This window comes from Vombatus ursinus, unplaced genomic scaffold (genome assembly GCF_900497805.2).
Source record: "Vombatus ursinus unplaced genomic scaffold, bare-nosed wombat genome assembly UNPS02014848.1, whole genome shotgun sequence".
Classification (NCBI taxonomy): domain Eukaryota; kingdom Metazoa; phylum Chordata; class Mammalia; order Diprotodontia; family Vombatidae; genus Vombatus; species Vombatus ursinus.
In genome coordinates, this window is record NW_020954626.1 from 4,047,122 (window position 1) to 4,119,210 (window position 72,089).

At 39.5% G+C, this 72,089-nt stretch overlaps 1 long non-coding RNA gene and 1 pseudogene across 1 annotated transcript; one reads left to right on the plus strand and one right to left on the minus strand.

Annotated features, from left to right (window-relative positions):
• Positions 1-11,963: 11,963 nt before the first annotated feature.
• Positions 11,964-14,761, minus strand: LOC114027056. The gene is made up of 3 exons (XR_003567200.1): positions 14,412-14,761; positions 14,149-14,232; positions 11,964-12,230 (listed from the first exon to the last, which is right to left on the minus strand). It is a non-coding gene; the product is annotated as an uncharacterized LOC114027056 (long non-coding RNA).
• Positions 14,762-16,692: 1,931 nt separating this feature from the next.
• LOC114027002 lies at positions 16,693-38,190 on the plus strand (annotated as a pseudogene).
• The last annotated feature ends 33,899 nt before the right edge of the window (positions 38,191-72,089 follow it).

Here is a 72,089-nt window from a genome sequence, read left to right on the forward strand (position 1 = left end):
AGTGTCAGATAGTGGAGGGACTTGAATTTCAAACAGAAGCTTATGAATATTACTCAGTAGGTAATATGGAGCCCCCTATATCTTTTTGGGCAGAGGAATGATACGATCAGATCAGTAACAAAGGAGATTAGTCTGGCAGAGGTAAGGAGGATGGATTGGAGCTAGGAGAGAGTGGAAGTAGGGAGACATTTTATGAGGTTACTATTACAGCCCAGTCAATACTGAAGATTCATGATAAAGTGGTGGCAATGCAAATGGAAATCAAGGTTCTAAAGTTAGAGGCTTTGGGAAGGAGGGATTAATAGGGCTTGATAACCAACTGAATGTGAGGCCAGAGAGAAAAAAGTAAAATGTAACATCAAAGTTTCAAGCATGGAAGACTGGATGAATGGTAGTGCCACATATAGAAATAGAGACATCAAAGGGAGAGGCAGGCTTAGAGAAACATAACTAAAAAGACCACATAGCACATTGGTTCTTGGATTCATAATGGAGTGTGAGAATGAAAACCTTGAGATGAAGCCCAGTTCTCTGTGTTCTCTGAAATGCCTAGTAGGCAGTGCAGGGACTTAGGGTGGGCAAGCTAGACAGCTGCCTAGGGTACAACATTCATTCAACAAGAATTGATTATTAGGGGATGGGAATTTTGATACTTTTTAATATTACTTTTGAAGTGATCAATGACTTTGCAGTCTTTAAGGCAAGAAAAGTTACACTGTAATCACTATTAAACATGCAATTGTGCTGGTATATTGGGAACTAAGATTTTATTATGCTGCTGCTATTTCTCCAAAGAGAAATAAACTATTCTTTTAATAGGTAAATTTGCCTTCACATTTTGGTAGGGGTTGGGGGTATGTGTATGAGTGGGGAAAGAAAAGGGTTGAAGAAAGGGTCAAGTATTCAAATTTTCCAACTTTGCTATGCTCTGTTCTTGGGAATCAAGTGCACTTCTGTAACATGTGGTGTGTGTGTGTGTGTCTGTGTGCTGCTGATGATTTATGGTGGCCTGAAAGCTTGATACCAGCACCTCTGGATCTTTTTTCACTCAGAGTTCTTCTAATTACTCTGAAATTTTTGCTATTCTGTTTACTTAAGATGTTCAGATTTTTTTTTTGTATACTGGAAAGAGAATAAAGAAATTTGTGGGGAAAGACAAAAAAATCCTGATGATTTGCTACTATAAAAATATTCCTTAAAACTAGTTCAGAATTACTTCTTTCCACTTCTTGGAAGTGAAAAGCACCATTGTTCCACATACCTTTTCTCCTGATAGAAAAGAGAAGCAATAGAAACCAATTAATCCAGGATGGCAGGTTTTCAGTTGACTTTTTTTCCTTTTGTCTTCCATTTTGCTTAGAATATAAGGCCTTTCTCTGCTTTTCTCTCATTAACTTTCCCCCTTTTCCCTCAATTTATTATCCATATTTTTTTAGTTTTCCTATGTTTTTCCTTTCTTCTCCTCCTCTCTTTTCTTCCTTCTTTCCTCTGTCCCTCCCTTCCTCCTTCTTTCTTTTTTTCTGTCTTCCCTCTCTCCCTCCCTCCCTTCCTTCCCTGTGTTCTCCCATTCCTTCTTCCTTTCCTTCCCTCCTTCCTTCCTTCTAAATTCCTTTACTTCAATTTATATTCTTGTTTCTTCTCCCATTTTCAGGTGGTGAGAGAATAGATATTAAGTCATACAGCCTCAGGTTTAAGGAAACAGGCCCAATATCCTCTTTAAAGTTCTTCATTCACCTCCTGATTTGGGTCAAGAAAGCCATTCTGCTAGGGAACCAGTTTGAAAGAATTATTTCCCAACCTTGACCATTTTGGAGGGTCCCTCTCCTTCAGGGGCAGACAAAAAGTCTGGAAACGTTTTTCAGACTGGGGCTATTTAAGGTTATCGTTGGATATCTTGTTCTGATGCTTAAGGTTCCCAGATCTTAGGGACAAACTCAGACTTACCTACTGCACCAGGTAAAATCACTCTTGGCAGTTGATGGGCTTAGATAGGTTCAAGTCTTGGAAGCAAACACTATGGTCAAGACCTGGTTGTCTAACTGACAGTTTTGATGTTGTTGATGTTGCCGAGGGCAAGATGAAGTTCTAGGGTGGCTCTCTTGTGAAAAAGCAATGAGGACGAGGAGGATCAGGTGCCTGGAACTCTGCTGTCTTCAACTCTAGAGGTAACACTATGTTTTCCAATATGCCTTTTCTTCTGGGTTATATTTTAGAGTTGAATTGTGAAGTAATACAGATCTAGTGGGAGGAAGCCTTTCAAGTGTGATTTAATTAAAAAAAGAAAGGAAAAAAGAATGAACGGAAGGAAGGAGGGAAGGAAGAAAGAAAGAAAGAAAAAGGAAGGAAGGAAGGAAAATTGCGTTCTAGGGCTCCCTTCAATATTTACAAACTGACTCCAAGGTGCAGTCTAGACGTAAGGGTCTGAGGTCGTCAAGGGCAGAGCCCCGGGTTTGTACTAGGGCTGAGCCTTGATCTCTGTGGATGTGCCAGTGGGAAGATGGGTGCTGAGACGAAGTTAGCGATCTGTATATTCGAAGAAAGAGACCCTTTAGCTGTCCTGCTAGCTAGGATAGAGTTGATGAAACACCATATATTCTCACTCCCTCCTCCCTGGTTTCTCTCCGTTCCACTCGCTACCTCTTTCAAGTCTAGCCTTCTGATAAACTTCTATTTAGGTGGACAATCTCGTGTATCCCTGGAAGGCACCAGATCTTAGAGGAAATTCACCCTGGCAGAAATCCCTACCGGCGAGAAAACCTGTAGGAGGAAGGGTGTAATGGGAAGAGGAGGTAGGAAGCTGTTCACATTTTTCCCGAAGTGTAGGCTACCTCCCAGACAGACCCAGAGGATTCTGGGACGTCAGAAATTGGGGCTCCGCAGCTGTAGTCAAAGCTCCGACAATCAGCTTCACGTAGAGAGAGTTTCAAGGCGCCTCATTCAAGAGGCTTCCCGTGTTTAAAGAGCCTGTCTCTTCCTCCCGGGTGGGCGTCTGTTCCCTTCTGTGATCATCTCCAGCAGCTTCAGTTGGTAACACAGAGGGGAAGCTTTGGAGGAGCTGCACTAGGGAGGGAAAAACTCTTTAAACAAATCATTTCGGTGTCTAATCAATTAGTGTTTGTGTAGTCAAGTGCCATAGATTTAACAGAATAATCGTTAACCGCCCTTGTCTTTATTTGACCCGCAGACACCTAGAAGATTTAAAAATGAAACTTTTCTGTTTGCAACTCCCTATCATCTTCCTCCATTCCTTTTTCTCTTTTCCCTTTCTCCCTTCTCCTCTTCCTTGCATTCTCGCCCCACCTTTTTCCTTCTCCATTTTCGTTTCTGTCCTTCCTACGGTTCTGTCTCCCCCCTCGCCCCCCCGCCCCTCTTCTTACCTTTCCTTTTTTTTTTCTTTTTCTACTCCTTCCACCCCTTCCATGCTCTTTACTCAGTCTGTGGGACTCCCTGGCGCCTGCTTCCCCAGAAAGCGGTATATCCAATACTATTTAAACTACACCCTGCCCAGAGTGGCTTCTGTGGCTAGCAGAATTTCAGCATTACCAGCTCAAGAATCAGGTGGCCAGCACAGAGAGCCCACCTAGGATCTGACCCTTGTTGAGAGAGGTCCATGCAGAGGGATAGAAAATGCACAGAAATGCACCTTTTCACTTGTGCCTAGAGCTATCGGCTACATTCTTATATAAGAAAGACATTTTATTACCTTCACACAGGAAAACTGACGTCCATAAATCTCTTTCAGAGCAGGACCTATGGATTGCATTTACATATATGGTATTTCTAATCCTATAAGGGGATGATGCATGCAATTTGACCCCATTTGTTCAAATAGACCGACAGAACCCTCCTATTTCCCCCCAGAGGAATCCATATATTAAATAATACCTGCAATCTGAGGTCTTCAGATAGATCACAGAACACCTACAGGTATGCAGCAGACATAGGTAGACCTAGTTTATGCCTTCCTACTAAGAGAAAGAAAAATAACGTGAAGTGAAGGACTTGAGTTCTCTCTCCTGGTCTCCCATATTCAAGACTTCCCTTGAGCAATACACAAGGTTTTCCTTCACCCCACATTCAAGGCAGAGGACATGACTGACTAAGCAGACAGATCCTGTATCTATAGTCTTGTGGAAGACTTGTAGTCTGTGATTACCCTCTTTATTCCATCCCAGCCATCTATTTTTGGAATTCTTAGCTTTTTGGTGAAGAAAACAGTTGGATCTCCAGGCCCTGGTTAGTCATTAAGTTTTTTAGATGGATGAAAGGTAATGAGCTCAGTGCCTGTGGAGCACCTCAAATGGAATAGGGAATGGGGGACCCAGGAAATCTTAGACCTAAGTTATTAATATGAACCTGTGCTTAGGTGGAGGGAGAATGGGATAGGGTTAGGAAAAAAAAATGAAAGGTAAGGTGAAGGCCTCCAGGCATCACTATTTTGGATCTTAGAGCCCTGATCTCTGGAATCCTGGAGTCTTGAAACTCCAATTCAGGATCAGTATGACCAGAAACCAGTAGGAATCTCAGGAAATCATTCGAGGGTGGCAACAGGAAGGAAGAAAGAGGAACTATTCTGAGTAATAGAGAGAATGAGCAGCCTCCAAGGCAGTACACTGATTTACAGACCCATTCCCCTCCTGTCTAATCCTGATTGCAACTTGTCTTGTAATTTTAGGGAATACTATGGCAACAATGATGGTGAGAACAGCAATAATTACCTAGGTAATGATTTCTTTAACTAGAACAGCCATATTTTGGTCAGCAGGTAGCCTTGGACAATTTGTTGACTAAATGCTTGGCTCTCTTTCAATGAGAGGAGAGCTAAGAAGGACCATCAGCCCTGCCATCACCATCACTGTCACTCTCATTCTCACTGTAGTCTGATTTTTCACCTGAGCCTCTGATCTTAAAGAATTTGGGCTTTCTTTACTGTTCTCCCATGTGTTCTGAAAAGGCTTCTTTGGGGTAATTGTCATCTAACTAAGAAAAGTCTCCTTTAACAAGATGATTACAATGTACTTGACTAATGCCAGTATTTTTATGTTAAACATACATTAATCTGAGCAACAACAACAAAAATCAATATTGCTAACAATACCTAATCAAAGAAAGAAAGAAAAAACCCAAACATCATGTTTTTAGTCTTTCTCATCCTTTTTATTTGGCTGTTTCGTTCTCTTTGGCCTTTCTATGTTCTTCAGCCCTGATGCTCACCCCTTGACCTTAGAAGTCTTTTCCTGCTACGGAGGTTTTCCCTTAGCCCAGCTTGGGAGATCCCAAGAGTTTTTCTATTCCCCTAGAAAAGACTGAATTTCCTGAGATGAAGTTTTCTTTCTAGTATTCCCCCCTCAGCTTGTCTTTAAGTCTAAGCTTTTTTTTTTTCCTAGCAAAGCTGTGGGGATCTTTTCTTGGGGAGAACAATGTTACCCAAAGGACTCCTGCACTGGTTGATTGTCAGTAAATTCTGGCCCCTCACTACATTCTTCCCCAACAAAACACAGTTCTGTCCGAGGATATGAGCTCTGAACCCCAATGAGATCGGGAGCCCCATATATCTGGGCCCAGTCTTCCCGCCCCTCCCAAACTCTTAGTTCTTCCCATTGCTTCCCAGATTCATGCAGAACACAGCTGGAGTCCAGTTAGGGTTTCTTGTAGAGAGTTGACATCCCCCCCCCCATATTGGTGTTTTCCACCTGGAAGGAACAAACCGGAGGGGTTAGGTAATGAAGGAACTTAGGAGGTTTGCAAAACACTGTAAATAATTTAGTATTGTATTTCAAGGAAAAAAAATAGCTTTCTTAAATCATCCCCACAATATAAATTGCAGACTTACAGTATAGTCCTGGTAAGTCTAAATTTTTAAAGGAGCAATATTCAAAGAGACATAGATGTCTGTATTAATTATTTATTCGCCGGTGCCTTCCTTCGTTTCTAACTTATTATTAATTAGGCGCCTCTAGTCTTTCGCAGAGAGCTCCACAGAGCCAGTTGCAGCTTTAAATATGAATTAAAAGCAAATCCAAGCTACTGTAATGCGAAAATTATTCCGTGTCTTGCATGGCAGAGATGAATAGCTATGTGGATCAATACTGCGAAACTATGCTCCAAACGACAGGGTTATTGATAGCTTATATTAATGATGTTAATGATGGAAAGAGGAAAACAACAACCAAGCCGACTTAGAAACTTTTTATCTGCTGAAACCCCGCAATAAAGTGGGAAGGGGCAGGAATTAAGGGGCTTAAGTGTAATAAGATAATTATTTATGAAACCGGATAAATGACTTCAGAGTCTGATGCTTTTGAACTTTACGCTCTCGACTCCTCCCTGACCGGCCTTCAGCAGGGGAGACTACTAAAACCCCAGTCCCTAGGGACCTAGGGGTGTGTGTTTGAGCAGGAGGGAAGTAGGCGGCCAGTTGAAAAGAAGAAAGGAATGGTCAGCGTGCAGTTCGGACTCGGGGCATCCCCTTTCTCACAGCAACTCAGTTAGAAGCAGCTCAGATCGGGAGCTTTCTCTTGGCGCCCGATTTCAACCCTCTCATTTCAAAAGAGGGCTAAGATGCGGGAGCCATGGAGAGAGTTAGCTGAGCTAGCTCCAGAGGAGTCCCGTCTGGGGTCAAGGCCTAAGAGCCGCCCTGCAAGCCCGCGGCTAAGTTTAAATCTGTGAGCTGCCTGGGGAATGAAGCCGAGGCTAGCAGATGGAAGGCGACCCAAGAGAGGAGCAGATAGACACCTCGTCAGTGCCCACGTCTTCCTATCAAGGGGGCACTTTTTCTAGGGAGCATTGCAGCGCTTCGCTGTGTCCTGGGATCCGGACTCTGAGCTGTGTTACTTTTTCGGACAGAGTAGTTTTGGGTACTAGCATGTATTTAGAGCCAGGTCAAAGAAAGCCACCTTTGAATGACCCCTAGGTCCACTCCCTCCCGCCCCCCAATCGCAGGCTCCTCTTCCAGTTCCCCGGCCCTGACTTTAATATCCTCCTCACTGCCTTTCCAGTTCTTGCTGCCTGCTCAGCCCAGGAGAGTTGTGAGGGTGTTTTTTTGGGGGTGGTGGATGGAGGGGCGGGCACTGTTAGTAGTTGGACAAATAGATATAAGAAGCTCCGTTGTAAAAAAAAGGGAGAAAAATTGAGAGGTAACCTCCTCAGGGCTCAACCACCACGCTGGCCTACTTCCCTCATGTAGGAGGTCACTTTCAAGGATCCAGGCTAAATTGGGACCCTGGCAGCTCGGATCCGACTTTCCCAGTCTTATCTTTTCTGGTTTCCTCCCCACATGCCTTGGCTCCTTCCGCTGAGCAAGGTTCGACCATTTCATCAGATCCAGGACTCTCTTCTCTTTCTGGCAACCAGAGACCCCTCGCTCCCTATATGGAGAAGCTACTCCTTTGCCCTCTGCCCTCGAAGGCTGCCCCCAGATATCGACCCAATATCCTCCCGGAGGGCTTAGGGCTGCTAAGCAGTCGGCCTGTGGAGAGTGAAGAGTTAAATCATGACCCCAGAGGAGCAGCAGGAAAGGTCAGACCCAGGGGGTCATCAGCGGCCCCTGAGCTCCCTTCACCGCTTGCTTTCTGGCTCTCCATATCATTGCCCGGTCCCCTCCCCCCGCCGTGCCTTGGACCCCAGTAGCCTCGCATCCTGGTCCCTAGGGTTCTCCTTTTAGATGGACTTGAATGTATTCACCAACTTTGGAAAATGGTTCACTATTTCTTTCCTCCCATCCCTCCACCAACCAAGTTGGATTTGGGAAGAAATGTCACTCATTCCCTCTCCTCCCACAGAAACAAACAAAACGATCGAAAAACAAACAAAACAAACCGAATATCCCCGCCCCCGAAAACAAAACAAAACAAAACCCCCAAAACAAACAAACAAACAAACAAAAACAAACCCTTGCAGTTAAAGGCACTGGATGGCCTTGGTGGTCGTGGGAGTTGATTGATGGACACAACTGGTCAACATTTGGCCTCAGGACGTTTCAGTCAGGCAGAATTGGTTAGTTCTACCCTCTGACCCTTTAAAATTCATGAAAAAGTTTTGTTTTATTTTATTTAATTTCTTTAAAAACCCATACAGAAGGTGTGTTAATTGCCCTGGTTTTCAGCCTGAAGGAGAGGTACACCAAGGACTGTGCTATAGTGAAAGATCTGGCTAGCTGGATCATTGGAAAAATAGAAACCTCAGGCTTTAAAAAAAAAAAATAGGGCATTTGCACTCCCTCCCTTCCCAAATTTGGACAAACAAGATTTTTGTCTGAGTGTTGGGTTTGTTAGACTGCCGTAATTGTGTGTGTGTGTGTGTGTGTGTGTGTGTGTGTGTGTGATAGGAAGCCTTCGAGATTTCAAAGAGATCTTTTTGAGATCCAAAAAACCCCAGCGTTCTTTGAGAGGAGGGGAGAGAGAACTGGGGATAGTGAGGGGAGCTACTCAAGAAGTTCTTGGAAAGCCTTGTAGGCTGCCCAAATTCAATGGTGATCTGTCAGTTTTGCCTGCAGCGTTCTTGAATTCCTGCCTCAGGTGGAAGATCTGGCACATTTGTTCCAGAAGAACTTTATTAGGGGCTGGAGAGCTCTGCGTTCCAAAGCAGTCTACTACTGCTTTGTTCTGCAATCCCCAAACACTCAACTACATTGTGGGTTTTTAATGTCTGATTATATAAAGAGAATTATTTGTTTTTTAAACAAAAGAACTGCCCTTCACTATAGTAGGTGTTAGCACCAGCCACTTCTGAACCAAGGAATTATGGAATTTTCCGATGGGCATACTGAAGTGATTATCCATCCGAAGTAATTAACCCGGTAATTCACGCAAACACACGCCCACACACAACCTGCTCCTGCAGAAAAAAGCGGTTTCCTCTCCTCGAAATCATTCACCTTGGTTGTCCACACAGATCAAGTAAATGTTTCTGATAATTGTTCAGCGCCGGGGCTTCATTTTGTCAATATAGACAAAGCCCCAATGCTACATAATCTCCTTGAAAACGGCTCTTATTGGTCAAAGTAAACACAACAGACACTGCAAAAATCACTTGATTCTAGGAAAAAAAATCAATATCAAAATTAGATTTATTGTCCGCTTATATGATTAAAAATGACAAAGTGTTGTCTTTTATTTTCATAAAAAGACAGAAGACTGGAAAAAATAATTTAATAAAGAACTCAGCTCGTTCAATTTGCTTGGAAAAACCAGTGGGCCAAGGAGGGGTGGTTAGAAAAACACTCTGAATGTGGTCCTCTGTCTCCTTGGTGGTCATTTGGTTGGAAACAACGGTGAGGGCAAAAGTTTGTAAAACTCCAAAGTTTGGCAGCAGGTGTGGAGTGTGTCCAAACTCCTTCGTTTGTTGTGGGACTTATTTTTGAAGAAATCTTGCCTGGTGGGTATTTCTATCACTCTTTGTGATAGAAATACCCCATTTCCCCATTTCCATGGCTAATATGATTGCCTGGGTTTTCAAAAGTTTGCTAGCCCTTGCAGCCTTCGGGTGTGAAGAAACTGATCTCACAAGTCTCGGATTCCTGTGGCCTTCTGTTACCCTTTCCCCAAGTCCTCGGTTCTCTATCTCTATGGCAGGAAAAATCCCAGGAAATTTTTTCAATAGTCTCACAATCCTAAACTGCAGAATCTTCACCTGAAATTCAAGCAGCCTCTCCCTAACTATCAAGGTTCCCTTGCAAACACATGTACCTTCCTTCAAAGGCTTCATGAAGCTCTTCAGACTCCAATATAAAAACACCCATTGACCAGGAACAAAGGTCTGGTTAGTAGTAGACAGGAGGTTTTGCTTATTTTAGGCTGGATTCAAGAAGCTGTGGTTAGTTTCACAAATAGCTTCCATGAATGTGTTTAATCTGTATTCTATACATGCTCACATAAATAAGTGAATTTACATAAATGACTACAGTAAATACAATCACACCTGTCAGTAGCTTCTATAATGTATCCCTTTCTTAAAGATCTATTTCTGCCTCTTATCTAGAAACACCAAAGAGGCAGTGTGGGATAGTGGGTAGAGGGCCATCTCTCTGGTCAGGAAGACAAGATTCAAGTCTTGACTCTGACACACACTTGTTGGGTGATCATGAACAAGTCAGACAACTTCTCAATGTGCCAGGCACTCCTCTAAGACTACAAGCCGAAGATGAGTTGTCTTATTAAGTGGAGAGAGTTCCCACACAGATGAAATCAAAAGTCTGGACCAAAAGAAAACATACAGACACAAAGACCCACACACCCCTACTTCAACAACTTTTACTGGAAGTTCTCTGAATTGGGTAGCTCACAGTGCCCACAAGGCTAAAGTTTTCTATCCGATGATCAGGTATACACAGATTCACAAGATTAGCTTTGCTTTATGGCCACAATGCGCACCCCTACTGGGGTGACTATAGTATGGCAAATGCATGGTCATGAAGAGACCTTATGCAAGAGACAATGCGGCTGGTTCATCTAAGATCTATTATCACCACAAGAGGCAAAACAACATGAAAGTCAAAGGATCATGGATCACCTGTATCGTCTGTTCAAACAAAAGACAGCATAGAGTCCCTAGTGGGCCCCCAACCTCCTGGAAATGCATGACCAGAGAGTGTGTGAAAATGCCACAATCACATTAATGAAAAAAGAACAAAGCAAAATGAACAATAAAGTTGTGTATTTGGTTTACCAAGAGGCAGACATCACTTTATGGGTTGGGGAATGTTCAAACAAACAAACAAACAAACAACAGCAATAGAAAACCAAAAAACCTAAACAGCCCACTCCCCCCCAAAGTGAAGGAGGGGCTTTGGTGCCCCCTGGGGGGCAGCTCATTGATACTCTTTGCTTGGTTCCATTTGCCCTTTAAAATTCCCCTGGAATGTAGGCTCTTCTTCTTAATTACTTTTAAAGTAATGGCCACGTCACCTGCCCAATCTATGCTAGGTCTTAAGGGAACTTAGCAGAGCACTTTCTCCAGGTTTGGTCCCCAATAGAGCACCTTGGCAAACTTTCGAGAGCAGAGAATCTTCAGAGAATTAGAGAATCTTCAGAGGGGAGGAAATGAGACTTTTTCTTTTCTGGAAGAGGGAATCTAACCAGTCCTGGCTCTAGCCTTGGGAAATAGTTTGTGGGAGCTGACTGTGAAGGGCTTGGGAAAGGGAAGCACAGAGAAGAGTGTGGGTTAGTTCTCTTTCCACTTACTGCCAAGAGTCAAAGGCATTTATTCTGTACTTCATTTATTCTATACTTCTTCCCTGAACTGGATCATAAATAGCACACCAACTCTCTTAGGGAGACAAGGCAGGCACTGCCCCCCAGCTTTTTTCCCTAGGGTGGTTTACTTTGGTTTTTTCTCCCAGTTTCTCTGCTTGGCTTTCTGATTCTCTCACAAAGCCCTGGGCCAGCTCCAGAGCAGAGAATGTGTCAAAGTTCAGGTTGCCTGTAGGGCAGAAAGAATCCTTTCTGGCAAAGTTGCCCATTTGTTGAGTGGTCCTGCACAAAAAAGGCTACCATATTTTCGTGGTTGCCCAGTTTGAACCCCACAACCTTTACTGCTTAAAAACAAAACAAATGTATAGGAACTTCCCTCCTTCCTATTCTAACTTCTCTATTACCTGGTTTCACAGAAATAAAAAAGTAGACTTTTAGAACTTCAAGGGACCAGATATTATCTAATCTTACCCTCTCTTTTGACACAGATAAGGAAAATTGGACCCAGAAAGATTATGTGACTTGTCCAAAGTCTCACAGCTTACTGAGTGTTCTGGGGAAAGAGGCCAGATCTCCTACTTTAACCCATGCAGTCTCCTTAACTGGACTAGGGATCTCAATGTAGGGCAATTTAGACAATTATAAGGACAACTCATGCAAAACAAACAAACAAACAAAAAACTTCCCCTTCCCAAATCAATTAAATGAATAAAATGTATTAAGTGGTTTGACTGGATTTAATTATCCTAGCAAATAAAGGCCTTAGGTTTTTCACTTTGCTGATGTAGACTTGATTGTTGTATTATTGTTGGTCAAGAGTTATAGGTCATTTCTGTTCTCCCTACCTTTGCTAGGGACTGAAATCAGGTTCCCTAAACTAACCTAGGCCAGTGAAACCAAATAGACCCAATTCAAGTGGGCAGGTCTTCTCCAAAGTGGTCGAATCTTTAAAGCCCAAGAGGGCAAGCCAACTCACGTAGAAGTGCCAATCTTTATGCATATCCACATGTCTGAATGTAATGAATACGTCACCACCAATTCCTGGAGAGAGAAGATTTCATTTATTTAGTTTTTAGTGATGTCTAACCTTCATTATCAGTTCTTACTAAGTGCAGAGAAAGCCCAGTATTTAGACTTCTCTCTCCAATGAATACAATTGCCAATAGAGTTCTCTGTATCAGATGAGTGCTAATTTGCTGTGGCTACATGTTGGATAATGAAAGATGTAAGCAGGATCAATAAAAAATGAAAACACTTTTACTTACATCTTCAGTTACTGTTTTAAGAAGTGAATTGTAGCCATTCAACAAAACTAAAGCAATATCTACAAGCGCCAAATACCATCAGACGCTGAGTAGAAGAAAATCTGTCTGCCCACAAAGACCTTCTCTGGTTTTCCTGGATTAACATTTTCTCTTAGTGTTGATCTGATATTGTTATTAAAATAAAATCAACTGGCTATTAAAAAAAAGAACACAATGATTATGATAATTTAAAGACAACAGTTTTCTTCCTTTTATTACTATTGTTTTCTATTTGGAGTAAGGGTCGCTAAACTCTTTGTAACTGCAAAATTAAAACAAAACAAAAACAAAACCCTGACACATCCTATCAAACAAGGAATCTCCCTTGCATAAAATGCCTGGGTAGGCAGGTACCCTTTGACTACCTACACAGGCCCAGAAGTAGTGAACTGAATTCCGAGGAATTGGACCTACACAGACATTTCACTCTGTAAAGTTCAGGCCTTAAACTCCCGTTTCCTAGAATAATAATATCTCTCTGCGGCCCATCCTTCTCTACCTTCCATCTCCAGTTACGTCCACATTTGTTTCATCTGTTCAATTCGAGTCGTGCATACGGTATGTCATTTGTATTACATACATATATACGGGAATCTACGTGCCTTTGTATTTGCCTCTTTTCTCTAGCTAGATGCGCAAGAACACACAACACACATCTGGTCCTTGGGACATTTCCCAAGGACTCATCTGAGAATCCTTCTTTCTGGTTTTATGCGTTTTATTTTTAGACACTAAAACTGAAAAGGAAAAACAAAAAGACAGAAAAAAAACTATTCAGAAGAGCGGTGTATAAAATGAGACACCACAAAACATCACACACCAAACCTGTTTCATTGTGCCAAGCTGCTGAGGCAAATAGTCGAAGAACGAGTTACAAATCAGTGTTTTACTGGTTTCTACGGTTTAAATCCCTCTATCCCCTCCGCTCTGCCCCCCACCCCTCCTCAGTGGAAGCAAATCTATCTATATTTGTCCTTAAAAAAATAAACACGAAATTAGCTGCCGCATGAATAACATTCGACAACTGTTTATAGCGCTCATTGAAAGCACCGGAGAAAACAAACATCTGCTTCGTTAGATAACCAAATCCTAAAAATATTAAGGGGCTACAGTTGGTGGGGAGAAAGACTATGCAATCAAAGGAACTGGGGGAATTTCGTCTCCCTGGATTAGCATAGAGATATAACAAATTCGCATATGGTAATTTGTGCTCCGAAATTTAATCTAGCTCTCTACATTTCTAAAGTGCAGGTGCATTTGTATTGAGTACTATTTCTCATGCTAGAATTAGACACTAAAATATACAAGTATGCATCCGCTGTTCATTCGATGGTAGAGCTCCGTGTACGTTACGCACACACTGGCTACGCTAGCCCTTCCTGCGCTCAGTTGCTACTTCAAACTCGAAAGCAGAGAAATTGTCAGTTGCAGGAGCAGCAAACTGACTGCCGCTGGGTAGGAGCTCCAACTCAGCTTTCTGAGCTCATGACGCGGCTGCTGACCTCTGCAGAGCTTTAAACCTTGTTTGCATGTCCACTAAACTCAGCTGGGTGCCAAATGTCACCGCTCCCTTTCACTAGCCTTTCTGATCACCGTCGCCTTGAGCTCTTCCCCAAGTCTCTTTCCCCTCGCATGCTCTTGTTAGATATGCTTACCCCGGTGAGTCGCGGTGCGTTAGCGGATTTCATGGCAAGTTGCCTCTTTGACATCCGATCAGGTTCGCATCCTAGGATTGCCCCCTAGGAGGGAGGGAAAAAAATCAATCTGCATAATTTTAAATGAGAAAGAAAAGAGGTGAAATAGGAAAACCTCATTTTATTCTCTTAAAACTCAACCACAACCTGCTTCCCTAAAAACACACACACATACTCATGCATACTAAGAAAAATTAATCAAGAAGACATGTCGCAGGTGATACCTTTTATTGGACTCATATAAAGAGAAGGGGCAGGGGTGGCCCCCTCTGTGAAGCCCTCTTCTGCAGCCCACTTCGGAGCAGGCGAGCCAACAGACCGCTGGACAAGTCCTCCGGGGTCCGGGTCCGCCCAGGCTGCTGAGGGGTTCGAGGTCCAGGAAGGTCGTGAGGTGAAGGGTGGAGGGAGGAACAGGCATCTCCCTCCCCCCATCACGCCCAATTTGTGAGCTGGGTCTAAGCAAAATAAGCAAACAAAAATTCCCTCCAGCGCCCTTTGCTCCATCTTTAAATCCGGGGAAAGATCAATTCTTTCTTTCACACACACATTTCCAGCCATAAATAAACAGCTCGCAGCTAAATCTGAAAGAGAAAAGAGAGAAAAAGATGGGGAGGAAAAGAGAGAAAGAAGAAAAAAGAGAGAAAAGAAAAAATAATCATGATAATCAGGGGTTTTGTCTTCTCTCCTTGCGTCCTAGGGTAGTTCTTTTTTGGTCAGCCTAGCCCTGCATTTGAATAGCTGCCTGGGCTTGTTAAGGACCTGGGAAAGCTATGAAAGGGAATCACTATGCAAATTGTCCCAGTTACAATCGAAAGGTTCGATCCCGAGGAGCTGGCTAACGGAAGTTGATGTCAGCTATCTGTGCATTAGGGCTGCATTTACCGCCTTCGCTGGGCCTCCGTTCCCCCTCTCGCTTTTCATTTTTTTTTTTTTTTGCTTATGTGTATATTATGAGTCTGTAATTAAAAAAAAAAGGAAAAGAAAAAAAGATTAAGGTAGTTTCGTCCTTGGCGCTATGTTCTGGTGGTCAAAGGTGGGAGGAGGAGGGGTGAGGAATGGGGGACATAGGAAAAGGTGGGGTACTGTATCACCACTGGCGGGGGTAATTCTTCTGCAGCAGGTGTTGGTGCTGCGTCTGAAATCAAACATTTATAAACGGTTTTTTAGCCCTTTTCAGGACTAGGCGTCAGCGGGAGGTGGGAGTGGGGGGTGTCTGCATCCGCCTGCCCGCCTGATCCTACAATGCCGGCTGCAGATCAATACCCTCTCACTGTAATCCCAGTAATTGTAGGGCTTGCAGCTTTTATTTTAAAGAAATAGGACACTAGAGTGCGGGCGGCCGGGGGAGCGCTACTTGCACCCAGGGGTCTGAGCCCCTCCCAGAGCTGTGGCAGCCAGCCTCCCTCCCTTATTCCCGCCCCCGCGACGATCCGGCCCGAAAATCTTGCTGCACCGGGGACTGGATTTTCTACCTCCTGGAGCCCCGGTCATTTTCACTTCCTAGTAAAATCAGTACGTCCAACTGAAGCTCCCTGGACTCTATGGCGCAGTACCTGGGCCCCTATTTGCTTTTGGCCTCTGCTTCTCATTCTCTGCTTCCTTTGCCCCTTTCAGTCTTTCGAGAAGCGCCTCCCCTTGCCGCAGCTATCAGCCCTGAGGTCATCCTAAAGCCCAGATCTCTGGAGATGGAGAGACTCCCTTTGCTGTGACTTCGGTCTTGCGCTCCCCAGGCCTGGGCTCCAAGCCTCCTGAGCTCTGGGTCTTCAACAATCCAGGCTTGTAGGCCCAGCAGCAGCTGGAGGCCAGGAGGGCAGGGCATTACACTTGGACGTTGTGCATTCTGTGCTATGGGCCAGTGCCGTGCTAGAGAGTGTGAAGGGGCTTTTTGACTTGGCCTGACTCATGTTTACGGGATTTTCTGCCCTTTCCTTTCCTTTCCTTTCTAATAGTCCCTCGGTAGCATTCTTCCTCTCCTACCAGGCTGGACATTGAAGGAAAGAGGCGAGGTCGTGGTGCTTACTGGCTGGCACTGGACAACCCCAGGGGCTGTCCTGGGACCCGCTTACAATGGAAGCTTTGTGTCTAGTGGCTGGGTTAGGCCACTTTGCAGGGCAGCAATGTTTGAACCTCTGAGGGCGACAAGGCACCACAGGACTCAGGAACCACTTAACTGTTTTGGCACTGTTTCAGGCCCAGTCAGTCTTGGGGAGAGTCCTAATTACTCCTGAGAGAGGTGAGAACCTATTGTTGCCACCCTTCTGATCTTTGGAGTTCTCTGGGCAAGAAAGATTGCTGGGTCATCTTTATCTTTCCTTCCTGCCCTCATGTCCTCTGGGCTTCAATCTTCCTGACCTCTTTAGCCAGAGCTCCTAACTACTCCCCCGGAGATGCTCTGGTGGCCGAAGCTCAGCGGGCTTGACCTGAGGGGCGCTGGGATTGGGAAGGGCAGCCCTCCCCTCCTCTGCAGGCGATCTCTGGCCGCCCGGAGCTTCTGGCTCCCCTAAGATGACCATCTGTCATTCAATTAAGGTTTCAAGGCAGCTGATGGGGGAGTCCGGGGTCAGCGACCCTAGGACAAAACGTCCTGCTGCCTCGGATAGGAGAAGTTCAAATGTTAAATGCAGAACGCTGTGCCCCCCGGAGCCTTCCGAGGCCGGGGCTCAGCCCGGTGGACAGCAGCGGGGTGAAGGCCAGCGGTCATTAGCACTTAGATTTCAGCTCCAGGCCGAGCCCCTTCTGTTGGGTCATTTCTACCAGAAAACCCTTAACCCTTTCCCTACAGACATCTTTCCACAAGGCCAGCTTATAGAGAAAAGAAATGACAGAGGTGAAAAAGGAAGTGGGGGGGGGGGTGAAAGAATGGGAATTAGATGCACCTGCCGATAGACGAATCAATACAGATTCTTGTTATTGGATGCCACATACACACACACGGAAGAAAACAGTCTGTCTGTGCCACTGCCCCCCGCCCCCCCCCCCCGCCCCAACATCCACAGGGAAAGGTTATTTTGGGCAAGGGAGCACAATCTTGAACAGTAAAGGACTGTCTACTGTTAAAATGTATGGAAGCCATAGCAGTGAAAGCCGAGCAAGAAAGCCTCTGTTAAGAGAATCAGCCAAGTCAAGCAATCAATCCTATAGGGTCCTCTGAGAAATTCTGTCCTAGTCTCCTTGTACAAGTAAGGAAATCCTAGAGATTAGAATGCAATTTGAGGGATGGTATTCTGCTCAAGTTACCTACCTACTGGTGGACAACTGCATCTGGAGCTTCAGTCCAACTTAGCTCAGTCTGTATGTGCCAGCTCTGTGCTTCTCTTTGCCATGTAAAATGATCTAAGAAGTAACAATGACAGTGATTGAAATCATTACAAATACAAACATTTATTATTCAGCATCTAGGTGCTAATGTGGCTGGTCCTTTACAAATGCTAAGCAGACCTAGAAGTCTAGTCACAGAGGAAGAAATAAAGTATTTAACCTTTGTTTTTTTTTTAAACTCTCTCTCTCTCTCTCTCTCTCTCTCTCTCTCTCTCTGTGTGGGTGAGATGATGTTATTGTTTTCCTTCCAGATTATTAACAAGGAAATCCTAAAACATCCTTATTGGGAAATTATAATTTCTAAAGCTGTAGAAAGAAACTGGTTAGTAACAGAGACAGGACCCAGGACCCCTGGCTTCCAGCTTCTTTTTCTTAGTGTCTTCTTTTTGAAAGTAACTATCAGACAATCAATTAATCAATCAGATATTCAGCATTGAAGCACCTTTAGCAAATTTTTCATTGGATAACAATGAATAATGCATGACTCTCCCATATATTGACTGTGGTAAATGGTCTTTAAGGTAAGATGCAGCAACAAGTATCTTTAAATAAAATCAAAATAAAAAGTTTACCACAGAAACATAATAAATTGTTCAGTCATCTTTCTATTGACTGAAGCAGCGTCTTTCTTCAGGGGCATTTGGAGTTATTTCTTTTTTCCCCTTACAAACAGACCAGAACAAATTGATGAATTGAGCTTTCACTATGCTAATTTAGACATTATAAATATTTAACTAACATCCCTAATAGCCAGTCATAGAGGGCCCCTTTTCTACTTTACACTCTTCTTAATCTAAAGTAAATGCTTTTCCCATTAATAGCCTAGTGCCATATTAGCAGCTTCCTCAGTAAAAGGGGCCCATTTAGTCCAAAAGGAGGGGGGCACTGGAGTAGGCTGCATTAGACAGGAGTTCATTTCTGTTTATAAAGGATCCTGGAAACATCTTGAAGCATGTAGATATGCCATATTTCCTAGCTCTTGAATAGCATATGAATAGAAAATCTCTTAGTTTAGTTTCTTAGATAAGATGGTATTTGAGGCTATACCAGAAGGAGAATGAAATTTTCAAGATTTAGGATTACATTAAAAAAATTTAAATCATATAATGGCAAATGAATGGAAAACTAAATTATTGAAATGTTCTAACATTAAACAAAACTCTAAGTGCTTGACAAATATGAACCATTCTCTCCTAACATATAACCCTGTTGAATATTGGTTCGTTTTTACTTCTGAAAGGCATAGTTACTATTTAAAGCTGCTTGCAATTGCAAAACACTTTCAATCAATCCTTAACAAAATCTACCCTCTCCATAATATTTTGATGTAGTTGTAGAGATAAGTTAGGTGGGGAGTTCTACTTGATAGTGCAGATCAAAGCATGTTCCAGTATTAAGAACAGATATTGGAAAGTAGGTGTTCAAGAGTTCTGAGTTGCAGGTTCTGATCTCTGGAATATTCTCATACAATAGAACTGGTGTCATATAGTAAAGATCCTAGAGACAGTAATATATTTCCCTGCAGGTGGGGGAAGATTCAGGTCAGGACTGATAATCCAAGAAATGAGAAACTCTGGAGGCAGCAGACCCAACTCTAGGAAGAATCTGAAATAACTAAACAGTGGCAGAAGTAGTTAAAGAAAAGTTAAGAAATTTCAGAAAGATGATTCAAAAATATAGAAAGAATAGTGACATAAAATAACTTATTTTTAAGGATATTTCACAAAGAGTATAAGGAAATAACAGTATTGGTTTATTTGATGCTTCTGGTGGTAGAGACAGTAGAAATGCTGAAAGGTATCATAGGATTTAGAGCTGGAAGGGACTATGCTCATGAAAGACCTCACAAAAGTTAAATGACTTGTCCAGGTGACACAGGTATGAGTAGTGGACTTTTGAGATTCAAACTCAGTTCCTCCAGTTTTAAATCAAGTACTTCTCTTAGGTACTGGATATACTTAAGCAAAAATGTGGAGGTTAATATGGATAAAACAAATCAGTATATTTATCTAGATGAGGGATTTTTATCCTGGAGTCTGGGAACTTAAAACAAAAACAACTATACCTCAGTGTAATTGGTTTCCTTTGTAATCCTACATATTTTATTTTGTGCATTTAAAAATATTATTCTGAGATGTGGTACATCGGTTTCATCAGACTTTGAAAGGGATCCATGACACAAAAAAGGTTAATTTAAACATTATAATGATCTAGATTATAAGAGAGTATCTTCCATACTGCACAAATCTTCTTCATTTCAAGGAGATAGGTGGTCATAATCTAGACGTGGTCGATAGCTAGTCAAACCATACTGAGGATGGCTAGGAACTGGAAACAGGAGAGACAGGTGAGGAAGACGCAGGTGATCACGTGTTGTCCAACAAGAAGGCAATAAAAAGGAGGAGGTCTAAGTAGAGGAGTCATTGTCAAGGAGTTCAAGCAGCAAGAACCAGAAAGCTAGCCGTGGAGACTGGGATCTCTGAGTAGGACTTTCAGTTTATGTCTGGAAGGACTGGTGGGGAGAGTAGGATTCTGAGCACAGAGGAACAGGGACTCAGGAACAGGGGAACAAAGCAGTTAGTCAGTGTTGGAACTAGGATACAAAGCTCAAATGTAGAGGACTAAGTTACTGGGATTGTTGAACAAGGTCTGAGCAGGACCAGCCAAAAAAGCCTGAGTAATCCAGGTTTCTTTGGATACACTCAGCATTAACATGGAGATGGCCTTCATGGGATTTTTTGAGCATGCTCAGTTTGCCTAACATGGAGTCCACCTATTCCACTTGGGTGGGGTAGCCTTCTTTGACTGACTGCTTACGTCTTTAAAACTGAGGAGCACTGGGTCTGGAGTCAGTAAGACCTCAGTTCAAATCCAGGCTCAGATTTTCCTATCTATGTGACCCTGGGCAAGTCACTTGACCTCTGATTGCCTGAAAAAAAGGATCCGCTGCATCCACAGGAGAAGGAAATGGCAAATTGGTCTAGTATCTTTGCCAAGAAAACCCTAAATGGGGTCATGAAGAGTTGGAGATGACTGAAATGACTCAGCAACAATGAATCTCTAAAACTGGCAAGACTGAACAGTTTGCTCCCCGCCCCCTTGCTCTTTTCCTTCATCTTTTAGCTGCAGGCTGTTTTTTTTTTTTAAGGAACTTCTATGCCCAGTGTGAATAATATGAACTGAACCTGTGAGAATAAAAAGAAAAAGAAATTCTTTCTCCTGTTACCTATGTACTTATGTGACAAATGGTCCTGGGGTTGTTTTGTTTCTGTTCTGTGTAGTTTGTCCTCAGTTTCAGGTGCTAGTGGACTGACCACAATGGCTACCTTGGAGCTAGGATTGCAAGTGGGGTACTGTAGCTAGCTCGGCTGGCTAGAAATCTTGAGAAGCCAGAATGTCTGGGACTCTAGCCTGAGAGGGGGATTTGAACTTGGAACTGGAACTGTGTTCCCTAGGAATCAAGCTCAACCATGAACTTAATTCCCTTTCTCATGCAAGGGATTTAGGTGAGAGCTGGGAGGATTACGCCTCCCACATGTTGGGGAACTAAGTTTGTATATTTGTGATTATACCTTTTGAGGTAAATATTTCTTCATAAAAGCTAATCTGACTGTTAGTGGCCAATGGAACTGGGGTGCAGGGGGCCACCCTCTACAAGTGAGGAATATCATTAATGGGGACTGACACTATTCCAGGAGACACTCCCTAATCCCCTTGAGAGTACCCAAGAACTCTGGGGAGAAAATGAGTAAATCTTACTTACCTGGCCTTCATCCAGTGGGGGCCAGGGTGGTCTGTGTTATACCTGACTTGAATCTAAACCTTTAAGCCTTTAAGCTACTGGCCTAGGGATCCCCATATTCTATCGACTGTTAGGTGACAACATCTCCAAATTGCACCCTTCACTAACTTTACAGGAAATATTTATGACTTCCAATGACTGGCCAAGATTTATTAGGCCTTTGAAGCTTTGCTCCATTTTGCCTTTGCTCCTATCTAGCTCTACCTATGCCAACAGGGGCCCTTCAAGGTATAGACAGAAATCTTAACAGCTCAGCACCAACAGCTCAGCTCTTCAACTCTGACAATGGCATCCTCCCCACTCCAACTAAACAAAACTTTGAAAGACTTTCTATTGTCTCTGGAATAAAATACAAAATCCTACAAAATACTCACCCTGACATTATAGTACCTCTGCAATGAAGCTTTCTCCTACTTTCCAAATCTTTACTGTAAATTACAACATTCCTTCTCCTGGCTGTGCTTTTGAATTCAGGGTCCTTCATGTTTGGGCTTTGTTCCCTCCCTACCTCTGTTAAAGAATGCCTAGTTTCCTTCAAAGTATAGCTGAGGTCCATTTCCTAGATGAGATATTTCTTGACCTCATCAGTTATTGTCTCTTTCTCCCTCCTTCTCTTCCTTTTTTCCTTCCTTCCTTCCTTCCTTCCTTCCTTCCTTCCTTCCTTCCTTCCTTCCTTCCTTCCTTCCTTCCTTCCTTCCTTCCTTCCTTCCTTCCTTCCTTCCTTCCTCTTTTAATTACATTATACCACTTGTTATATGTTTTGTTGTTCAGTTGTTCATTTATGTCTGGTTCTTTGTGACCCAGTGGACCATACGGTCCTTGTTTTGCCAAATTTTCTTGGCAAAAACACTGGAGTGGTTGCCATTTCCTTCTCCAGCTCATTTTACAGATAAGGAAGCTGAGGCAAACAGGGCTAAGTGACTTGCCCAGGATCACACAGTGTCTGAGGTTGGATTTGAATTCAGGTCTTCCTGACTCCAGGCTAGGCACTCTACTTAGTGCATCACCTAGCTACTCTATTGTGATCATAGGTACCTTCAATGATCTCTGGTTCTCAGTTTCCTCATTTGTAAAGTTCTCTGCAATCATCCCTTTTCATTTTTTTTAACAACGCAATAACATAAGATCTTTAAAATTCCTTTCAACCCTAAATCTATGATCCTAACTATTAAAGGATGGCATTTCAGCAATACCTGCCTTTTTGCTGTTTTTCACATTTGACACTATGTCTGCTCACTCTGTGCCTTTTCACTGGCTGTCCTCCATGCCAGGAATCTCTCTCTCCTCATCTCTTCTTCTTGGCTTTCCTGGACTTCAAGATTCAGCCTAAATTCTGCTTTTGGAAGGAGGCCTTTCCAATGCATTTACCTCAATAAAAATGACAATGGCTCATGTCTTTAGGGGGCAACTAGGTGGCAGAGTGGGTAGAGTGTTGGGCCTGGAGTCAGGAAGACTTGAGTTCAAATCTGGCCTCGGACACTTAGTAACTGTGTGATCCTGGGCAAGACACTGAACCCTATTTGCCTTAATTTCCTCATCCAAAAAATGAGCTGGAGATGGAAATAGCAAACTACTCCAGTATGTTTTTCAAGAAAATTTCAAAAAGGAGTCATGAATAGTTGGATACAACTGAAAACCATTAAACAACAACATGTCTTTAAAGGTTACAAGCACTTCTTTCTCAACAATTCTGCAAGGTAGATTGTTATAAAGCAGCAGCAGCGACAACAATAATCAACATTTATGTAGATCTTTAAGGTTCAAGGCACTTTACATATGTTGTTCATTTAATTCTCACAAGAAGCCTTTGAGGTAGGTACTATTATTCTATAGACCATCTATGTATTTTAATTTGTACTTTATTTTCTGTGTTCAGAAGTTCTGGTCAATTTTCTAATATTATTTCTTGGATTATGGAGCTCAGTTTTTTTGACTTGTATTTTTCTAGGAGACCTATCATTCTCAAATTGTGTCTATGCAGTGTTTTCAAAACCAACATGTTTTGTTTATATGAAGATCATGCTTTCTTTTAGTGTTACTGTTGTTTGCTTCTCTTGTTCATATTGTCCTTCACTTCTTTTCACATTCCTAATTAATTATTATCTTTTTTGTTTATTTCTTTGGCGAGACTGCCACTATGGATTTAAGTTTTTCTATTCTGCCTATTACTTCTGCTGTACGGGCCATAAATTCTGCTTTCACCATTCTTATTTCTTTTATACCATTCAGAAACATTTTGTTGTTGTTCAAATGCTCTCCCAAGGGTCCATGGGCTCCTCTGCTTCATCAAGTGTTGTTTCATTTTCCTTTGCCTTACAATATTTAGTCATAGATATTTGGACTCTTTTAGATGATCTAGATACCATATTTCCTTCTGTTATTAATATTTTTATTATTGGATTATCTGCTTTTTCTCAAAAATCTTTAACTGAGTTTTCTTCTGAGATTGCTGATAATATCAATCTTCTTCCCTCCTCCCCCTTATATTGCCCTATTGTTTGCTGACTCTTTGCTCTTTGATGATGGTTTCCCTGGGAGCTGGACCTCAAAACTATCTCATCCTCCTCCCACACTGGGCAATTCACTTGTCCTGAGTCTCTTTCCCAAGAGACTTCTCGGGGTGGGGCAGAACTGACTCCAGCTGGATGTGGATATCTTTATCCTTAGCTTAGAAGAGTGCACCCTACCTCCATCCTGCTGTAGTTTCTTCCATTCCTCAGTTCTCTGGGTGAGTTTTGTTGTTGCACAGAGTACTGTCATATTACTGTCCCATCTAGGACATGCTTCTGCTTTTGGGTTTTTTGAGGGAATGAGAAAAGGGGGGGTTATAATTGAGTTCTGTTGTAAGCCTATGGGTCAGCTTATGTAACCTTGCTACCAGAGCAGGGTGGGAGATAGGAGAGGTGGTTCTATAAGCACTTTAGGAAGTAGGGATTAGGGATTGCCTTCTCTGCTGTTAGTTTATCATATTATTATTTCACAGTTTTTGGTGTCCAAGATCATGGAGGCAGATAAAATTGCTTTATGTCTTGTGCATAACTCCTAATTTTTAGAAATTTGAAAGTCTATTGGGTCAGAGAAAATTTCTAGCCCTCCATTTATTTCATTATGTGCTCTGGACACAGGTAGGCACTATATCACCTCCATTTTATAGATGAGGAAACTGAAACTGAGAAATGTTAAGTGACTTGTCTAGGGCCATGCAACTAGTAGGTTCTTGAGGTAGAATTTGAGATTAGATCTTCTGACTCCAAGCCCAGCTCTTTATCCATTATGGGCAAGGCACTATGCATATAGTAAGTGTTTAATAAATGCTTGTTGAATTGAATTACACCAGGCTGAAATATTTCAAGAAACAGCCAAATCAGGGAACCCTCTATCTATACAAAACAAATCTGTGTAATTCTCTTCTGCTTCTTGATAGATAAGGAAATATATCTTTCACAACTATATAGGGCATAAAGGCTTTCTTTTATACTGTTTTGATTATTTGCACTATATGCTTATTTTAAGTAGAGAATCATATTCCTCATCTCACTCCCCAGCTCAAAATCCTTAATAGTTGCTACTGCTCACAGAATAAAATATAAATTCCTTAGCTTGGTATTCAAGGTCTTCCATCATTGGGGTTGCCCTTACCTTTCCAGTTTTATCTTCTACTGCTCCTAAATCCAAAAAATAAACTAGATTACTCTTCTTTTAAAAAATATACCTTGCACTTCCCTGTCTCTCAACCTTTGTTTATATTTCCCTCTACCTAGAATGTCTGCCCTCAATTCTGTGTTGCCTGTGCCACCCCTATAATATTTATAATGGTCTTTCTTAAAATGGTAGTTATTTGTCCATATATCTTTTCTGTCCTACCAGACTATAAAGCCCTTGAGGGTAGAGAGTGTGCCTTGTCTATTTTTGTGTGCCCCACAATTACTTGTACATGGTAGAATGCTTAATAAATGTTTGTTAAATTGCATTGGATTAAAATTTCTCTGAGCTTTGTATCAGTCAGCTAATCTAGTTTCCTGAAAGATGTCCTTGGTACTTTTATGTGCCTGAGCTCCTGACCCATGGCTTGGAGAATTGAGGTCACTATACCTTATTGAACAATATTGTCATAAAATGCTTTGTTGGTTTGGAAACTCTTGTCCACATTTATCATAGAATACTAGCCTTTCAGTACTAGAACAGACCTCAGAACTCAACTACATCCATCCCCTCAGTGGACAAATGAGTAAACTAAAGGAATCAAATGACACACCTAAGGCAACAGAGACAGACTATGGCAGAGCTGGGCCTTGGATGAATATCTTTATTACTTAACATTGTGTAGACATGTTTTAAGATTAAACCTATACTAGTAAAATATGGGGAAAAAGTAAGCAAAATTTTAAGAAAATAAAGGTAAAAAACTTGTTTTTGGACTATAATGTTTTTTTTTTTGAGCCAATTTTCAGACAGAGATAGCATGGCATTATGAATAGGGTGCTACATTTGAAGTCAGGAAGCCTTAGGTTTAAGTCTTATTTCTGACTGGGTGAATGTAGGTGAATCATTTAGTCTTTCAGCCTCAGTTTCTTTACCCGTAAAAAGAAGAGAGTAATACCTGTAGTACCTTTTTCACATGGTTGTTATAAGGTTCCAATGAAATAATGTAATCAATCAACATATATTTATTAAGTGCCCACTATGTGCCAGACATTGTGTTAAGCACTGTGTATACAAAGATGAAAGCGAAATAGTCCCTGCCTTCAAAGAACTTATATTTGAATGGGAAAGACAACATGTATATAGGTATATAAAGAATATATATTAAAAAAATGTAAGGTAGTTGAGGAAGGAGGGCATTAGCAGTTGGGGGATGGGTCATGAAGTATTCCTTATTGAGATGGAACTTGAGCTGCTTTTTTAAAGGAAATTAGGAATTCCAAGAGGTGGAGGTGAGAAGGAAGAACAGCCAGGCTTGGGGGACAACCAGTACAAAGGCACATAAATGGGAGATGGAACAATGCCTATGAGAAATACCAAGCAGGTCAGAATGACTGGACCATAACATTCCTAGATGGGAATTCATAAAGACTGGGAAGAGAAAAGGATGAGGTTTTAATGGCCTTTTCTCAGTCATCATCCTTCTTGATCTCTCTGTACCATTTTAATCAGCCCATTCTCCTTCACATTCTATTCTATTCTTTTGTGACACTACTTTCTCTTGGTTCTCCTCCAAACTATCTGACCACTCAAACTCTTTTGTTGAATGTTCATCCAGGTCATATCCACTAACTATGAGTATCCCTTAAGGATCTGTCCTGGTGTCCTCTCCTCTCCTCTCCTCTCCTCTCCTCTCCTCTCCTCTCCTCTCCTCTCCTCTTCTCTTCGCTTCTCTTCTCTTCTCTCCATATACTATTTTGGTTGGTGGCCTCATCAGTTCCCATTGTTTGATCTATTTTTCTAACTCTAAACTTTCCCCTAACCTCCAGTCTTGCATCTTCAACTGCCTATTAGACATCTTGAACTGGATGTCACATTGACATCTTAAATTAGATATGTCCAAAACTGAACTCATTCTCTTTCTTCTCCAAACTCTTCTATTTTTCCAACTTCCCTGTTATTCTCTAGGTTCTCTTTCCAGTAACCTAAACTTTCAATCTAGGCATTGGATTCTTGACTCCTCACTCTTGACTATCCCCAATGTCCAATCTGTTGCCAAGTTCAATTGATTCTACTTTCATAACATCTCTTGTATATGCTACCTGCTCTCTTCTACACTGCCATCACCCTGGCACAGACTTTCATCACCTCATACCTGGACCATTGCAATAACCCTCTGATTGGTATCACCTCCTTAATTTTCTCTTCACTCAAGTCCATCTTCTACTCAGCTTTAGGAAAAGCACTTCCTTGGACATCCTAAAGTTCACAAGTATAATCATGTTTTCCCCTTCTCCACTCAGTAAATGCCAATGACTGCTTGTTACCTTTATGTTCAAACACACAATCTCCTAGTTTTTAAAGACCTTTATAACCTGTCCCCTTTCCAATCTTTTTACACATTACTACTCTCTGAATACTCTACAATCCAGTAACACTGAACTTCTTGCTTTTTTCTGAGCAATACATTCCATCTCCTAATTTTGGGCATTTTCTTGGAATGCTCTTCTTGTCTCCATTTCCTATTTTCCTCATCTTCCTTCAAGTCTTTGTTAAAATCCCACCTACCGGAACAAGTCTTTTCTGGTCCTCCTTAATGCTAGTGCCTTCTTTCTGAGGTTACCTCTAATTTATCCTGTATGTATCTTGTTTGTACATTGTCTCTTCTATTAGATTGTGGGCTTCTTGAGGCCAGGGACTATTTTTACCTTTCTTTGTATCCCCAGAATTTAACACAATGCCTGGAACATGATAGGTGCTTAATAAATGTTTATTGACTAGTTGACTTGATGATGTCAGAGAGTTGCAAGATGAAGGTAAGGGGAAAAGAGGAGCTCATGTAAAATGATCTATATTTTCTTGGCAAAGTAAGAGCTGAGTGGGTAGGAGAAGGGGTGTTACGGTAGGTTGGAGAAGAGAAGAGAAGGGTTGGAACAGGTCTAATGGCAAGTGGATAATTGATTAGGGAGGAGTAAAACTATTGCTTTGTTTGAAGGAAGGCCCAGGAGATCAGATAACACAAGTTTTTAGTGGATCCAGCAAGAACTTTACAAACTTTAAAACTCGAATATTTAAATGGTTTTATGAATCCATCAATTTGGATGTTTCTTCCAATTATGCAATCCATCTACTCTTTCCCATCTTATGCAACTCTTGTCCTTGTTTTATTATGTTTAACATGGGGGTCCACCCAATGATCTGGAACCATTTCTCCATATCTCCTTATATCTCAAGGATGCCTTCACTATATGATCAGTTTATCTTTTCTCTTGTCACATAATGTCTTGATATCTTTTACTCCTATTCTTTAGAGTTCTACATGGTTATACATTGTCTTCTTAAATCCACCAGCTCTCTGTGATATTAATTTAAATCTTTGGAGACTATTGCATTCAATGTCTTGCTGCTGTATAGCAATGCTGGTGGAACATAGAATGATTGAACCTTTGCTTTCATGAGATAGTTGGAGTCATTAAAGGAGCTTTATAATTTTCCAAAGGCAATTCACCCCATTCATATTCTTTGTTCAACTCTGAGCCCAACTTATGGCTCATCAGTAGATCTGTTACAGATAGACACGCTGATTAATAAGATCTACAGGGTATCCATTTAAATGAACTGTATGTAGAAATCTGTGAAGTAGACATCCTTCATCCACTGGGTCTTTCCTGTGTTGATAGTCAGGTCAAAGTCCTTTGAATGCTACACATCTCTTCTAGGAGGCTCTGCAGTATTTTAAGGCTTGAAGCAATCAGTACAATGTCATTTCCAAATGGGAGTATCTGGAGTACTTCATGATCTACAAGGAATCTCTGTTCAACTTGGACTCTGTGTTGGATCACCTCCATCATAGAGGCAAACACCTTTCTGAGTACACATTTCCCTGTTTTATGTCTTGCTTGATGCCTGTGATCATAAGGTTTTTAAACCTTGTTATTCCTGTTTGTCTATTCACATGTTAAGGTGCATGTTATTGCATACATTTTGTTGTTATTATTATTGTTATTTTTTTTACTGGATTTGTGATTTTATTGTTGTAGGGGTCCCTGGGGAAGGTCTTTCTCTGCCAATGCATTGAGCAACTTCTCTGTATTTTATTGTTTTAGAGAATTGCTTGGGTCATGGAGAGGTTAAATGACTTGCTTAGGGTCATACAACTTGATATACGTTAGAGATAAAATTTGAACCCAGGCCTTTAGTACTCCAAGTCCAGTTCTCTATCCCCATTGTCAGGTTGTCTTACTCTCATAATACGAAAAAAAATATGTATCTAAAACAAAATCAGAAGTACATTAAAATGTGGATTCTAGATCTTGAAATATCTTGAAGTAACAGACATTTGTATTTTTAGAAATTCAAGGCACATTATAGTGCTGGTAATTGTAGTCTCTGGACAAAAAAAACAAGAGGAATCCTATAAAATAAGATGTAAGGTCACTTGGTCATAGGGTCAGATATGGTACTTTCAGCAAAAATTGCCCAGGTCACATGATGTGCCTTAAATTTGTTGTCATAAAATCTATCATTATTCAATAGCAAGAGAAATAAAATTCTAGCCACTTCTATGGATTATAAAGTGGGAATCCTTCAAGCTGTTTCTGTATACCACAACAGGGAGTCTATTGATCATTATTTTGAGCACCTGTAGATAATTTAGACATACTCATCAATAGGAAAATAAAGCTATGTGACAGGTCACCTGACTGCTAAAGAATGAGAAAATAGGTTAAAAAAGCCTCCTCTGTCTCCTAAATGGTTTTTGCTTTAGAATATAAGCAGAAACCAATACTTTCCTGACTCATATTGATAAGAACATTCCCTGTGGTTTTTTAAAATATTTCAGTTCACTGAAAAGACAGTCCTTTTTTGGAAAATGTCAAAGATCCCTAACCAGATTTTTGACATTTTGAAAATTAATGATAGTCCCTTATTGACATATGTGGTTTGTGTATTTCAAGAAAGTGTATTGACCTTCTTTTGCCAGACTGACAATGCAAATGTGATTTTCCAGCATTGAGATAATGCAGTACAATATCATAGTTTGAAGGAAAATTAGAGTATGGCACAGAGGATTCAAATGCACGATTATTATTTTAAGTGTGTGCCCAATGTTTAACAATACAGACCTTCAGACTTTATGACATATGGAAAATTTATTTGATGTTGAATTAACCTTATCTTGTAGACTAAAACATGAAATTTAATTGATAGATCGGCTATGCAAAGGAGGCAGGCAGCCTGGTGCAGTTCACTTAAAGAAAGAGGAGAATACCTGACTCCACTTTCCCAGACTGCAGTGGAGGGACTGTGGTGTCTGGATAGGATTGGGTTATGACAGAGAGAGAGAGAGAGAGAGAGAGAGAGAGAAGTCTTGGAGCCTCTGCTCCTCCCTTCCTTGGGATGACTTTCAACATAAGTCTTTACATTTAATGTCCTTTAAATTCAGAACCCGCAAAGGTGTTCTGTCTTTGTTCTTGCTCTGCAGGTTCTCCATGGAGCTGGCTCTATTGTGGGTCTAATGGCCCCCTAGAAATGATCTCATTTCATGGGTCATTTGGTTGTTTTCTATTATAGTGCTCTTGGCAAACATCTGCAAAAGGACCACCATGAAGACTGTAGATTTAGAAATAGAAGGGGCCTAAGAGAAGTTTTACAGTTAGGGTGACTAAGGCCCAGAAAGGTGAAATGATTTGGCTTAATTCACATGATATTAAGTGATAGAGTGAGAATTTGAATGCAAATCCTCTGACCCCATAGTAGCACTCTTCTTTCTCCTGCATCTTGCCAAAGCTTATTCACCAAGATCCATTGCAAAGGATGAGGGAGTATAAAATTCTACAGAGAACAATATAAAGCCTTCCAAATTAAATCAACATGTACTTTAATGCTCACAGATTTCAATGCAAGAAGATAAGGCATGCAGTTGAGACAGCTTCAACCTGGCCTATTTAAACCTGTCTTTTCTAGGAAAAAAAGGGTGAGGTATGGCCTACTTGCTTTTCCCTATACAGAACATTCTGTTTTTAACATTGTCTTTTCACATGCTGTCTCACAAGCTTGGAATGCTCTCCCTTTTCAACATTTCTTGAAATCCTTTGCTCCCTTCAAAATTCAGCTTATGTACTACCTTTTAAGCACACATCCTTTCCTGACTCCTTTAGTTATTAGTGTTCTCAACCAGCTCCAAGAGAAGTTACTATATATATATTTTACAATTATTTATCTATATACATGTTGTTCCTTGACCCCTTAGGCTCCTTGAAGGCACAGACTATTTTTTTCTCTTGTTTTTCTGTCACAATGGCTTATATATAGCCTGGCTTATTGAATGGAAATACTATAAAAGTATTAAGTACAATAATGACAACAAAAGTTGATTCTGAAAGGGTCTTTAGTAGTACTAGTATTCTGTTTTCAATGAAAATGAATTCTTATTATTTCTAGTAAAAGGTTTATGACGTAGTACAATGTAGATTGGGATGTTTTTTCCTAAGTAAGATTGAAAAACTTTACTAACATTATTGAATTGTTATTTGCTGAAGAGAAGCATCTGGCAAAGCTCCATGAGTCTTCAGCCTTCATGTAGAGTCAAAGAGTTATATAATCTTCCCATTCAACTGTTCTGTCCCACCTAACTGATGCTGGGGGCTTGGGCAGGGTTAAGGGCTGAGCTTATCAGAAGAAATTAGACATTTCCCAGGGTTATAGCGAATTTTGGAACTTGAGGTCAGATACCTTCTCAGAGATGCAAAAGAACAGGTCACAAACTGAGTTAATAAACAACCACACAGGGGGTCGCACAGAGGCTTGTATGTAATTCAATTCAGAAATAACATTTATAAAGGCTCTCCTATGTGCAGCCTACTGGGTAGTATGCTGGGAAAATACAAAACTTAGATAAGACATGATCCCTATTCCCATGGAGCTAAGGATTTTTAGCTTTGGATCAAAATTAGGTAATCTTGTCAGTGGGGCAAAGATATTGCCTGGAATGGAAGAAGAGATGCTAGAAACCAGGGATCAAAGCAGGAATCTGAAACAGAAACAATGATAGGCTAATTTGCTTTTCTCTAGTTGGTTATACTTCCCTATTTTTCCCAATGTGGGGAAGTTGTACTGTTACAGGTGGGGATATTAATTTTTATATCAATGAATTTGATGAATACATAGCACATAGTTGGGGGGATTGCTAATGTAATAGATGACAGAAGAGTAGCTCACTTGGATAAAAAGGAATGTAAATCTCAGAATTGTAAAGAACTAACTGCTCAAAATGAGTTCTTATCTTTTTTTGGATAAATTATATTCCAGGGTACAGAAAAATTAATAGATATTAATAAACCAGTGTTGTTGATCTTTGAGTATTAATAACAAATAATTATCACTTTATAATTTATAAAACATTTTATACATATTGTCTTATTTGAGACTCACAACAACCCCATGGAATAGCTATAAGAATATTATTGCCTGAGTTTTACAGCAGAAGAAATTGGGACTCAGAGAATATTAATGACATGGGCATGGCCATATAGATTTGAACCCACAACTTCCTGACTTCAAGTTTAGCACTCTAATATAATTCACCAGAAAATTAAATATTAGGCAAATGTCATTTTGATTTTTAAAGGGTTATGAAAGTGAATTCTGCAATTGCAGACAAGGGTTACTCTGAATTTCAATCTGGGTTGTAAAAAACAAATTATGCAAAGTATAGACCAGAGATCATGGCGAAATTCTAGAAAGCAATGATTTATGAGTCTTTAGGAAGGACTCCATGAGTTAGCATGGGTTCACTAAAAATAGTTATACTCAACTAAATGAATTTTCTTTCTTCATTATTTTACAGAGATAAACCAGGGTATGACTTCTTCATTAGTGAATGTTTTAATAAAGACATGGTTATTTATTTATTTTTTATTTTAAAAAGAGGTGACTTTCATGCTTATAAGTCTGTTAGAGGGTTAAATAGAAAATCAGTCTGAATTTCAGACAAAGCATGTTTCAAATTTTCAAACACATGATCAAGGCATTTGCCCATTTCAGTGTATTTAAGTTGCAAGTTAAGTTCATGGTCTTTTTTTTAAAGAAATGAGCGATTTGATTAAATTGGCATTTGTCAACTCAGGCTATCTGCAGAATACTCTGTTGGATACTGCTTTTTTACATTTACATAATACTTTACAGTTTTAAAAATGCTTTCTTCACAAAAACCTGAGACATAAATGGTACAAATATTATTATCCTTGTTTTACAAATGAGGAAAATGAGGCCTAGAGAGAGAAAAAGCAATTTTACCACAAAGCTATTGCACATTAAAAACACAACTGAATGCTTCTGACTTCAAGGTCAGTCTTCCTTCCATTACAACAGGCTGTGCCTATACAAAGAACTACACATGGAATGAGGGTTAGTTTAACCTGGAGGAGAGAACTCTAAGGGGCTGGCATATGCTCAGATGTTTCAAGAGCTGTCATGTAGAATAGAGGCAACCTCTGTTATACAAAGGAAAACCATGACAAGTGGATGAAAATTTTGGTCAGACAAACTTAAAAAAAGAACACAAACATTAAAGCTATTCAATGATGAAATGGGCTGCTTAATGAGGTTATGAGTTCCTCATCACTGGAGGTATTAAAACTGAAGCTGGATGACCAGGGAGGACAAAATTTTTGCCCCATGCAACCTGAAGCAAGGGCATTGCAGCAAAAGCAGCCTATTTCTGAAAGAATAGGCTAAGGTGCTGCAGAATTTGCTCATTTCTACTAAATCTTATAGGGGTCTTCTTGAAATCTTTCTATAATTCTTTGGAACTCTGTTTATTGACTTCCAGTGGAAGACATATTGGGTACAAATATTGTTAAAGCTTGACATAGCGGAGGTTTCCTTCAATGCAACTCCACAGAAATCTTGGACATCTTGCAGGGAATTTCTTTTTCTTTCTTCTTTCTCTTCATCTCCTGCATTATATCCCATTCTAAAGCTTCACAAGAGATTGGACTGGGTAACCTCTAAGTTCCTTTCCAGTTATAAATTATCTGAAAATATAAAAATGAATGTCTTAAGGGTTTATAAAAAGGACTTTGAAGTACAGAAGTCACTATGTCTACTTTTAGTTCTTTCCATGAGAAAAGTTTACAAAATGGGCTAAGAAGTTCCTAATGTCAATTTTTTTGGGGGGATTTTTGGTGATGGAAAACCTTCAGAAATACAAAGAGGTTGATTGTGGAACTACCCCTATCATGCTGCAACATTATTTTATCCCAGACCCATCTTTTTATATTTTAAAAGGGTGCGTGTGTGTGTGTGTGTGTGTGTGTGTGTGTGTGACCCTCTCTTCTGCATGCTGTGGGGATAAGACCCATATTTGAAAAATCTATTCTGAGGAGGTGGAAGTAAAACTTTCTTGGTTCATTATTAGTAGGAGCTTATGGTCTCAGACTTTCCTTTTATGAACTTACTGTATAGCAATAAGTGGGAGAAGACTTCACCTCTCTCCTCAAGATGGAGCCTCTTGGTCTTAGACATTTTTGGGGGCAGGTCTTCAGGATGAAATGCCCCCATTTCATGATGGAGTATTAATGGTAACCATTGGTAATCAAATGGTAACCAAAACCAACCTTCATTATTGCTTATATTCTCTGCCGTTGTGTTAGGAGTAGTGCTCTGAGCAAGAAATCCCTTTCTCACTAATACATCTTGGAATCTTGAAGCAAGTGGCTGATAGAGACTTGTGGAAGGATGAATTTTTCTTAATAAAATAGACACTACTTTATTGAAGAGGAGGGGGAGAGAGAGAAAAAAGTGGAAGTGATAGAAGGAATATAGAATGAGAGAGAGGCCTGCGAGAAAAAGCGGAAAGATGGGTAGGAGGTTGGGGAGGGAAATTCCTATATTCTTTTCTAAATCTTTTATGCTATTTTGAATTTGGTCAAGTCAAGAATAATTACTGTCCTATTTGCTAGTGTTTCTGTAGTCTGTTCCTCAGCTCTCCCTGAAGGTTGAAGGCCAAACTGTGCCTTCTAGATTTCAAGCTGGTAGTCCTATTCCATGATCATTTGAAAGTGATAAACTTTTTAAAGATGCAACTTGGTTTGGAATTGCAAAGATTCTGTTGAAAGAGCTATGGATTTGGAGTTCAAATCATGGCTCTGTTACCTATCATGTGGGTGAACTGTTAGAAAGTCACAACTTCACTGGGCCTCCATTTTCTCACCTATAAAGTGAAGAAGTCCTCCTGACTCCAGGGCCAGTGCTCTGTTCACTGTACCATCTAGCTGCCTAAATGTATGTGTTTGTTCCTGTCTTCCAGCTCCAAATTTATGATTCTGTAATTTTCTTCTGCCCTCAACAGGAAATGAGTCCTTAATCTAGTCAGAAGACCCATGATTATCCTTACTTTCAAAGACCCATTTTTTTTTTGACAGGAGTTAAGTTTGGGTGGGATTATTATACCTCATTTCCAAACAGCAAGTAGATAATGAGCCAATCTGTTTTGATAACTTCTTAACAGAATGTGGAGGTGAGGAGAGGAAAAAATACATGTGACTTTCATTAAAGAGCATTCCATTAAAAAGCATAAATAGCATTAAAGAATAAAGAGAATCACTCTTCAGAGCTCTATAATGCAGATCTTAGGCAAAGGAATTAAGTTCCAATTATGTACGTGATTCCAACAGAGACCTAGGTATTAGATTTTTGTGTTCCTGATACTACATAGCCTTCAGTAGATATATACCTCTCTGCAGTTGCAGTACCCTCCAATGGACAGAAAGTAAGGTAATACATGTTCATGTTTCCAATAGTTACATGGTCTTTAAGGAAAGCACAGATTTCCAAGGATGTTTAAATTTCAATAGATTTGGGTTTTTTTAAGGTGTGGAAATAGTTCCAGGATGGTGGTGGTACATATATATATACATATATATATGTATATATATGTATATATATATATTTACAGGGTATGGATAAAGTCCATTGTGTGTGTAAGTCTTAATGGATGCATTAAATTCTTGTGACTGGATAAATCACGTAAGCACCCATAAATTGCTGAGGATATACATTGTTCTAATGGATGTATTAAGCTCTAGTGCATGAATTAAATTCCAACAGATATACATAGTTTTAATGGATGTATGAAGTTTTAGTGAAAGTATAATTTTTAATAAATGTACAGGTTCAAATATATGCAGGAGATCATTTTAGCATATGCTCAGGAGATAGTTTTTAGTGAATAATAATAGCTAGCATTTATATAGTATTTACTATATGCCAATTGTTGAGTTGTTTCAGTTGTGTCTGACTCTCCATGACACCATTTGGGTTTTTTTTTTTGGCAAAGATACTGGAGTGGTTTGCTATTTCCTTCTCTAGCTCATTTTACTGGTGAGGAATGGAGGATAACAGGGTTAAGTGACTTGCCAAGGGTCACACAGCTAGTAAGTGTCTGAGGCTGGATTTGAACTCAGATCCTCCTAACTCCAGGGCCCATACTCTATCCACTGTACCATCTAGTTGCCTAAATGCATGTGTTTGGTTCATGTATGTATGGCTCATAGCAAATGCTGTTGGACCCACTATGCCCACTCCCTTCTTCACTAAGGGGCTCCTCTGCTTTGTACTTAGGTGTATGATCTGGACCAGCTTCATTCCTGAGGGAGCTTAGCCTCTCTAGGGGAATGTAGAGTAGGTTCCCTTTTCTTATACTCATTTGTGTATTTTAGTGGTCTCCAAACTCACTATGGGTCAGTGGTGTGATATGATAGCTAAGAAAACTGCATTGAGAGGCTTGGCTTCCAAAAGTAGGGAGGTATTATACTATTGAAGTCTGCCTTCATCAGACCTCACCTGGACTATTGTGTTTAGGTATGGGTGCCATGTTTTATGAAACACATAAATAATCTGGAGAATGTCCAGAGGAGTAGAGCAAAGATGATGAAGGGCCTTGAGTCAAAATCATAAGACTCTGTTGAAAGAACTGAATATGTCTAGTTTAGAGAAGACTGGGGGGGGGGTGAGGAGATGGGAGGGGAGCATGATAGCTATTTTCAAGTGTTTGAAAGACTGTCATGTGAAAAAGGGATTAGATTTGTTCTGTTTAGTTCCAGAAGGCAGAAGTGGGAGCAATGGGTGGAAGTTAAAGAGAGGTAAATTTATGCCTGATGTCAAGAGAAACTTCCTAATAATTAGAACTGTCCAAAAGTGGAATGGGCTACTTCATTTGGTGGTATCCTTCATTGGAGGTCTTTAGACACATGACAACTTGTTGACATTATAGTACTGATTCCTTTTTATGTATGGGTTGGTTTTGATAGCCTCTGATGTTCCAACTCATAAATTACACACACACACAAACACACATTTTATTAACCCTCCACTATAGCATCCTGGGAACGATTTAATTGTAGTTTAGGTTTAGAGCCTTTTGGCTTTCTAAGGGAGATCATAGTAGTTGGTAAGAATAAGGGTTCGGTCAAAGGTGGTAAAAGAGGACCCAACAAGAAAGTGATTGATATATTTTTTAAGAAGGATTTTAAAGAAGGATTTCTGTGATGTCAAGGCACCAGCTATGTTCAACATATGAAATTTTAGCAAGACATTAGTAACAAGGACTCAAGGAATAAAAATGAACTGTGATGGACTCCAGGATTGTATTTTTGAAGTGAGCTTTACTAATCTGCAGAATGATGAGATTAATTTTCATAAGTTTAAGGTGATTACTAAAGATATTCAGGGTAAAAATTGTTTGATGAATTTCCATGAAGTGGAACTTACTGGGGATAAGACGTGCTCCATGGTAAAAATGGCAGAACAGAGTAGAGCCCATGTTTCAAAAGTAGAAACTTATTTTGTTTATTTTGTGTAGGTTTTTTTTTCAAGAAGCACAACGATTAGATCGGGAAGATCTCTTATGCCTAACATGAATACATTTGTCATATTTGTAAGAAGATCATAGAAATTATGGTCAGGAGTTATAGATAAATGACAGGAAAGGAGTTGTTAATAAATGGATTCCCAACAGGATTGGAAAAGACATAGAAAAGATTCAACAGTTCCTTTACCCTTCTATAATGTATTTATTTGAAAAGTCAAGATGTTAAAGGGCCCTAAGTTTGAATAGGGAAAACTAATGGAACTTGCATGGTGAAAGGTGGTGGCTTTGGAAAACTTCTGGAGATGACCCAAGCATGAAAATAGAAAGAGATGATGGATATGAGCCACCAATTCAAGAATATGTGTAAAAGGAGAACTTTTGAAATTCTAAAAATATAAAAAATGATTATAGTGATGGCTTGGTTTTTGGATCCATAAATTAAAATGCAGCAATATTTGATGTTTTGAAAGATTACTTGTAATTTTTTAATACTTTATAATTATTCTACATTTTATTTATTTATTTATTTGCATTTGTTATTCTTAATTTTTTTTGAGTTCTAAATTCTTATCTTCCCTCCAGCCCCTTCTGCACACATTGAGAAGGCAAGTAATATGATATCAATTATACATGTGAAATAATGCAAAACATATTTCCATATTACCCATGTTGCAAAAAGTCAAGAAAAATAAAGTGAAAAAGTTATGCTTCAATTTGTACTCAGAGTTCTTCAGTTCTCTGTCTAGAGGAGGATAGCATTTTTATCATGACTCATTTGGAATTTTTATGGATCATTGTATTGATCAGAGTAGCTAAGTCTTTCATAGTTGATCATTGTTACAGTATTATTGTTCCTTTATATAATGTTCTCCTGCTTCTGGTCACTTCACTTTGCATCAGTTCATATGTCCTCCCAGGTTTTTCTGAAACTATCCCCCTTTTCATTTATTATAGCACAATAGTATTCCATCACAATCATTTACCACAACTTGTTAGCCATTCCCCAATTGATGGACATTCCCTTTATTTCCTATTCTTTGCCACCACAGAAAGAGCAGCTATAAATATTTTTGATTACTTGTAATCTTTATAAGCAAATGGTCTGACCTTACTGAGTTCTAATGAAGTTGTATAATTACTCTGTAAATAAACTTGTTCTTAAACTGAAACAATTTAGGTTAAGGCTTATGTCTTTAGGATTTCCCCAAGGAGGGAGGTGGAGTAGAAAGGTATTCAATGTGCAATATGAATCAGGTATGGGGCCGGCACTTATTTCTTACACATAAAAGAAATGCTAAATATAGAAGACTCTTAAAATTATGCTCCATGGGGCTCACTATATTTATTCTAGACTTAATGTCTTTACTTACTTGGCTTAGAAAACTGCAGCTCAGAACTCCTGAGCTCAAGAAATCCACCAACCTTAGCCTCCCTGGTAGCTGGGTTTACTGGTATGCACAGCCATACCCAGCAATTGTAAATATTTGTTACAAGAGTTTTGTTTTTGTTTTTTTCCCTAGCATATGTCTAAGGGCATGGGAGGGAGAGAAAATAATGCTTGTTTATTGAAAAAATAAAATTTAATAATCAAAAAGAAAGGCAACTAAGTCTGCTGAAGATAATTAAAAAATACTTCATTCAACTCTCTTTTCCCTATGTCCTTTTTTCCTCTGAATGCTTCATTTGCCAATATAAATACATTTATAGCATTCTGCACTCTGTATTTCATTTACAACTCTTGATTAATCTTTTTTATGAGTAATTTTAAATTAAAAATTATCAGTAATAGTATAAATTACTTCTTTAAAGAAAAATAGAGAAAGGATTCCTCATCATGGGAAGTTTTGTGTTAGTGAATGCCTCTGCTGCCAATCTTAAATGCTGTAGATAATTTGAGCATTTTTGTCTTTCTCAAACACCGTATTTGATTTAACAATGCAAAGAAGTTGTAGAATGGTATTCTTTTCTGAAGTATCATATTTCACCTCCATTTGCATGCCCTGAACATGTTACACTAACTCTTCCATCCTCTGTCGCTCTTCCAGAATTTGTCAATTTAATACAAAATCAGTAAAACGCCAAGCTTACAGTTCAACTAAATCACATAACTTTATTTTTGTCTTTTTGCCTCTCAGATCTGAAAGGAAGTAATAGTTTGTTGAAAATGTCTCTGTCCCTACAGTGTGACATTCAGAATCACGTGCTGTTTCCCTGAACACTTTGTGTGTGATCATCAGCCTGGTTTATGAAACACTGAACCTTACTCTTCAGAGGGAGGCCTTCTTAGAAATCAGAGGAAGGCAAGCACTTAGCTTGGTTTCATTTTGCTACATTGCTAAAATGTGGGAATAATTGAACAGAGGGGATTGTGAGAACTCCTCAGATGGAGGAGTTCACAGCCTATATGACAGGAAGTGACTAGAGGAAGGATACATATAATTAAGGGAAGCTCTTATTAGACAGCAAGAAATCTCCTTTGGTAGAAAGATCTAACTAAGCCCACAGTACAGACCCATAACTTCCTAAGGGGACAGTTTGTCTGATTCTAACAAGAGCTCTTTGTACATAATTCTCATAGCCTGGAAATATCCTTGATTGGTTATAAAAATCAAGGTGAGAATACCGGTACAGATCACTCCTTTCTTAGCAAATTAGAAGTGTACAGAAATAGATAAGAGGCTCAAGGTAGCCATCTTTGTGAGCCTGTTAAAATCATAGGAGATAGCCAGAGCTCCAAATAAGGCTAACTTTGAGTGAGTCTATTTGAAGCTTTGTTTCTTTTCATCTCTGGATCACATGCTCTAAATCTCTCTATTGTTTCTTTTCACCTCTCTTTCACATTCTTTGAATCTCTCTTGGTAAAGCCAAGATATCTGGTCAACTCTGGTAATTAAAACAGCAACAAAAATACTGTGTAAATTTCATGGAAAAATGTCAAACCGATTTGCATCCTTTTTTTTTTATTGGCAACTGGTTGATAAAATTCTTCTTCACTTGCAGATTGTTGTTTTCTATATGTGTAGATATAACTTTGGGTAATATTATGTAACAGAGGCCAGATTTAAGTTACCTTCTAGGAGTAGGCCTTGTAATTTTCACTTTTAGGCTAGTAATTGATACAGAAGAGACCTCAGAATCAGTAAGACTTGGGCTCAAGTACTACCTCTGCAATTTACTGGGTGTGTGACCCTGGGTAAGTCACTTAACCTCAAAAAAAAAGATTGGACCGGTAAGATTAGAGTCATGGAGGTGAAAGTTGCTAAGCACAAAAAAATTTCTTAGCTACACTTGGACCAAGAAAAGGAAGAAAGGGAACAAACTATATTTGGGACAACAAGGTATAAATTAACTCTCCAAAACTATTAAGTCAGAAGAGTTGTCAACTTATATTGCCAGAAGGAGTTTCCTTACTGGGAGTTTTCTAATCCAATGAAATTACAGGTCAAGATTTAAAACAAGGAGCATATTTTTTTTTTTGCCCATTTTTGTGTGTATGCATATGAGCACAGTCGTAACTATTTTACAGGCTAAGACAGTTGGCTGTCTGTTCTCATTTGCCTTTGTCAGGCATTGAATTTAATTTGCTATTGCAAAGAAGTTGTAAATTCTTTTTTCTCATGTTGTTTAAAAAAACCAAAGAGAGGCTCCTTAGCACTTTGGGTAGGTCATGTGTGGAGGATTTATGGAAGGACATGGACAAGAAGTGCATAGGATAGGAAGGTGTAGAGAGTTTGCTATCTTCACTAATGGTGGGAGTAGCCAGAGATCCCTTTAAACTAGTTGTGCATAAGTTGCTACTAGATTACATGTTCTAAATGTATCATTCTTATAGTGAGGTTATTTTCTCTAAGGATAAGCAGCTGGATCACGTAACTTCTTTAGGCTCCTTCCAGCTCTGTGATTCTACACTTTGGTATCTGACCATTCAAACAATCTTCTAGGCTCAGTTCTCTCCTTGCTAAGGCATATCCTTTAAAGAGATCTCAGTTACCTTGTAATGAGATATATGTCTCATAAATCTTTTATAAGACAAAGAGATTTTTGATTTCATTTTTCAGGATTCTTTTCCCATCTTTTCACCTTCTATGCCAACCAGTCTCTATCTGTTCTCCCATTACTTCAGTCATCCTTTCTCCTAGTCAGAAAGCCAATCAACAACATGCTTTGAATACACACAACATGACAGTGGACAAACCACTGGCCCTATTAGATTGTGAGCTCCTCTATTAGATGGTGAGCTCCTTGAGGGCAGGAATTGTCTTTTGCTTCTTTTTGTATCCCCAGAACTTAGTACAGTGCCTGACACATAGTAGGTACTTAATAAACATTTATTGACTGACTGAAGGCCAGAAAGACCTAGGTTCAAGTCTCATCTCTGATATACACTAGCTATGTGACCATGGTCAAATCACAACTTCTTAGTGCTCTAAGCAACTGCCTGATTCTTTAAGTTGCAGAGAAGGAGATATAACATTGGTAGAGGGAGTTTTCTTATCTGGGAGTTCTCTATCACAATGAAATCACAAGTTCAGTCCCTAATCCAACTGTACTTTATGGATTTGAGCAAAGGTCTACAAGTAGCATGCTCTCAAAGTTCTATCCTAGACCCTGCTATAGTCAACATTAAAAAAAAATCAGCCATTTGGACGAAGATGTAGATTGCCTGTTTATCAACTTTTCAGGTGGTACAAACCTAGGGGGATAGAATCAGGACTTGAAAGAATCTAAACAATGGGCAAAACCCTCAAGAGACAAAATTTAACAAGGATAAATATAAAGGTCTCAAATGGGGGAAAGATCTATTTTCTCATTCCAGGATTGAAGTGCTCTAGTTTAACAGCAGTTCATGGGAGAAGGGCCATATGCTCTTTGGTCATAAGATAGTCATGAGTCAGTGGTATGATGTGTCTATTAAAAAAATCTAATGCAAAATCCCCCTACATGAAATGATGAGACGTTGCTGAATGCTCTGCTGGTCAGATGAGAGATGAAGTGCTTTGTGCTTCTTCTGTTTCTTTGTAAAGTAACCATTACCATAAACTGATCTATATTTGTTTAAACCATGTTATTAATTGTCTTGATTGAATTGACTGGATGATTGGAGAAAAGAGTTAGTGAAAATGGGTAGACGGATATCAACAAAGCAGAGCATGTCCAGAGAAGTGTCTCCTGAATGTCAATGATTTGGAAACCACGGCATGGGGGACCAGCCGAAGGAACTGAGTTTGGTTAGTCTGGAGAAGAGAAGGCTAAGAATGGGCTAAGATAGTTATCACTCAGGAGAGATAATCACTATCTTAGTTAGCTCTATTATCCCCAGATATTTGAAGAGTTATGATATAGAACAAGGAGACTTATGTGCTTTGCAAGAAGGAAGCATTATGCCTGACGGGATGGAAGTTATAGGGGAACAGTTTTTAGCTCACTCTAAGAAAGGTTTTAGCTCAATTTTTAGAACTTTTTAACAATTGCAAATCTTCTCAAGAGCTGCCTAAACATTGTAAATGTTCAAGCAGAGGTGGGATTATAATTTACCAGGGATGTACAGAGGAGCTCTTAACTTTTTGTATATGTCATGGACCCTTTTGATAGGCTGGTGAAGCCTTTGGATCCTTTCTCAGAATAAAGTTTTTTTTAATAATCAAAATAAATACTAAATTTGAGTAAGAAGTTAGTGGAAAAGGAGATGTCATTTTTTTCTACGCAGGTTCACAGATACTCTGAACTTTATCCATTGTCTCCTCAGGAGTTCATGGACTGCAGTTTAAGAGCTTTTGTTGTTGAGCAAATTTCTTTATTGGATTGGATCCTAGGCTAGATGAGCTTCAAGGGCCTATCACACTCTAAACTTTTATGGTTCTGTAATTTATTTTTTTTAAAAAAGATTTACACCTTAAACACTTCTCATGGGCTTCCAACTAACTTGTAAATTTGCATCTGATATATCTGCTTTTTTTTTTTAAAGGACTAGGGAGATGCCAAGCTATGGCAGCAAGGTGTGGGCAAGGAGAATTTAGATTTGTGGGCTGCTGCAGCAGCGGAGAGCAGGGAAGGAAATGGCTCCAGGCCACCATTATATAGGCTGGCTCTGGGCCCAAAAGTCAGCGAGGAGGAAAGCCTAGGCAGGTTAAACTGTGGCAGATAGGTTAAACTAGGAGATGGTAGTGGGGACTAATCTCAACTCAAAGGAAATTACCTTGCCAGGCAAAGTCCCTGAACCTCTTAGTTTACTGAGGAAATGCCCAAATGAATGCTGAAGAAGTGTTGCTACAGAGGGATTTAGCTACCTTTTTAGCTTTGACCTTGGAAAATTTTGTGACCATGGGGATGCCCAAAGAAGCTTGTATATAGCATATAATAATAACAGCTAGCATTTGTATAGTTTTGTGAGATTTATGAAGCACTTCACAATAATTACCCCATTTTATTCTCACAACAACTCTGTGAGGTAGGTGCTATTATTTAATACCCATTTCATAGATGAAGAGACTGAGTCAGAAAGAGGTTAAGTGACTTGCCCAAGGCCATACAACTAGTAAGCATCTGAGGCTGGATTTGAACTCAGTGGTAGATCTCATGATTCCAGGTCTAACACTTTATCCACTGTGCCACCTGTGTTTGTATTTGGGTGCTAAATAATGGATTCATATCATCCTGGATTAATATAATCAGTTCCATCGAGTATGTGCAAATGTGCTAGTTAGATGAGTTTACTCATATACAGATTTAGAAGCTTATATTTTTATTGATTCTTTCTTTGAGGGACATATGACTTTTGCCTTAGCTCTCCACTAAAGCGCTTCAGTAACAGGGAGAAATTAAGCAGGCCTAGTGAAACCAAGCACAGACACTGAGCCACAAGTGTTTCTGAAATAGAAATTTACTCTGAAAAGGAGACTTCTGGTAGTACGTCTTCCCAGGTTTCTCTGAAACTATTTTATTTGTCATTTCTTATGCCACAATAGTATATTCTGTTACTTTCATATATCATGATTAGTTCAGCTATTCCACAATTCACAGGCAGCCCCTTAGTTTCCAGATGTTTGCAGAAAGAACTGACAAAGTTTTTGCACTTATGAATCATTTTCCTCTTTCTTTGATCTTTGAGGTATGAGGTCTAGTAATGGCATCACTAGGCCAAAGGATATGGACAGTGTAGTTATTTCCAATCATAGCTCCATCAACAGGGTAACAGTGCAAGTTTTCATGAAGCTTCTCTAGCATTTGTCATTTTTTTGGGTCCTCTGATTTGATCTGATGGGTATGAGATGAGACCTCAGAGTTGCTTTAATTTGAGTTTCTCTAATTCTTAGTGATTTGTAGGATTTTTTCAAATAGCTGTTGATAGCTCTGATTTCTTCCTTTAAAAATGCTTTTTCATCCTTTGATTATTTATCAGTTAAGGAACTGTTCTTTTTCTTATAAATTTGAATCTTAGGAATCTTGGAAATGAAACCTTTATCAGACCATTCTTTCAATTAGGTATAATTTTTATAAAGATTTTCCCCCTCCAAGTTAACTATTTCCTTTCTAATTTTAGCTGTATTGCTTCTGTTTGTACAAAAATTTTAATTTTATGTAATCAGTATTAATTTTATCTTCTAGGATCCTCTATTTTTTTTGGTACCCCTACATATAGATCTTAAAGGTAACCTCTTCTTTATTCCTCTTATTTGTTTATGATCTGCTGTGTCTGCTTTCCAATGTGCCCCTTGACTAGATACTGACTCCTTCCTGGAGAGGTTCATGGCTAGTAGTCTGTTAGTGAATTATTTAGTCTTAACAACCTATGAAACAAAGAAAAATACAAAATGGGCTTCAGTTTTCATTTCACTATGGTCTCCTTCAGATTTGGAAGTGATGGTGGCAGAGCAGTGGAAAAGGAGGAAGAAGGTGCTGAGAATCACAAGGTTTTAAGATCATCAGTAACATTAATTTGGCTGTTACACTAAATGTGAGATACTTATCTAATGACTAATGAGTGCCCACACTACTGCAATAACTATTCTTGCAACAAACAAAAAATCACAAGAAATAAATTATATAAAATTGGAAGGAATTGCTTTCAGGTTCTCCTTGGAGAGACAAAGGAATCAACAGAGTTGGTTTTGTTGTGCATCCCCCAACAACAAGAAGAATCATTTCATGAGATGTTTGTTCATTTTGTATTGTAGTGCTCATTATAAGTATTTGTAAAAAAAGATAAAAATGAAAAGAATTGAAGCTTATGTGTTGACATCTGTTTCAGAGGATGAAGAAGCAGAGCAACTCTACTAAGAACTCGGTAAGACTCTCCAGATTCATTCAATGTATGCTTTGATGCTTAGGTGGGTATTGGTGAGAATTCTGAAAAATATGTTGGAAAATATGAGTCAGGAACAAGGGATGGGAGAATCCAAATACTTGTGGACTAAACAGAATTCTCACACCTATGCCTAATGAATATTTCTTTGAGAAAAGAGTTGGAAGGTGCTGAACATGGCAATTTGTGTGACAGTGAGAAATGGTGGAGGGAAAAACTATTTTAAAGAAAACATAGAAAGACACACAACTGAGCCAAGTCATCCAAAAGGTGTTTAAGGATGAAAGATTTTTACAACAAACTCTTTTCACCTTCCAGGGCAGTAGGGTCACCCTAATGCATTATAGTCCTGGTTGTGCTAAGAGAAGTGGAAATAGCACTGAAGAGAATGAAGATAGGAAGAGTAGCTAGATTAGATTACAGGAAGTCTACAGGATGACACTTAGGGAAGTGATGCAATTTCAAGGCCATCGAGATTTTCAAGGTACTTAGAGGAGGGGAAGACACCCAGGGGATGGAAAGCAATCTTGGGCATTATTATTACTAGATAAAGGTGAATGAGACACCATCATATACCTATATTCACTTTTCAAACAGGCCTATTCACTAAATGGGTGCTCTCTGAGTCAAAGTGAGACCTTGGAAAGACCTTAGCTGAAAAAATCCAAAGTCTCCCACTGCATCCTGAGCCATCTCGAGTCATCCTGATCTATATCTGGCCACTGGATCCAGATGACTCTGGAGGGGAAAGTGAGGCTGGTGAGGCTGGTGACTTTGCACAGCCCTCTCTCACTCAAATCCAATTCATTTGCAAGTCATGTCATCATCTTCCTGATGTCATAGTCCTCTTTGAGAATGAAGGACAAACCACACAATATGCCTATAGATTCACGTGCCTACTGATCCATTTTTTTAATGATATTTAAGAAAATATACATGCATCCATGTTATCCTTGATGAAAGCTTTAGAAGAAAATTTGCAAGCTTTTTTCTCAAGCAATATTCTGTAGAAGATCATATCCTTACCAACTGACAATTGACTGAAAGATGTAGTGGATACAAGATCCAGCTGTGCTTGTAGTTTGTTGACTATAAAAATAGTATTTGATTTGGCCTAGCAAAATGCCACTTTAAAGGCTCTCCTTTAATAATGTGTCTCCCATGCACATGTCAAAATTATAAAATGTTCTTAAAATTTAACAATAGAGAGAAACTTGTTTTATAATCCTCTGATCACTAATACTGATTAAGGAATAAAACATGGACATTGATGCTTGACAAAGATTTTTATAACAAACTTTTTTCACCATCCAGGATAGTAGGGTCATAGGACTGTGAAGGAGTAGAACCAATGTAGAGTACAAGTTGAGAACTGATTCTTATTATATGGGAAGATATTCCAGATACTTGCATTTGTGGACCACCATATGTTTACTGCATCAAGTCACAGAACATTATGGAGTCTCCTAAATGACACCTAGATTAGATTGAGAGCTCCCCTAAGTCAGGGGCTTCCTGCATCTTTTTGTATACTCAGTGCTTAGCACAGTGTCAGGCACATAGTAGGTGCTTAATAAATATTTATTGACTGACTGATCTATAATTACTCTAAAGGGCTTGGCCTTAGCATGGGCATAGGAAAAAATTAGATGAAGAATGAGTAATCTTTAGTCTTCTTTCTTATTCTCCTTTTCTTTCTCCTTCTCCTCCTCTTTTTTCTCCTCTTACTTCTCTTTCTTCTCTTCTTCCTCCTCTTCCTTCTCCTCCTCCTCCTCTTCCTCTTATCACACTTATGTATGCATATATCTATATCTACATATCTTGAACATACACTGAAAATGGTAAATTATTTGGGTACAGAACTGAACAGGAGGAGGAGGAGAGTGGATTACATTTCAGGAATTTCAGAGGTTTTTTGGTGATCTCAAACTTTTATCTGAAATAAAGGCTTAGTTTTTAAATATCAATATTTTTCTTGTTATGTTGCATGCTGTGAGTCATAGAACACAGAAGTCTCTGAAGATCTGAAATTGAAGACCACTTAAAGTACAATGGAGAGGCACATGGCAGGCACAAGAAAGCTGTGACATGTTGCAAACAAGGAATGATGAGGAAGAAGTGATGTAAAGGATTGAATGAAAGAAATACACGAATAAAAAAAGGTGAGGTGGTCATGTGGTAAGAGTTAGGGATAACCAATGACCAGCTGTGTGTTGCACTACTATCCTTTTAATACCAAGGGGAAGCAAGGAAGGTCTTCAGGAGGCATAATAAATCATACCTGGAGAACTTATGAGGTGACATGGACCAGGGTCATACAAGATGGGCAGATGTGGGTGGATCACTCTGGAGAGAACATTCATACCTATGAGATCATGTATCCTTTTGAGTCTTTGAGTATTTAGTGTTTAAAATGTATCAGACTAGGAGAACATAATGTTTCTTGATGGCAAGGAATGTTTTGTTTCTGCCTTGTATCCCTAGTTCCTGGAATAGTGGACATGTTCAGTGCATAACAAACATTTGTTGAGTTGAATTTGTTGAATGGGATCACACAATGTCAGAACTAGAAGGGAACTGAGAAATCACCTTGTTCAACTTTATTTTCTACAGATGAGAAAACTTAGGTCCAGATAGGTTGAGCTACTTCTTCATGGATGCCAATGGTTTGCACTCTGTTAGACATTTCCTTGTCCCTTGGGAACATGTGAACACTTAGTGATTGGAACTCACGATCAGAAGGGCCGTAAATATTTAAATCTCATAGTGGCCAGTAGTGCCTGGGGATTTGCTGTTGTAAAAATGTTGTTTCCCCCCCTCCCCAGCATTCCTGGAATTGATGCACTGCCATGTGTATAAGTATTATTTTTTTCTTCATCAGGGGAAAAGGTTTTTTCCATGAATGATCTTGCATATGTGAGCTTGCATGCCAAATTGGTTGCTTATTAAAACTGGCATAGTGCCCTGCAGGGCTAATGCGTTAATAATGTGCAGTGTTCCTCTTAGGCAGTGGCACTGCTCCTCATCAGTATCTCTTAGGATCTGTCATTGCTGCTTAGGTCTCCATTTTTGCATCTGATGTTCAGCTGTGAGTCTTCAGGAGGAGGATTTCAGCACTGCTCATATATCATAGGTGACTCTTTAAAAAGGGATTTTAAAGATGGCAGGATAATTTAATAGCCACTTGTAATATTTGTAGCTCATGAGGCTAAGATAACGATAAAAGCAATCAAATTTCTGGCTCCAGAGCATAGTCTTTTCACCTGATCAGGTCAGAAAGGCACCTAGCTTTCCATGGATGCTGTTGGCTGGGTTTATTAGGATTTTTTTCATCTTCCTCTAAATGATCAGATACTAGCTAATTGGCCAGACTGAGGAAAGTGAAGAGGCAGCAATATCAGACATGTTTAGATGTCTGGTGCAACATAATGACTCTTCGACTTCCATTTCAGATGTTGCAAGAAGGAAGCATGTTTATTTTCACAATAACATGTAGAGAACATATATATATATAATGAGAGTGAAGAGAGACATATTTATTCTGTCCTCCACAGAGGGTGACTTCTCATGTTATCATCCTCATCAGAGGAATATGACAGCTTAGGAGCTTGCATGTTCTTTCAATCCAGTAAGAAATTACTTGTACATGTTATATAATCAAATTGATTAACAGTGCATTTGGAATTTGTTTTCAGTTTTAATGAGAAGATTAAGGACATCCAATAGGAGGTTCCTTAACTTTTGTCCTCCCCCCTCACACCTATTTGTGTTTTAGATCCTCTCCTCCTTCTCTACTACCTTAGAGGATGGGTTGGTTCACCTCCTTGCCAAGGTTAGTCCTGCCACCTGTGCCTTTCCTTCCCTGTTGTGATAGATTTCTAATCGATATTCTTGACTCTAATGTCTTCCCTCTACAATCTGACCTTCACATGGTTGCCAAAGTAATTAAATTTTTGAAAATAATTTCTTCCCCTTTTTCCTATGTGGATTGTTAAGCCAATCTCTTTTGACTAGTCATATATTTCATTGAAAAAAAAACAAACCCCTACAGCATTTTGGGGTTTGATGTAATCAGCACAATGACTCCTGGAAACAAGAAAATCTGGTGGACATCATCACCCACAGGAAACCCCTTTTCTATTGGAATTCTGTGAAGATATATTCTATGTCAGAGGTAAACACCTTAGATGAACCTGTTATTTAATGTGTTGCTTAGTATTGATAATTAGAGGATCATTGAACAAAAATATCTTTGTGGTTCTATCTATTAAGGAATATAATATTATCTTAACATATCCATGGCAAACACCTTATTAGAATATTTGTGCCAGAGTTTTGCTCTATTAAATCAAATGCCTTTTTTGGTAATTGATAATGGATACAATGGGATCTTGAGTCCTTTATACCTCTTAACCAATTGGGTAATATTTTATTTTATTTAAAAACTATTTAGTATTATTTCCCCAGTTACATGTAAAAACAATTTTAACATTCATTTTTAGAACTTTGAGTTCCAAATTCTCTCCCTTCCCCCACCCCATTGAGAAGGCAAGCAATTCGATATAGGTTATACATGTGTAGTCATGCAAAACACTTCCATTAATAGTCACGTTGTGAAAGACTAACTATATTTCCCTTCTTCCTATTCCCCCCCATTTATTCTATTCTCTATATCCTTTCACCCTGTCCCTCCTCAAAAGTGTTTTGCGTCTGCCTACCCCCTCCCCCAATTTGCCCTCCCTTCTATTACTCCCCCTACTTTCTGGAAGGGTAAGAAAGAGTTCTGTACCTAATTGAGTGTGTATGTTATTCCCTCTTTGAGCCACTTCTGATGAGAGTAAGGTTCACTCCCTTTCACCTCCCTGCTCTTCCCCTCCACTGTAAAAGCTTTTTCTTGCTTCTTTCATGTGAGATGATTTATCCCATTCTACCTCTGCCTTTCTCTTTCTCCCAGTACATTCCTCTCTCACCCTTTAATTTTATTTTTTTAGATATCATCTCTTCATATTCAATTCACATCTGTGCCCTCTGTCTATATATACTCCTTTTAACTACCCTAATAATGAACAAGGTCTTAAGAGTTACAAATAGCATCTTCCTGTGAAGGAATGTAAACAGTTTAACTTTAATAAATCCCTTGTGATTTTTCTTTCCTGTTTACCTTTTCATGCTTCTCTTGAGTCTTGCATTTGAAAGTCAAATTTTTTATTTGGTCTGTTTTTTTCTCAAAAATGCTTGAAATTCCTCTATCTCATTGAATGCTCATTTTCCCTCCTCATGGATTGTACTCAATTTTGCTGGGTAGGTGATTCTTGGTTGTAATCCTAGCTCCTCTGCCCCACTGAATATCATATTCCGTGCCCTGTGGTCCCTCAATGTAGAAGCTGCTAAATCTTGTGTTATCTTGATTGTTTCCACAATACTTGAATTGTTTCTTACTGACTGCTTGCAATATTTTCTCCTTGACCTGGGAACTCTGAAATTTGGCCATAATATTCCTGGGAGTTTTTCTTTTGGGATCTCTTTCAGGGGGTGATCAGTGGATTCTTTCAATTTCCATTTTACTCTCTGGTTCTAGAATATCAGGGGAATTTTCCTTGATAATTTCTTGAAAGATGATGTCTATGCTTTTTTTTTTGATCATAGCTTTCAGGTAGTCCAATAATTTTAAAACTATCTTTCCTGGATCTATTTTCCAGGTCTGTTGTTTTTCCAATGAGATATTTCACACTGTCTTCTATTTTTTCATTCTTTTGGTTTTGTTTTATGATTTCTTGATTTCTCTCATTAGCTTCCAATTGCTCCATTCTAATTTTTAAGGAATTATTTTCTTCAGTGAGCTATTGGACCTCCTTTTCCATTTGGCCAATTTTGCTTTTTAAGGCATTCTTCCCCTCATTAGCTTTTTGGACCCCTTTTAATATTTGGCCCAGTCTGTTTTTTAAGGTATTATTTTCTTCAGTATTTTTTTTCTTTTCTGTCTCCTTTACCAAGCTGTTGGCTCACTTTCCATGATTTTCTTGCATCACTGTCATTTCTCTTCCCAATTTTTCCTCTACTTCTCTTACTTGATTTTCAAAATCCTTTTTGAGCTCTTCCATGTCCTGAGACCAATTCATATTTTTCTTGGAGGCCTTGGATGTAGGAGCTTTGACTTTGCTATCTTCTGAGTGTGTGTTTTGATCTTCCTTGTCACCAAAGTAAGTTTCTATAGTCACAGTTTTTTTCTTCTGTTGTTTGCCCATTTCCCCAGCTTATTACTTGACTTTTTAACTCTTTGTTAAGGTAGGGTTCTGCTTCCAGTGTGGAGGGCATACTGTCCCAAGATTCAAGGGTTTTATGTAGCTGTTTTCAGAGATACTTCTAGGGACCTGTAAGTTTTCAGTTCTTCCAAGGTGGTATGATCTAAGGAGAGGTATTTACTCCTCCCCTGGCCTGTGCTGTGGTCTGTGAGCAACCACAAGGATTCCTTTCTGCCCTTGAAGTGTGGGGAGGATCCCCTCTCCACTGCTGCCACAAGATCTGCTATGCTAGTGCTCCTCCTCACCTCAGGACTGCCACCCACGACTGTGACCCAGATCCAAGTATGGGCAAAGCAGCAGAGTCCTACCTCAGTGCTAGCAAAGAGACCCCTGTAATTTCCTTCTGACCAGTTGTTCGATTCCCTTACCATCTGTGGACTGAGAAGCAGCCGCTGCTGCCTCCACTATCAATGCTGCTGATGATTCAGTCACTGTCAAGGTCTGCTCCTGGTTTGCTGAGGTTGGGGCTATGCTGTCACAGCTTGCACTGGACCGTGCTCCTCTCTAACCCAGGTCTGACAGACCTTTCCTGCTGACCTTCTAAGTTGTCTTTGGCATCTGTGGGCTGAGAAGTCTGGAAACTGCCTCTGCTGTGAGTGATTCAGTGGCCCGGAGGCCTGCTCCAAGTTTGCTGGGGCCCAGTCTGTGCTGGTGGGGCCTATGCTGGACTGTGCTCCTCTCTCATTGTGGTGCAACAGACCTTTTTGGTTGACCTTCCAGGTTGTCTTGGTCTGGAAATTTGTTTCACTCTGTCTTTTTGTGGTTTCTGTTGCTCTAGAATTTGTTTATAGTCATTTTTTGAAGGGATTTGGAGGGATTTGGGGGAAAGCTCAGGCGAGTCCTTGTCTTTACTCTGCCATCTTGGCTCCTTTCCTCCTTTTCTCGTATTTTAAACAAAAACACCTTCATAACATGAGCTGATCATTCTTATAAAGAGACTATAAGCTTCTTGAAGGCAGAACTATTTCATTTTTGTCATTGTTATCCCTAACACCTAGTCTAATACACATAGGAGGTGGATAATAAATGTTGGTTGAATCATATTGATGACGAAGTAGTTATGTGAATCTATAGTTATTGATGTCCTGTCGATAACCTTTTTTGGGAGAGAGAGGATAATACTGATTTTTTAATTTTAAGAAAATAATACTTTCTTCACCAAATTCTGGGAACTTTATCCTCTTTGAGAAAATAATGAAAATTGATCTTTTAATTCTTTTAAAAATTGTGTTGATCTGCCTCTTATCCCCTCACAAACATCTTCTATTTGTACTTAATTCAGCTTTCCTGGTATCATCTTAGTTGCCATTTCAGTTTCTTCACATAACATATTGGGGACCGAAGTAATATTAGAGTTCCAATGAGATGATTCAGCTGGCATTGATAGAATAGATTGTTATGGAAATGCTGGCAAATCTGTTCCATTCTTCATCTATTTATTTTCTTCTGTTCAACTTCACAATAATAGCTAGCACTTTATATAACATTTTAAGGTTTGCGGAATACTTTCCAAATACTAACTTATTTGATCCTGACTACGACCTTGGGAGGTAGGTGCTCTTATTATCTCCATTTTACAGATGAGGAAACTGAAAGAGATAGAGGTTAAGTGACTGGCCTAGGGTCACACAGCTGGTGAGCATCTGAACTAGATTTGAACTCAGGTCTTCCTGACTGCAGGTCTAGGGCTTTATCTATTGTACCAGCTAAAATGTGATTTGTGCCAAACTTTATGTATACATTATGTCAGCTCCACTGCTTTTTACTGTGTGTGTGTGTGTGTGTGTGAATGTGTGTGTGTGTGCTCGAGTGATATAAGTCTGCTCTTAATCTTCTGCCATCCTCCAATACAAGTTTTTACAAATAATTTTGAACTCTAAACCAGCGTTGCTCTCAGTTGCCTTGTCTCTCCATGTTCTTAGGTCGTCTAGCATTATTGCCAGAGTTTTGTATAGGTTCTATTGGCTTTGAGCAGAAGGCAGAAAGAATCAAATACATCTCAAATAATGCTGACATTTTATTTACCATCAATTTATTAGTGATCATTTTTTTGAACTAAATTCATTCAATTCTGAATTGATAAATCAGAGAATCCTGAGAAATAAGCTCTTCATTATGAACAGGAAGCTCATCTGTAGCAGGCAGTCTGATCACTCTAGTCAGTTCTCTTATGAATAAGGTTTGGCTGCTTTGTGAAATCATTAACATTCTAAATCTTCTACCTGATGAGCTTGGCGTTTTGAATTCCTAATGAGAACAACTTGATTGACACCCCATTTAGGATAATATACGTTAATAGAAAAGTCAAACACAGTTATTTCACCAGGAGACATGTAACACCATTAATTTGCAGAAGAAAAATAAGTATGTTGTGGCACACCTCACTACAGAGCTATCATTGAAACAACTGATTGGAAAAGTCATTGAATAATTGTGTTTGTGCAGTTCTGAAATGGAGCAGGAAACTCACCTTTCTGTTCAATTGTGCTACCTTCAATAGTGGTTTTTTAAAGCAATAGTTCCAGGCAGCCTTAAAGGGCAAAAAATGAAGGAAAATAAAAGGTCCCAGGTAACCTTAAGTGCAAAGTACAAATGACATTTTGCAAGCCAACTTCATTAGCCTGTCTCCCACATGAGCACAATAGTGACAAATGGACATTACTTGTTTTTCTTCATTATTTCTGGATCACACACAATTCTGAAGTGATTATCTATCAAGGAACTCAGAAGCTAGGAAATAAGAAAGTTGGGTTCTTTGTCAAATTCACAATCATCTAGCTCCTCAATACAGCCTTCTTAAAAAATATAAATGATTCACCTGTCCACACTTTTAAAAAAACTAGCTCTCCTTTCTTCCAAGGACATATGACACAGACAATGAAATGATCCTTTGTGACATGCCCCCAATAAATAGTTTCTTGCCCAGGGCAAGTGGTTCTTTGCAAAGCTTGTCAAATATTTTCAAAGACTGGCTTGAGAAAAGCCTAGGTTAGTGATCCACGACCTTTTATTGGTGTGGATAGTGAACCACACCAAGGATTTTTGCCAGTTCTCCAATATTGTACTTGGGATTGGTCATCAAATAAATGGGCAGCAAGTTGTAGTTTCTGAGAGAAAGTAAAGTGGACATAACTGTCCTGTTTTATATTGTCTGGAATTTGAGAGAAGCAGCTGATGCTGGTAAATTCATGAGCTGTATGAAACAATTTTATGAAAGAACTAAGGTCTAGTTCCATTGGCCCAATGAATGCTGCAGATATAAGGAAAAGGGAGGAGAAAGGAAAAGGAGGAGAATATGCATTTGTTAAATACGTGCTATGTGCCAGGCATTGTGCTAAGTATTTTAATGAATATTTATTTATTTTTGGTGAGGCAATCGGGGTTAAGTGACTTGCCCAGGGTCACACAGCTATTGAGTATCATGTGTCTGATGCTGGATTTGAACTCAGGTCCTCCTGACTCCAGGGCCCATGCTCTATCCACTGCACCACCTAACTGTCCCCTAATGAGTACTCAATTATCTTATTTGATTCTCACAATAACCTTTTGTGATTTTTGTTGTTGTTTAGTTGTTTTTTTTTTCAGTTGCATCTTACTCTTTGTGACCTGGTTTGGGGTTTTCTTGACTAAGAAAATGGAATGGTTTGCCATTTCCTTCTCCAGCTCATTTTACAGATGAGGAAACTGAGGCAAACAGGGTTAAGTGACTTGCCCACAGTCATGTAGCTAGTAAGTGTCTGAGACCAGATTTGAACTTAGGAAGATAGTTTTCCTGACTCTAGGCCCAGCACTTTATGCATTGTACTACCTCACTGTCCCACCATATAAGGTAGGTGCTATTATTATCTTAATTTTACAGCTGAGGAAATTGAGCAGCATGAGTGGCTTGCTCAGGATTACATAGCCATTAAGTGTTTTAAGCTGAATCTGAACTCAGGTCTTCCTGACCCTGGGCCCAGCACTCCTTCCACTGTGTACCGAAGCAGACAAATGTACCATATAAGTTTATAGGCTAATTAATCAATCAGTCAACAAGCATTTTTATTTATTTATGGCTAGGCAATGGGGTCAAGTGACTTGCCCAGGGTCACAAAGCTAGTAAGTGTTATGTGTCTGAGGTCGGATTTGAACTCAGGTCCTCCTGACTTTGGGGCCAGTGCTCTATCCACTGCGCCACCTAGCAGCCCTCAACAAGCATTTTTAAAGCATCTACTCTGTGCTACGTTCCATGCTAGGTGCTGGGGATACAAATATAGTAAATTAAACCATCCCTACTCATAAGGACCTTATATTTTAAGGTGATGGGGGTGAGAGTTTCATCTGTAAGTCTATACAAAATAAATATAATTATGGTAATAATTCACATTTGTGTGGAGATTTAAGGTTTTCCAAAACACTTTTCTTCATGAAAAGTGAAGATTGGAGATAAAAGAAATGGTGATGAGGTATGGGGGATAGACCAGGGGGAATACACATACTGATTAATGTATATTAGTGCTACATCCCACTTCCTTTGTGTATTCCTTAGGAACAGATAGATAGACACAGCTGACGCCTGACTTCCATCTCTGGACACTCCTGGTGAGTTGATTGAGAAGGCTCTTTCACTGAAAAAGAATTTCACTTTCTCTATCTGACTTTGAAGTATCAAAGCTGAGAATAGACCAGTGTGGTTCATGCAGAAATCCCAAATCTGAGGTAGATTATACATTTGTTAACTGTTGATAGAGTTGTAAGGAGGAAAACAGGAAGAGCCATCTCTGTCTATGTGTACATGAGAAACTAGTATACAAATGGGAGGTGTAGGAAATAAGAGATTAGCTGGAAGTCCTAAAAGGTGTGATTTTGGAATGAGAAAATGCTGGAATGGGGTGGGGGACTAGAGTAGAAGGACATATGTGATTCAGGCTGATAGGCAGCATGTAAAGACAGGAAATATTATCCATTCATCAAGAATTATTTATTAAGTACTTATATTTTAAAGATAGTGTAGGATGATAAGATCATAGATTTAGAGCTGAAAGGGACCTGAGAGATCTTGTAGTCCAATTTCCTTTTTCATATATGAAGAAACAGAGGCCCCAAGAAGTTAAAAGGCTTTCTCCAAGATCACAGAGATGCTAAGTAGCAAGGCTGGGTAGTGAATGAAGGTCTTCCATTCCAAATGCAGAGCTTTTCCCTCTATGCCACACTTCCTTCCCAAGGTTAAGATATTTACTTGCATGAGGCAGGTAACTGGGAATTTAATATTCGTGAAGTACCTTTTAAAAATATAAGATTTATAGGAACTTTTGAAGCTAGAGTAAAAACATTTTTTAGGGGAGATGTGTGAGTATGAAGATGGAAGGAGGATAAACACCTTTGAGGGACAAAAGGCAAAATATATGGAATTCTTATTTTTTAAGTGCCCCTTTCAAATGCAAAGTGTGGATAATTCTTGACTTACATAAATTCACATTATGCAAATTTGAATTTATGTAAAGAATGAGGAAAGGCATGGGAAGATATAATAGAAACATATACAAGGAGAGTTTAGAAAAAAAGTGTGGTTTCAGTTTGTTCCAGACTTTCATGGATTTGACAAAGATGAAACCTATGAAGAAGTGAGTAACAAGATTATAAAATCAACAAAAAATTAGAGTTAGAAGTGGATAAGAATGATATGGAGAAATTGATTGAGTCTCAAGGAGAAGAACTGTAGGATGACAATCTGATTGAGCTTCTAGCTGAAAAATTGCAGCAGAAGAAAGAGACGGTCAAACCCAAAGTGTTCACAGTGAAGCAGTTGGTAGAAGCATTTCATCATGTGAGCATTTTTTTTAATATTGAAAAGATGTATTCAAACACTTTAAACTTTTTAAAAGTCCAAAGACTAGTTGAGGATAATATTGCTTGCTATTGTCAGATAGATGAGGGAAAAAAAGAGAGCCATTGTCCAAACATCTCTCTATAGCTTAATAAAAAAAGTTGCACATCCAACCACCAGTGATAAAGGGTAGGTGCAATGGGTGGGGATGGGACAACATGCTGCACACTTTTGTTAACTTTACTATATGGTACTGTCTAAGTTTTATCATTAACTTTACTTTTTATTTTATGATTCTGTTTATTATGGTACATTATTTGATATGTCTGCATTTTAGTACATTTTATGACTTTCATAAAGACATTATTTGGTATATGTCTTTGTTGTATAGGCTAAGTGAAGTGGGTGGGTAGGGACAAATTTGAATTATGTAAAAATAGCTTTATGTAGAGGTCTGTGGAATGGTTCACTTATGTAACTGTCTGTATATTTATTAGTCTCTTTCAAAATATTACCTATAAACAAAGTTTACTTACAAAATCGTAATGTTTGGGCATATTTAGTTAAAAGGTATAACCCATTCAGATACCAGTTTATTAAAATTAAATTTTATTTTAAAATGTTTTTAATTATGATTAACAACAATTGCAAATTTCTACACAGTATTTCCTTGTATGTAGCAGGTGTTGAGAAAGGGTTTGTTGAATTGATTGACTTGTTTATTTTAAGGAATCTAGCATCTCTTAGATTTTTCCATTTTATAAGAAGCAGGCAAAATGGAATATTTTGCATCAACATTATTGTAAAATCATTATTGTGCTTTCTGGATTTAGTGTCCTCTACAGTATCAAGCAAAGGAGGAAAGTTCTCATTTTCAGAAAAGCAGCTGAGAAGAAAGTGGAGATTTCCCTTTCTTTAATTTATAGAAAATAGTAAAATTTTTGACACATAGAACTTTGTCTAGTCAGTCTTGTTATCTGAGCTATATATCTCAGAAGATTCTCTCTCCTTTGGTGCTTCATTAAAAATAATCTTGATGAATTTATTTAGATTGAAGATTTTCCCAGATTGAGGCAAGTTTTTTTTTCCCTTTCATGTGTGTTTGGTCAGTCAACAAATGTGCTAAGCACTTACTATGTGCCAAATACCATGCTAAGCAATGGGGATACAAAGGAGACGACAACATACCTATGTATATATGTGTATATATATATTATATATATAATATATATATATATCAACTAGGCACATGTAAGATAATATACAGAGTTAATGGGAAGTTATATCAGAGGACAAAAGGCTGAGGAAGCCAAGGAAGGCCTCTTGCAGAAGGTGAGATTTGAGATGAGTCTTGAAGGAAGTCAGAAAAACTAAGAGGTGAGGAGGGAGAGCATTCTAGGCATGATGGGACAGCCAGTGTAAAAAAGTCATGGAGCCTTAAGATGGATTGTACTCTGTAAGGAACAGCAAATAGGCCAGTGTTGTTAGATTATAAAGTATATGGAGGAGAGTTAAACTTAAGAAGAATGGAAATGTAGGAAGGGAACAGGTTATGAAGCCCTTGAAATACCAAACTGTTCTTGTTGTTGTTTCAATTGTGTCCAACTCTTTGTGACCCCATTAAGGGTTTTCCTGGCAAAGATGCTGGAGGGGCTTGCCATTTCCTTTTCTAGCTTATTTTATGGATGAGGAAACTGAGGCAAAAAAGGGTTAAGTGACTTAACCTAGGGTCACACAGCGTCTTCCTGACTCTAAGTCTGGTGCTCTATCCACTACACTACCTAGCTGCCCCAATAAGAACAACAGCAACATCAGAGGTGTATGTGATCAAGGTACTTTATACTTCTATCCCTGAAGAGCTGCCAAAATTCTTTGGTTAAGTCATTATCCTTTTTTTCTGCTGTTGTCTGACCTATATCCTCTCTCCATTGAGTGACATATTGTTTCTGATGGATGTCTCTACTAATGTTGTGGTTGCTGAGATGCTTATAGCTACCATATATAGGATTTCAGCTCTTTAGGACTATCTACTGGTCTTTACTGCAGGGGCTCAGTGACTAGAAAGTTTCTCCTTGACAAGGGTAGGTTTAGGCTTTCTTAGTGCACACCCATGGCTACAAACCAGTCCATTTACCCAGGGGAGCCAACAAAGGTAGTGGAATACCGTAGGCAAAGGCTGCTCCTTGTATTCTATTTGTCTGGTGCTGATTTAAGGTCCATGGTCCCAAACAACTATCTGATTCGGGGTTAGAAAATTCCTTATACTTCCCCATTAAGTCCTTGCTTGTGATCTTTCCCCAAATCCATTTAAGGGATTTTGCCTATCAAACCCTTCAAGAGCTGTGTAGGAGACTGCCACGCTAATGATGATAATAATGATGATGATGATGATGATGACTAGCATTTACATAACACTTTAAGGTTTGCAAAATACTTTGCATATGCTATCTCACTTGATCCTCACAATAACCCTGTGAGGTAAGTGATACTGTTATCCTCATTTTCTAGGTGAGGAAACTGAGACTGAGAGAGGTTGATTGATTTGTTCAAGGTTACACAGCTACTAAGTGTACTGAGGTAGGTTTTGAACTCAGATCTTTTCAAATTCAGCAAAATCACTGCTATGCCACCTAGCTGTCTCTCTAAGGTGAACCTTATTTTCAAGATGCTCTTTGCTTGATATGCAAATATATCCAGAAGCCAGAACAAGATCTAGGTGAAGAAGACAGCATCCCTTTCTCCCTCCTTCTCAAGTTCACATTTTTGTTAAAAAAAAAGAAAAAGCATATATGCCAGGAACAAAACTTTGCTGATATCCTTATACTTACAGGATCAACCTCACAGGATTGTTGTAAGGAAAGTGCTTTGTGAGCCTCAAAGCAACATATAAATGAGTCATTCTTCATTTATCATGAATATTTCTGGATATAGATCTGTATCTTTCTAGAATAACAGAATGTGGAGGAATTTGAAGAATATCAGGAGCATGTGCAATCAGTTTGTCATGACCCACGACTATGCTGCAGAATGAACATGCTTGGCAGAAGCTTAGGCTGAACCTGGACCTAACACTTGCAAATGTCTTATATTCTTTAATATTTTCAAGTGCTTTTCCAACATCAAGCCCTAAGTCAGCAGCTTGTTTTACAATCCAGTCAGACATAGAGCATCGCAGTCACTTGTATTTCTGCCTTGAAATCTCAGATCCAAGATGTTTGTAGTAGCTTGGATTCCTCTGTGTACATAATGATCTGATGGTGGGAATAATTTCGTAAAAAAATCTTTCTAGTTTTTAGTTCTTTGAAATAATTTTGGGGAAGGAAATATGGGACATCACTAAACAATACTTTATCTTTAGTGTTTTATTAATCTAAAAATGAAATTTCAGTTTATCAAAAATAATTAGAAATAGTTTCCCTCTCCTTTCAGCCTTCATATCTCTAGTTCTTTCTAGTTCCTTGATTTCCTAGAGTCAGGGTAAAAGAGCAGCTGGTCAAAGCCTTATATCCTGTTCCTTGGTGGCTATGGGCAGAGGATGTTTTTAGCTTTCATTGAGAGCTGTAGCTGCTGAGATTGAAGAGGGTCAGAAAACACAGATACCATCCGTGGCCAGTGGCCAAACGAAGCATCATTTTGCTGTACAGAAAGCCCTGGGCTGTGTTTAAAGGTCAGTCTGCCCAAAGGTCTGCTCCATATGACTTGCTAAGCAGTCAGAGCTATTTCTATTGATTGTCACTGTAAAGTTAAGATTTATGGACACTTAAGGACAATAGGATGTGGTATTTAGCATCTCTCCCTTTTTGTCCTAACCCCACCCCCAGGTACTTCTTGAAGGAGCAAAAATTTGACTTTTCTGTAAAGCAAATACAGAAGTTATTCATATGGGAAAGTAGTTTGCTGTTGTTCAGTGGTTTTTCAGTCATGCCAATTCTTGGTGACCCCATTTGGGGTTTTCTTGGCAAAGATAATGGAATGGTTTGCCATTTCCTTCTCCAGCTCATTTTACAGATGAGGAACTGAGGCAAATAGGGTTAAGTGACTTGCCCAAGGTCACATAGCTAGTGTCCGAGGCCAGATTTGAACTCAAGAAGATGAGTCTTCCTGACTCCTGGAACAGCACTTTATCCATTGCACCACTTTGCTGGCCCTGGGAAAGTAGAGTCATGAAAAAACTAAAGGGGGCCTATCTATCATAAGCTTATTCAGTTTGGTTGACCCATCTCTTATTGGGATATAGCTGGGGGTGTGTGGAACTTAGGAAAAGTAAAAAAAAAAACCTGTTGGTAGCTGCTCCCATCTTCCTTTCCTAAATCCTTACCCCTGATCTCACCTTACCCCATATTTGGTTCCTGGGGATGTATGGAGAGAGAATTTGCTCAGTTTGGTGGTGTAGTCAATAAAAATTGAGTGAATGGTGTTATCAGATACCTACAAATCTGCATTATTCTTTAAGCATTTCACTGGAAGGACTATTTTTACTTCATGATTTAGTCTCAAATATCTATAATTTCCATCTCTGATCTGACCCTGATTTTCATGTAGAAAAATCATGATGTGAAATTTGTTTTAGTGAGTTTCCCATCTCCATTTTTAGGAGACCCCTTTGACCCTCTTCAGGGTCTTGTATCCAGATGCAAAATCCACCCACACTTTTGGACCCCTCTAGATCACATCTCTAAATTATTTTTAACTCATGCACCCCTTTGATTGTCCAATGAAATCTATGGATCCCTTCTAAGAATAATATTTTTAAAGTGCACAAATCAAATGCATAGGATTACAAAAGGTACCAATTATGTTGGAATATAGTTATTAAAACATACCCACCACTCCAGTTTATGGGCCCCAGGTTAAGAGTCCCCGCTCTGGATAAATCATATCAAAGTTCTAGTGCCTTAATCCTTAAACTTTCCAAGGGATTTATGCTTTAAGAGAGTATGTTTAATATAAAGGAGTACATCACTAATGATGAAACTTCAGATGTTAGTAGTGGGCTGGTGGGGATGAAATTTTTAAATGAGGTCTTTCTGATAACCCTCATATCATACCATGTGGATGACTACCTATTTCAGTTACACCAAACAAGTTGTAAAGTACTTTTATCTACTAGGGTTAGGTTAGGGTGGAAGTGGGAGGGCCTCTAAAGGTTTGGCAGATGCAGCTGTTATGATCACTCATTCCCCTGTGGCCATCAGCTGGTGTCCACTAGGTGGATTACCCTTTGAAAGACCCAAAGAGGCAACTTAAAGAAATTAACAAGAAGCTGCTAGCTTCTTCCATAGACTGTGTGTAGTACTGTTCTGACTAAGTGGACAATATTAGGATGATTATTTCATATTTATAAGATTTTTTGGGGTGTTAACTGCCATATGGAACATATATGAGCCATGCTTCTAAGAGCCTTGAATTTAACACAATCATACTTGTAGAAAAATAATTCAATGCTATAAGCATCTGTACTCTTGTCAGAGTGGGTACTCTCTCCACTAATGCAGATTGTAGTTCCCCTATTAATTAGTAGATGGGTCTTTGACTATTACTGTGGACAAAAAATTATCATCCAATTAGGATGATGAGACTCTCTGAACTTAGGCTAGTCCTTGGATAGTCCACATATAGTCCCCCACTGGACTGTAATTGAAGTCTTTCCATCTTGGATCGATCAGTGTATAGTTTGCTAGCAGTGCCTTTGAGAAGTCAGTCTCCACCATATTACAATGCGGCTTATGAAGGTCATGTCAATGGAATGCAAGGTCTGCTAAGTCCTCCCAGAAACAAAAAGGCTTTGAATATGAGTTTTTTTTGGTCCAAGGATCAGTTTAGTTAAGATCAAGGAGGCTCATAACCTGGTTCACTTTAGGGTAATGAATTTGTTTTATTTATTTGTTTATCTTTGTCACTATAAGTCTTACAGATCATTTAAAATGAATGAATAAATGGGGAAAAACACTTATTAAGGGCCTAACATGTTCAAGGCACTACGCTGAGTTATTCGGCTGTAAAAAGAAAAGTGAGACAATTCCTTGCTCTTAAGGTGTGTGTGTGTGTGTGTGTGTGTGTGTTGGCATCTGGGAAATCAATGGAAGGGTGAGTGGAACCAGGGCAATCACTAGCCACATCCTTTCCAGAAACAATGGTAATATTGATTATTGATTATTGTTTTCAGAGCAAGATATAGAAAGCATGAGGAGGGATATGTGTATATGCGCAGTTAGGTGGCACAGTGGATAGAGTGCTGGGCCTGGAGACGGAAAGACCTGAGTTCAAATCTGATCTCAGACACTTCCTAGCTAAGTGACCCTGGGCAAGTCACTTAATCCTGTTTGCCTCAGATTCCTCATCTGTAAAATGAACTGGAGAAGGAAATGGCAAGCCATTCTAGTGCTTTTGCCAAGAAAATCCCAGTGAAGAAGAGTCAAGCACGACTGAAAAAAAATGGACTAAACATGAAACATGTATATGGCGATAGAAGCTGGCAAGATGCTCAGGGCAGATGCTTGGATGGTGTGTGAAGCATTGTCTTGGCTATCTAGGTATAAAGGGTTAGGTGAATTTACATTCATTCTCATCAATCAAGACACCCCACCTCTGATGGAGTTCTAATGGTGAATGGATTAGGGAGTAGGGCATGGCCTCTGAAGGTCAGTTTGGAGGGCAATATTTTGTGGGAGGAGAAAAGGGGCAAGGGAAGGGCAGATACCAAGAAACTAGGGATGGATGGCTATTAAGTTACAGATACAGTAGTTAGAATCTCCATTGGTAGAGGGAGTAGGCACAATGAGGAAATGATATATCTCTGAAGTATCAAAGGAAGATATTCCACAAATAGCTGTCTATGGAGGCATGACACTCCTGGCTGGCTGAGCTGTCAGTATCAGGTAAGCCAATAATGATTTTAATTAATTTTTGTACCATTACTCCTTTTTTTTGCCCATTGGCAGCTCAGCCAGTCATTGATGGGAGATGAGGGAACTCTCTGGGATGCTGGATCCTGCTTTCTCTTTTACCTTGGCTGATTCATTATAAGAGGTTCTTGGACAGCAGTTTAAGGACATAAAATAAGCTTGGATACCCTGAAGATGCTGGAGCAGCAGCAGACACTACCAAATCTTCACACTGCTTCTTAGTTTCTTTTTTACTCCCTTGTAAATTACTAAGAATGTCAAGGCTGGTGTTTGGGCTGGGCTTGACTCAGGTCAGTCCTTCAGTAGTTTTGGTTTGACACTGGGACAAAATGAGACATTCAGATCATCTGACAAATAACAAAAGGAGATTTACTTAGCCATAGCAGAAGAATGTTCAAATGAGGATAGACATTGAGAACACCACTTGAATTGATTCAACCAAGTGAAACTTCCTTGCCCTACTCACCCATCATTATCCTTCAGCCAAGCATCAGTGCTTCCCTGGAACTCCTGTTGGCTGTTTTGTACTCAAGAACCATGAAGTGATATCAACAATTTGGGCTTTTAGTCCACTGAACCAAACACATCTCAAGTTGATCTCCATGCTTTTTTTTGTCTTTGTTTTTGTGAGGCAAAAAAACAAGGCTCAAGTGACTTGCCTAGGGTCACACAGCTAGTAAGTGTCAAGTGTCTGAGGCCAGATTTGAACTCAGGTCCAGCTGCCCCTTGCATTTTTTTTTAAAAGAAAAACTCTAATAACTTTCATGGGGCAGGGGTTAGGATATTCTTCTTATCATAGTTGGGAAATTAGGCATATTATGCTAGCAGCCAGAACTCTCAAATCTCCCAAATGCCTTCAGCATACTATTGGTTTTGGGTGGCTTGTTAAATTTTGAAAAATATTATAGATGAGGGAGAGAGTAGGAGCAAGACCAACTAGGGAGTCTCTCAGAATGGAGTAATAAGGAAATAAATATGCTTTAGCATTGAAGGACCTGTGTTTGAATCTTGGCTTTTCTTTCTCATTTTACTATGAGCAAACATTCACCTTCCCTGAGCCTTAGTTTCCCCATCTATAGAATGAGGATGTTGGATTAGGTGACCTCTGAGGTTCCTTACATCTCTCAGTCCCATGATCCTTGTGACCAATACATGTTGCTTCTCCACTCTGAAACACTGTCTGATACTGTCTTTTTACCTCTTCCTTCATTTCTATCTTCCCTCAGGGATTTAGTCATGTTAAAAAAATACCCAAACCTTGCAGGTTCTATGTAGATAAAGGGTGGGACTTTGGGGGTATATTTTAAAAGGTGAGAGGCATTCCATATTGAAATGGTCAAAAAGATAGACGATACTGCCTTCCTTGCTGTAAATTGTGTACTTTATGTTAGAAATGATTATCATCATTCCTCACATAGAGGCTGCTGATGAAGCACTCTGGAGTCTGCTGTCCATCTGATCACCCATCCATTCAGTCTTGCTTTGCAGAGTGCCCAGTTTTGGTTTTCCAAAGTGTAAGTCAATGTCAGAGGACTTTATGTGCTGGTTAAACTACTGCAGCCAATAAATAGGAAACACACTTTAAATGCTGTAATTATATTTTTAGAGTACTGTGTGTGCTGTAATAAATCAGAGGGGGAAAACACATCAGAATTGGAGAATTGTGCTGAAGACAACAAAGTCAAGAATCTGGCTCTCACTCTTCAATGCAAAACTATCCTTTAGAGATCTTAGCATGTGGGTTAAAAAGGCCTAGTATATAAAATACAGACCAGCATCCGAATCAATCAAAATATCTGTTAACAAGCATTTATTAAGAACATACAACGTGCCAGGTATTGTGCTAGGTTTTGGGGATATGGAGACAAAAATGAAACAATTCTGGCCTTCAAGGAACTTACATTCATTTGAGTATGAAAGGGATGATGGTGTCATGGAAAGAGTTGTATGGGGAGTCAGAGAACCTGGACTGACATTCTAGATTCACCACTTACAACTTGTATAATCTAGAACAAATCACTTAACCTTTCTAGATCTATTTCTTTCTTTCTTTCTTTCTTTCTTTTTTTCTTAAAAAGGGGTATAGGTGACTCAAAGATTCATTCCTGCTCTAAATATCTGATCCTGTTCTGAATCTTCATGTTCCATTCCATAAATAGAATAAATCATAACCCAAACTACATAGTTGGAGAAGAGTTGAGGTAATAGGTAGATTTATGAGATAATACCCATTCAGGTCTTAGATCACTAGGTGATCTAAGAAATATAGAAGGAGAATTTCCTGCTTACAAAACCTGGTTGTTGGTTTTCATGTTGACCCTAGAAGAGTTGTGAATTTAGGTGGAGCTTGTTTTGGTGCTCCTCCATCCCCCCTTTGAGTGATCCCTACTTCTTTCCAGTGCTGTCCTTCTTTCTTCCCCAGTCCAATGCCCTCATGTAATTTTTCAGTGCACAGGTTCCCACACTGTTATATGCTTCCAAGGCAATGTGGCATGCTCCAGACCTTCGTTGCCCCCCCCCCCCAAACTTACTAACTCTCCCTCTTGCTCCTTCTGGGCTTTGTTACAGGGCTGAAATGATTCTGAAATACTAATTTTAAAGAAGGTGTTATTGGTTTATAATTATTAATGTGCAGCTGCTACCCAACTTCATTCACATTAGGGCTTAGGTCTTCAATGCTTTAACCTCAGTTAGTGAAGAAAGCATGTTATACTGCAAAGAACTGTGGATTTTAGCCAAGAGCCCTGGGTTTGAACCCTTGCTTTAAAAAAGTATTACCTATGTTACCTTGGGCAAATCATGTAATTTTTCTGGGTTTCAATTTTCCAATCTATAAAATGGGGGAGTTGGGCTAGATGACCATTAAGGTTCCTAAAATCTATGCTTTTATAAGTAGAAATTTTGGATATAGTCAATAGAGGGGTTAGTTTGAGGTAGAGAGGCTTCATGAAGTCATTCAGATTATACCATGTAGGTTGCTACCAACCCTACCTGCTTATAAGTGTAGACTTGTCTGGCCTCTTGACTTCTGCTCACAAGGATTTGACAGCACTAGCTAATATGGTGTGCTAGACAGCCCTGATTTAGTACTTTTTGAATTATTAAAATCTAAGGAGTTTGCTGCTTACCTTCTTTATGTCCCAGAAAAGATCAAGGAGGAGATGCTGGCAGAAGAATTGTCTTCTCATTTGCATTTTTGAGGTCAGCTCCCCCAATGTCTTTATTCAATACTCTCTCCCCTTGGCCTCAGTTTCCTTATTTGTAAAATAAGGTAGTTGGAATAGATAGTTTTGGGGGTCCCTTACAACTATAGAACTGTGATTGATTATTTCACTTATTCTCCTGAAACCTCAGAAGTCAGTGGGGAGGAAGCCACAAAATCAAAGGAATCTACCTTTTTTCAATAATGACCAGAAAGGGAAGAAATTCAAAGGCTTAGGGGACTCCTCACTGTGAGCAGAATTACCTTTTACATTTCAATACCCCCTGATCTTGTATTCATACGGCAGGACCCACAAATACACTTCACTCGCATATGCTCAACACATTCACTTAAGTAACTCGATTACCCTAGCAGGCACTTTTACATAATGCAGCCTCCTGTCACGCTGGACATTCAATCATTCAGCACACTCCAAAGCTTTCTCTCCTCTAATATCACTTTACACACAGCTAATGAACACAAGTTCCAAATAAGTGGCCACGGCAGTCAATAAAGAATTGAAAATTCTTTACCTGCTTGTGCCTGCAGTTAGTTGCCTCCAGAGCCAATTAGTGGACTCCTTTCTTTGTGCTGTGGGAATATGTCCTTCTGCTCACCCTGAGGTTATCTCTTCCTCATTCTCCTTCCACATTTCAGCAGCTCTGTACTATGCAAATAGCAGATACCCTTGCAAGTCTACTCATCCAAGACAGAAGTACTATAGGTTGGTGTGACCTTGGGAATTTTATTTTATTTTAATCCACTCAAACAGGGCCAAGTGGCTTCTTGGGAGTCTCAGGAGGTAGGCTTGGACTCAAATATGTTTGGAGGAAGTGTGAAATAGTAGAACAAGAACTGTAATTGGAGCTGTAAAACTTGAACCCTAGTTTCATTGTTTACTAGCTGTGTGACCTTGGATAAGTCACTTCATCTCTGTAAGGCAGGCAATGCAGATATGTAACATATCATGGAATGCATATCCTCATTTTATAACAGAGGAAATTGAGGTTCAGGCCTAACTCCAACATGGTTACCTCTCAAGTCACACAGGGACTTAGTCCCCTCAGATGAGCTCTAAACCAGATTGGATTCTGATATCTAGGTAGATATTAATGATTCTCAGAATACCCCAAGAGGGTCAGCAATTTATTGAGTACAGCAAAATACCTAGAGGTTTCAGGGGTTCACCCTGAGCAGTGCGGCCAGTCAGGGTATTCCAGGATAGCCAGGACAAGGTAACAATATCATAGGATTGTGGCAAGGACCAAATGAAACAAAGTCACTTACCTAATGTTGTGAAAAACAAATGGCATCTCACCTCTGATGTTTATTATATGCGTGACCTTTGGTAAATCACTTATATTCTGTGTTCCTGAGTTTCTTCATCGATAAAATGAGGGTTGGACTAGGTGATCTCTGAAGTCATTTCCAGATGTAGAATTATGATCATTACTAATATAATACGCTTAATTGTAGAACTTAAGACTCATACAGGTAGATCTCTTTAGATCCAAGAAGGTGTAAGGATGTTTCCAAATTCACAGAATTTTCCCAGACACCAGTTTCCACTAATACTGACAAATTCCCAGAGGTTTCTACTTCAGTCTGGAAGTGGAAGTTATAAAGAAAGAGAGAAAAGAGCAAAGGGAAAAAGTTTTATTTGTATACATTTCCTTGATTTATTATTTAGAAACTACTTCCACTTAAGCTGGCACAATATACATCTGTGGTATACTGGAAAGAGCCTTGGATTTAGAGTAAGAGAAACAGGGCACAGGACCTAGTTCTGCTACCTTTGTGAAATTAGGTGGGTCATTTATCTTCTCTGGGAACCTATTTTCTCACCCCCACCCTCCACCTCTAACTCCTGTGACCTACAGCTTTAATCCTGATTTCTCAACCATACTCAAATCTCATATTTCAAAGTGATGTACAGAATATTCCACTTAGATGTTCTGTCCAAATTTAAAATACAACATTTTAAAAATCCCCACCTTCCTTCCTTTGTGCCTATCTCTGGGCTTGTTAGGTCTTTCAGAGTGAAAAATGATGAAGAGGATCCATTGACACAGAAGTTGACCCCACTGATTCTAACCTCCCCCCTTACCTTTACCCTCCCCCCAACCCTGTCCCTGGCCCCAGGCCCAGGGCTCCTTTTAGATGGGTTTCAAAATAGGCCCTTTAGACAATGGTACCTTGCATAGATGTTGATGATTGCCTGACTACCCCAAGAAGGTTAGAGCTTAACTTAATGTAATAAGACTTCTGTAGGTTTCAGGGGTTCAACCTAAGCAGTGGGGCCAATCAGGCCATCCCTGGGAACTGGGCTAAAAGACCTTTGGAAATTCAGCAGCCAGTATTGCAGTAACGGTGTCCCCAGGGAGCTATCCATGGTCCTATGATTGCTTTGTTGCGTTCTCTCTTTGATCACTCTACCTATTCTAGCCTGACTTGCTCGCTTCTTGCCTCCATCCCCCAACCTTTTAGTTTCATTCCTTCCTCAATTGGCTTGCCTAATTTTACCCATTGTCTCATGCTCAATTATTGTATTTAATCTTACTGACTTTAGCATGACTGGCATTTGATTCTCACTTGATTCCTTATCTTACTTTGCATATCCACCCTGCCTCAGTATCCTGAGTCCCCGGTTCCATAGCTCAGTACATGGTACTCTTTTGCCTCCTCTATCACCAAATCCTGTCCCTCTCCCTTTTAAAGGATCCATCAGTTTCATCTTTTCCTCTCCATTCTGATTGCTTCCATCATTATTACCTTGTACCTGGATTTCTGCCATAGTTATCTAGTTGAGCTTTTGGCCTCCAACTTTCCACATTCCAATCCACCTGCAAACAAAAGGTCTATTACTCAAAAATCCACCATAATTTTTTTTTTTTTTGCTGCATCTCATATAAAGGTCCTCTCCAATCAATTCAATTTATTTATCAATCAGTCAATCAAAAGACCAAGCATTTATTAAATGCTTACTATTTTCCAGGTACTGTAGTAAGCACTAGGAATAAAACAAAAGGTAAGGGGCAGCTAGGTGGTGCAGTGGGAAGAGCACTGGCCCTGAAGTCAGGAGGACCTGAGTTCAAATCCACCTCAGACCAAACACTTGACACTTACTAGCTGTGTGATGCTAGGCAAGTCACTTAATCCCAATTGCCTAAAAAAAAAAAAAAGCCAAAAAAACAGAAGGTAAAATCAGTTCTCAAAGAGCTTACATTCTAATGGGAGGGACAAAATAGTACATAAAGGATACATACATTCATCAAGGAAGTCACCTGAGAGGGGAAGGATCTAGCAACTGGAGGACAGAGAAAAGCATCCTGTAGAAGGTGGCATTTGAGCTGAGCCAGATATTCTGAGAGGGGGAGGTGAGGAAGGAGAGTATTTCAAGCATGAGGGTAGCTAGAGCAGAGGAATGGAGATGAGATATGGAGTAGTTGAATATAAGGAAGTAGTCCAGTATACCTGGACCATAGAGTGTATGGAAAGGTGTAAAGTGAAATACAGGAAACTTTATCTCTTACTTCTCTGTAGTCATGTCAATTTTCTTACAGAATATGACCCTCCTCTCCCCTTTTCTTGCAGAACTCCTTGCCCCAGTAATTGCTTTGTTCTGCTTATGCTGTTCACCTTACAGTTAATGTTTCCCTACTTCTTAACTGCCTATCCACCTTTTCTATTCCAGGCCCATTTTCATTCCAATTTCCTCCATGAAGTTTTCCCTGACCAATCCAGCTCAA